The 71,681-nt window shown below is 39.2% G+C and overlaps 3 protein-coding genes and 1 long non-coding RNA gene across 9 annotated transcripts in view; 2 read left to right on the top strand and 2 right to left on the bottom strand.

Annotated features, from left to right (window-relative positions):
- Window positions 1-10,405, top strand: part of CUNH2orf69 (chromosome unknown C2orf69 homolog) — a 14,556-nt gene extending 4,151 nt beyond the window's left edge. The window contains exon 2 of the mRNA XM_035007448.1: window positions 6,781-10,405. Coding sequence (XP_034863339.1) covers window positions 6,781-7,608 — 828 coding nt within the window. The 3' untranslated portion in view covers window positions 7,609-10,405. The remainder of the gene's footprint in view (window positions 1-6,780) is intronic.
- A 3,776-nt stretch (window positions 10,406-14,181) lies between these two features.
- TYW5 (tRNA-yW synthesizing protein 5) lies at window positions 14,182-35,305 on the bottom strand. The gene is made up of 8 exons (XM_035007445.1): window positions 35,171-35,305; window positions 28,504-28,658; window positions 24,190-24,259; window positions 21,301-21,345; window positions 19,900-20,037; window positions 18,053-18,140; window positions 17,545-17,661; window positions 14,182-14,484 (listed from the first exon to the last, which is right to left on the bottom strand). The coding sequence occupies exons 1-8, from the start codon at window positions 35,246-35,248 to the stop codon at window positions 14,228-14,230; spliced, it is 948 nt and encodes a 315-aa protein (XP_034863336.1). The 5' UTR covers window positions 35,249-35,305; the 3' UTR covers window positions 14,182-14,227.
- Window positions 35,306-35,381: 76 nt separating this feature from the next.
- On the top strand, window positions 35,382-45,007 carry MAIP1 (matrix AAA peptidase interacting protein 1). 4 transcript variants are annotated; one of them, XR_004679624.1, is made up of 5 exons: window positions 35,382-36,022; window positions 40,983-41,054; window positions 41,452-41,578; window positions 42,678-42,821; window positions 44,618-44,868. XR_004679624.1 is itself a non-coding variant. In XM_035007447.1 (5 exons), exons 1-5 carry the CDS (start codon window positions 35,582-35,584, stop codon window positions 44,694-44,696), a joined length of 867 nt encoding a protein of 288 aa, XP_034863338.1. In that variant the 5' UTR covers window positions 35,382-35,581; the 3' UTR covers window positions 44,697-45,007. The 4 variants fall into 4 exon arrangements, 1 of the variants encoding a protein (XP_034863338.1); XR_004679625.1 differs by lacking the exon at window positions 42,678-42,821 and adding an exon at window positions 42,859-43,012 and having other exon boundaries at window positions 44,618-44,696; XR_004679623.1 differs by having other exon boundaries at window positions 42,720-42,821; window positions 44,618-44,696.
- Window positions 44,351-61,794, bottom strand: LOC118012170. Of its 3 annotated transcripts, XR_004679628.1 has the most exons (5): window positions 61,690-61,794; window positions 58,033-58,152; window positions 51,831-53,774; window positions 50,769-50,889; window positions 48,730-50,002 (listed from the first exon to the last, which is right to left on the bottom strand). It is a non-coding gene; the product is annotated as an uncharacterized LOC118012170 (long non-coding RNA). The 3 variants fall into 3 exon arrangements; XR_004679627.1 differs by lacking the exon at window positions 48,730-50,002 and adding an exon at window positions 44,351-44,384 and having other exon boundaries at window positions 50,769-53,774; XR_004679626.1 differs by having other exon boundaries at window positions 50,769-53,774.
- Window positions 61,795-71,681: the final 9,887 nt, after the last annotated feature.

The following is a 71,681-nucleotide window of genomic DNA, read 5'->3' as shown; positions in this document are numbered from 1 at the left end:
AAAGTATAAGCTTACAATTTGATGAATTTTGACAAATGTTACAATTATGTAACCAATGCCACAATCATGTTATACAACATCTCCATCACCCTGAAAAGTACCCTTGTGCCCCACTTCTGTCAGTCTCTTTTCTCAGCCCCAGGCAACCACTGATCTGCTTTTTTTCACTGTAGTTTTACTGTTTCTAGATTTTCATTAATTTGGAATCGTAGTATGTAGTCTTGTGTCCGGCTTCTTTCACTTAGTATATAATGCTTTTGAAATTCATTCTTACTATTGCCTGTATCAGTAGTATGTTCCTTTTTATTACTGAGTAGTTTTCTGTATATGGATATACAATTTGTTTACTCATTTAGCACTTGGTGAACATTTGGGTCATTCCCAGTTTTACCTTTAAAAAAATTTTGTTTTCCTAAAGGCCAGGATAAATAGATGACTGTGCCCTAAGTGTATGTCCTGGTGAGTGAAGACTCACTTCTCCTGTGTCATGCCTTTAATACTCACACTACTGCCATACTCACAACACTCCTGAAACCTGATATGTGGGTTTTTTCCCCATACCAGGTGATGCTCTGCAACACCAGCTGGGTATCCTAGCACTCAATTCTGCCAGTATCTACTTGGGGTTATTGTCACATTTTACAAGTTAAGGGCTCAGTCCCACAAGACTGCACCCCCCACTTCAGATGCCAATCGCAAGTCCCAGGTTGTCACTTGTGCTGCTGCTGACTGGCTATAAGTTGGGGTTGCCATGATACCCTCCTTAGGTTCAGTTAATCTGCAAGAGTGGCTCATAGAACTTAGGGAAACGGTGTACTTACTGTTTTCCCACTTACGAAAGGATATGATAAAGGATTCAGATGAACATCTAGATGGAAGAGATGCATAGGGTATGTGGGAAGAGGTGTGGAGCTTCCAAAGCCCTCTCACAATACACCACTCCCCTAACACCTCCGTGTGTTCACCAACCTAGAAGTTACCTGAACCCATACTTTGGGGATGTTTTATGGAGGCTTCATTGCATAGTCAACGATCAATCATTAACTTCCATTTCCAGCCTCTCTTTGGAGAATGGAGAGTGGGACCGAAAATTTCAAACTTCTGATCATGTCTTGGTCTTTCTGGTTGACCAGTTCCTATCCAGGAGCCCACCAAGAGTCACCTCATTAGAACAAAGGTGTTTCTGTCAACCAAGGAAATTCCAAGGGTTTTAGGAGCTCTGTGTCAGGAACCAGGGGCAGATACAAATATATGTATTCTATTATTTCACACTTGATCTTGTGCCCTGGGGCTTCCTATGCTCTTGTCAGGCAGCCTTCTTAGGCTAGATGCTGTTATGGTCCTTCTAGCTTGCTAACTTGGGATGTCTACTTTATGCTCAGCAAAGATGCCCCCTTCCCCCCGTTTTTGATGGAAGTACAGCTCATATCCAATATAGTTATCCTTGCTCTGCTGAAAGACTAATCCGCCTAGCTTGAAACTTAATCATGAATGTCTCCAAACTGTTGGAGAACAGATGTCAAGTTTTCCTAAGAATCTTTTGTACCTTTACTTTAGTAGCAGTATGGGGTGGGCCTGTAAGTTTTTGCAGGCCAGCAAGCATCTACCTGTAGAATAAACACCCCTTAATCTCTCCAAGAGATTCTTTTGCTATTTGCCTCACTGTTGATGAGGAGAAGCATCATGCCCCCTACAAGCATTCCCCCTACAAGGCAAATAAGTGGGTTACATTTCCAGTTGGGATGAAAATTCTCAAAAGAAAACATTCTCTTTCTATAGTCTTCTGCATTTCTGTAGATTGGCCCTGGGTAATAGCCGGAGTTGCAGAACCAGTTTTGGCTACATGTTATCAAGTCCTATGGGGATGTCTTGTGTCTTTTTTTAGAATATGGGAATATTTATCCACTGTTTTGAGAACTGGGTTTTGATACAACAGTAATAATACTATTTTTATATTTTAGTGCACACAGTTCCTTAGTATAAGCATTTTTCCCTTCTGATCATGTAACCTGGGGCTCATCAAAGAAAATATCAAGTTTTTAGATTACCTCCTATGTGGTAGAAACTAAACTGAGAATTGTAGAATCTTGAGTTCATTTTGGCTCATTAACCAAATAACTGTAATAGAAATAATACTTAGTTTCTAGGACCTCAGTTTCCTTAGCTATAAAAGGATTTAGATGAGCCCTTTGAGATCTAAGTTCCTATTTTAATTTTATATCACAAATCTGAATGTGCAAAGGGCAGTAGCAGAATCCATAAAAGTTAAATGATAGCCTTCTGGGAATAAATATTTTTCAACATATATGACACTGTTAACATTAATGAGATTATGAACTGTTAAGAAGAACTTGAGTATCCAGTTGGGAAAATTATTAAAGGACATGAACAGAGAATTAACAAAAGGAAAAAATGAGAATTGTTAATAAACAGAAAAATATTCAACCAGCTTAGGAATCAAAACATGCAAATTAAATCGAGAGTAAGGTGTTTTATCATAGTAGTGAAGATTTTTTTAAAAAATCAATGCTAATAGCCAGTGTGGGTAATGTGGGTAAATTTTTGTATACTTCCAGTGAGAGTGGAAATTGATATTAATCTTTTTGATGGAAAGTCTAAAAATTAAGATGCAAATCTATATTTACTGATATGGAACCATGCCTGTAATATATTATTAAGTGAAAACTGTATGTATAAGCTTGTTGAGGGAGAGGTAAGAATGCTGTCTCCTATACATGTTTACAAATGTGTATGTATACTAAAGAAAACTAGAATGCTAGACTCCAGAATTTTAATAATGATTTTTTTTTAAAAAGATTTATTTATTTTGAGAGAGCGAGAATGAGAGAGAGAGAGTACATGAGTGGGGGAGGGTCAGAGGGAGAAGCAGGCTCCTCGCTGAGCAGGGAGCCCGATGCAGGACTCGATCCCGCAACTCCGGGATCATGACCTGAGCCGAAGGCAGTCGCTTAACCGACTGAGCCACCCAGGCACCCCAATAATGATTATTTCTAATTGGTGGTTTTATGGATGGTTTTTCTGTCTTCCTTATACCTTTGTTTATAGACTAAATTTTTGTAGTATTACTTTTATTAGTTTTAGATTTTCAATAGAAAAATATGTATTGTTAAAAATTGTTTATTTAAGGTTCTACATTGAAAAGTAAGTCTCCTTTTCATCCCAATCTCTCCAGTCTCCTATTTCTCTTCCCCAAGGCTACCACTGTTGCTGATTTATGTGTTCTTCTAGAGACATTCTATGCTGATGAAAACTTTTTTTTTTTAAGATTTATTTCTTTATTTGAAAGATTGAGAGAGCGCGCACATGTGAGAATGTGCGCCTACAGGCGTGCACGCTTGGGGGGGTGGGTGTGCAGAGGGAGACGGTGGAGCCTGACTCGGGGCTGATCTCAGGACCCGGAGATCATAACCTAAGTGGAATCAAGAGTCAGACCGTCAACTGACTGAGCCACCCCGGTGCCCTGCAAACTTTTTTTTTTTTTTTTTAAACACAAATGGTAGCATAGCTTACAGGAGTTTTTTAGCCCTTATTTTACAATGCATGTGAGTACTCATAGAGCTGCTTTATTCTTCTGAAACAGAAATAACCTTATACATGCTTATTTATTTATGCATATATGCAAGTATATCACTGAGATAAATTCTTAGAAGTGGAATCACTAGGTCAAAAGAGAAGTACATTTAAAATTGTTCAACATAGTATATGGATGTTAGAATAAAGGAAAATCACAACTGTGTTTCTTTCTTTCACACCCTGTATCCAGTCAATCAACAAATGATGTTGACTCTACTTTCAAAATCTATTCAGTCTGACCACTTCTTACCACCTTCATTTCTGCTACCACTCTTGTTCAAGCCATTTTCTCTCGGCAGGATTATACTTCAGGAACCTCCTACTGGTCTCCCTGTTTCAACTCCTGACTCTTCAACATAGGAGCAAGAGTAATCCTTTCAAAACATGTTACATCAGCCCTCTGCTCCGAGCAAAGGCCAAAGTCCTTACCCCTCCCCTTCTCCCCAACAGTCTTTCTGATCTTGGCGATCACTTTCTTTCTTTCTTTCTTTCTTTCTTTTAAGATTTTATTTATTAGAGAGAGAGAGCGCGCGTGTGCACAAGCAGTGGGGGAGAGGGAGAGGGAGAAGCAGGCTCCCTGCTCAACAGAGAGCCCAATGTGGGGCTCCATCCCAGGACCTGGGATCATGACCTGAGCTGAAGGCGGACGCCCAACCGAGCCCCCCGGGCACCCCCACTTTCTTTTTGTTCACACCATGGGAGCTACTCTAGCCTCACTGCTGTATCTTGGCTATATTAGACATGCTTCCGCTTCAGGGCTGTTTGCAGTTGCAGTTCCTTATGCCTGAAATATGAATCACTCCCTTGGTTCCTTTAGATACTTCTCAACTATCATCTTACTGGAGACCACCTTGGGTTTCAAATAATAATCTTCCATCCTCTCCAAAACCTTGCTTTTGCCCTGCTTTTTAAAAATTATATTCCTTTTGCCCTGCTTTTTAAAAATTATATTCCATTGCACTTAACCACCATCTTAATATTGTGCTGACTACTAGCCACTTGTGGCTATTGACCACTTGAAATGCTAGTCTAATCAAGGAATTAAATTTTTAATTATATTTAACTTTAAATTTAAATCTAAAAACTGAGAGTTCAGTTCCTAGAAAACTTTTAAGTATATTTGAACAACTTGGATATGTGAATCTACTTTTTCAACTGTAAATTTTATGAAATCTAAATTCAGATCCAGTATTTCCAGTGAAAATTTAGCATCCAAATTGAGATGCGCTATAAGTGTAAACACACACTAGATTTCAAAGACTTAGTAAGAAAAAGAAATGTAATAATCTCTCATTGGTTTTTTATATTGGTTACATGCTTAAATTACAGTATTTTAGATATATTGGGCTCAATAAAATATATTATTCAAGGTAGTTTCACCTGTTAACTTCCTACGTTTTTAAATGTAGCTACTAGAAAATTTTATGTATGGATCATGTTATATTGCTGTTGGACAGTGTTGCTCTGTTTACTTATGGAGTTGTTTATTGTGTATCTCTGTACTAGAATGTAAGCTCCGTGGGGGCAGGGGTTTAGTCTCTTCTCATCCATACCCAGTAGGCAGGTATCCAATAAATCTCAGAATAAATGAATAAATTTGAATGAATTCCCCCCTTTTAAAAATAGCTACTGTGAATAAAAATAAAAAGGAAAACAAAATTTATATGCATATCCTAGAATCTATGCAAAAAGTTATTTATATAGAATGCTTATAAATAAATAAGATCCAAATAAAAAAAGGCCAAAGTTATGAACAGACACAAATAGAAATCCAGGTGGGTAATAAATATGTAAACAAAATTACAACTTCATTCAAATTTTCAGTAAGTCCAAATTAGAATAAGCTATCCTTTGTGTAAGAAATTGAGTGAAGATAAAAGAATTATACATACCTCTCTGGAAGATAGCATTGTAGTCTGTATAACTAATCTTAAATTATGAATATTCTTTGACCCACTTTTTCCATATCCAGGAATTTATTCTTAGTTATTTATTTTTAAAAGATGTTATTTATTTAGAGAGAGCTGGGGGAGGGCCAGAGGGAGAGAATCTCAAGCAGGCTCCACTGCCAGCATAGAGCCTGTGCAGGGCTTGATCTCATGACCCTGAGATCATGACCTGAACTGAAATCAAGAGTCAGACGCTTAATCAACTGAGCCACCCAGGCACCCCATATACAATAATTTATTTTTATTGATATAATCAGAGATGTATAAAAAGATTTTTCTAGAACGTTCATTGCAGCTTTGCACAGTTGACCCTTGAACAATGCAGGGTTTAGGGGCACTGACTCCCACACAGATGAAAATCTATATATAACTTTTGATTTCCCAAAAACTTAACTACTAATAGCCTATTGTTTACTGGAAGCCTTTCTGATAATGTAAACAGTGATTAACACATATTTTGTATGTTATATTATCATATACTATATTACAATAAAGTAACATTTTTCTTCAGAAAATGTTATTATGGGGGCACCTGGCTGGCTCAGTTTGGTGGAGCATGGGACTCTTGATCTCAGGGTTGTGGGTTCGAGCCCTACGTTGGGTGTAAAGATTACTTAAAAAGAAAATCTTTAAAAAGAAAAGTAAATGTTATTAAGAACATCATAAGAGATAATACATTTACAGTATTATGCTGTATTTATAGGAAAGAACTCACTTGTAAGTGACTTGCACAGTTCAAACCCATGTTGTTCAAGGGTCAACTATAATACTAAAATTAAAATCAAACTTAGCATTCAGATTGTTAGAGTAATCCATAAAGGGAGGGTTCAGGATGGGAAAATATTTTCAAGTTCTGGGTTGGTCAAAAAGTCTGTTTAATAAACCAATTTTTATTTTCAGTTAATGTGTTAGGAATAGGAGATTGTATGTATATTAAATAAAATTTATTTTAAAATATCCTTTTAAAGTAAGTTTTATTTTTAAAATTTCTACTATGCTATTTAGCTATATCTCATAACTCTGTCTTTTGATGGATTTTAGGTTTAAACTAAAATTATTTGTTTAGAATCTTATGATCAGAAAGTAATGACGGATTTATAGTTTTCATTTCTAGTACATTAACCACTGGTCATATAACATCCCAATTTACTCCACAATAAAAATGGGAAGGTATTTTGTGGAAATAATTTTATATAAATGTGTACTTAATGCTTGTTTCATCTTTCTTACCTTTCAGAATTACCATGAAATTATGACTCGTCATCCTGAGAATTATCAGTGGGAAAACTGGAGTCTAGAAAATGTTGCCACCATTTTAGCTCACCGGTTCCCCAGTAGTTATATTTGGGTGATAAAGTGTTCCCGAATGCATTTGCACAAATTCAGCTGCTATGACAATTTTGTGAAAAGTAATATGTTTGGTGCTCCAGAACACAATACTGACTTTGGAGCTTTTAAGCACCTTTATATGTTATTAGTTAATGCTTTTAACTTAAGTCAGAACAGTTTGTTATCAAAGAAGAATGTGAAAGATTTGAATAAGGACTCCAAAGCATCTAATTGTAGATCCAGTTCTTCTCACACTACTAATGGTTGCCAGGGAGAAAAAGAGAGGACCTGTGAAAAATTTGGTGAGTCCACCATGAGTTTTTACCCACCATCACTGAATGGTGCTTCTTTTACTTTGATTGGATTCAGTAAAGGTTGTGTTGTTTTGAATCAATTGCTTTTTGAATTAAAAGAAGCCAAGAAAGACAAGAACATAGATGCTTTTATCAAAAGCATAAGAACAATGTACTGGCTGGATGGCGGTCATTCTGGAGGAAGCAATACTTGGGTTACTTATCCAGAGGTCTTGAAAGAATTTGCACAAACAGGGATTATTGTTCATACCCATGTAACACCTTACCAAGTATGTGATCCAATGAGATCTTGGATTGGAAAGGAGCACAAGAAATTTGTTCAGATTCTTGGAGATTTTGGTATGCAGGTGACTAGCCAAATTCATTTTGCAAAGGAAGCTCCTTCCATAGAGAATCACTTCAGGGTTCATGAAGTATTTTGAGACTACAAGAATATTAATGTACTTGTTCAGTGGAAGAGCAGAAGCACTTTGAGTGTTATAAATTCAGATAATGAGATATAATTCATAGATGCATTGTCAGTTTTGGGGGGGCGGGGGGAGGAAGCACACATTCCTAAAATGAGTGTAATGTGCAATAGTATTCCTTGCTTGTGAATGTGAAGTTTTTACTTTGGATGGGGTTAGAATTAGTTCAGTTGAAAAGTAAAAGATGGTTTGTGATAATCCTACAAGGAGATACAAGACCCTTAAGAATGAAAGTTATGATATAGTCCTTATAAAAGGTAATGAAAATTGTTATTGTTGGAAATAGTTTATTTTCTGAGTATTGTTTGGAACTAATTTTGGTGACACTAACAGTAATTAGCTGTTTGGCACTCGAAACTCCGTTTCTCTTCAAATAAAGCAAAGGCACACTGATGTTTTCCGTAATTTTGGAATAACTGTACCTTGCCTCTCATGTTTTGTAAGTTCATAGTCATTCTTTAATGGGCCACCAAGTGTTTTTTTCTTAATAGTCAAAATATATTTGTTTCCAAATTTCCAAGAACATGCAGTAGTGTGCAGTTGGTTTTTAAAATCATTACACTTAAGTACTATGGCTTAATTTTTAATTGATGACTTTTAGATATTTTGGAGTTTCTTGACTCTTGGCCAAAAACCAGATCTTTTAGAAAATTGTTTTAAATTGAACATAATTAAGTATATTGGGTAAAAATATGCTACAGATTTTCATCATACTGGTCTTTTGAAAGAGATCAACTTAGGTGAAATAAATGTGTAACACTCTATTTGTTACTACTCTATTGAAAAGGAGACAGATTCTATAGATCTAAGTCAGTGTTTCTCCAGAAGCATGATTTTGTCTGCCAAAAGAAAGCAGCTCTCTTTGGCCAAAATGCAAAATTATATTGCTATAAGAAAAGTTACAGGGAAAGTTTGAAGACACAAATGATTTAATTTTGGCTCAAAAACTGAATTTGCTTAACACTGCTACATAATTTGGGTGAGGTTTCCTTCTGCTTGTTTTTCTTGACCTAGATAAATACATTTTGAGAAACCAAGATCTAATGAATGTCAACCAACATTGATAGCTGTGTGATTACAATAAAAGGTGAAGTCACTTTTTTATTGTTTATTAATAATTAGCTTTTGCAGGTCATGAAATAATTAAGCAGGGAAGTAACATTGCTGCTTTCAGACTGAAAAAAAAAAGAAGACACTGAAGCTTAATATCTTAATAACCCAGAGGACCTAAATTTATAAAATATAGAATTAAAATGTTAATCTCTTGGTTTCTTCCCAGAATTACATTTTAATGACTTTATAATACATTCCACATATTCAGACTTACAGGAATTCTTACTCACAAAATGCTTAAAAATAACATCCCTTAATTCTATAAAGTACAGAAGAGTATCTCTCATTTTTAAGGACAAGTTAGTTTATATTGCTTCAGTTTCTTTAAATACCTGTTTCTTTTGAGACCAAAAATTCGCAACAAGGAGACAAGTTCTGATTCTAGCATTTTATTACCTAATCTTGAAGTATTATGATTGGATGGCTTCTTTCAATGTTTAATAAACCTTGGTTAAATTCATGTGTATCTAATGTTAAGTAGTGAAGGTAGTGAATGCACTAATGAGGGGGGAAGGAAAGGCACTTATTTTTACAAGATTAACTAAAATGGAAAAAGGACTTTTTGCAGAAGGATTCATTTAAAAAATGAGATATTTAAAAATCTGGGTTCTTTATCTAGTCATGTGACTGCTTACCTTGTAATTGTTGTATGTTCAATGTATATTAAAAATAACTCATGGGACACCTGGGAACTGCCACTGCAGCAAAGTGAGAGTGTTGAAAGTAGAAATATTTTCTTGAATGAAAATATATTCCAGTTGATCCATATTCAAATAGTTTAAGACTTCAAATTTGTCTTCTTTACATTTGTTTAAGACTATTGTAAATGTTAGTATATCCTTTTGGACTGTGCCTTTGTGTTTGTCATGAGAGTCAACTGAGAAGTCATACAGATAATGTGAAAGTTGTTACCACCACAGCATGAATGTACAATTGTATTAAATTTAATCCAGAGAAGTCTGTTTGGATGTGCTTTATGTTACCAGATTTGTTAAAACTTCAGATTGTTACTTGGGAGGAAGCTATTTCTTTTCACTTTGCTAGTTTAGGTTTCTATATGTTTTCATTAACTCTCCATGTTTCTTCATATGAGCAACTTTCCTTGTAAAAATACATTTCTTTTTCATTTACATTTCACCTTTAAATTGCCCTACAAAAATTTGCTTTATTTCCATTTCTTCTGTTAAATTTCTTGGAGAAAAAAATCACTCAAAAATAAGTTTTTCCTTTTATGTGCTAATCATTTCAAGTATCTGTATTCCTTTTGCTGTCATTAAGAGACTTAGAATATGGTGTGATCTGTTTTTCATTTCATTCATATAATATCTAAGCACCCATCAAGGGCAGGAAAGATCTAGGCAGAGACATAACAGTCCCAAGCATTTGAGTATAGAAATGTATAACAGACCAAGGCTTAAAAGTGAAAATATGAAACAAAAGGTAGTATTCTTAAAAGAACTATTCTGTTAGACTTCATTAAGGGCCTTTAAGAGAAACATGTTTTAGAGGATAAGATATATATGTAGATAGACCCCATCTGTAAATCAGGTTGGTCTTTACAAAGGCAGAGAGGCTAAGCAGCTCTTAGTGGTAGAGACAGGCACTCACTCAGGATGGTCATTTTAGTATCCCATTTAATGGAACTTAAAAAAAAATAGAATACAACTTAGGTGTATTTAAAACACCGCAATAGTCGTGGTCTGTATGCTTGAAACCAGACTTGAAGGTAATAGCAGGGATATGTGGGAGACTGCCAATCTGCATTAGCTCCTCCTCACTATATGTGTTTCTTAGCACTGGAGGAAGGAGTTACCGCAGAACAGCTCCAACTCCATCCAGACCTGCACTCCAGCTTCCTGCGGGGGGGGTTTGTTTTGTTTCTTGTCAACTTCTTAGATGTCTGTTGGCAACTTTAGATAGGTGAGAGAAAAGCCTCCCTTCTAAGGTTCTTCCAAATGTTCACATTGCTGCTGTTGAAAATAATAAGTCTTGTTGACTTTATTTCCCTTTTAAAAAATATTTTATGATTATATATATGTAATAATATATGTATTTTATGAGTGACAAGTTTTAATTGCTGAATAAATAGAATTCCAATGTAATTATGTGCCAAGACAAACACTGTTAATGTTCACGAAAAACTAGTATTTGTAGTCTCCACATGTATTTTAAAAAGTTATTTTGAAAGAGTGATACATAGAGGGGCAAAAAAGTCATATAATACACAACTGCAGATTCCAGTCTGCCTACCTAACGTTAGTCTAGCTTCTCAGAGGCAATCACTATCACTGGTTTCTTGTGTATCCCAGCAGAGATAATTCTATGCATATACAAATGTTTACTTACAGAATACCTTTGTTTTACACAAATGGCAGCATACTATACCCATAGTTTCCAACCCTTTGCTCATTTAATTACCTTGGAAAAATTTCTTGCCAGTACTACAATACCTCTGTCTCATTCTTGTGCTGCATAGTATTCCATTTTTATATTACCCTCTGCTGTCTACTTGTTCATTAATCTTATTTTGTATCCCTTTGTCTTACTCTGTATCTTTTGTCCGTGTGGTACAGTGAGTTGTTTTGCTGACAGAGGAAAAAAATTCCTTTGTCAATCAGGTCAAGCCCCCAAACTGTAGCCAAAGAACAACAAAGAGATGAGCTGCACCTAAGGGAGAAAGCATGGAGAATGACTGATCTGGTCACAACTGTTAATTCCAGTTCTATCACCCAGCTATGTAAGCCTTAGGACAATCACTTAAGCAATCTGGATTGATAAAATGATTTCTAAGATCCCTTTCGGCAATAAAGTTCGAAGATTTGCAACTTCCTGAGAAGTTGCAGCTAACACATACTGTTTAATATTTTATACATTCAGAACATCTCATTTGGTCTCAATTAGGTCAGCAAAAAAGATAAAAATATTTTGCATTTAAAGTAAACACTCTAACATTAAAGATTATGACCAAGGAAATCATTTGAAAACTTCCCAAAGGGTTCACTTATAGTTTTCTAGATACTATAATACTGCAACAAGAGCCATCTCAAATCTGAAAGCTAGCATCAGCCATCAACTGTCCTTGCCCTGAATTATCTCTTTGTATTTTTGCAGCAACCCTAAAAAAATACAAGCTTAAAGATGAGGAAAATAAGCTTCATAAAGATTAACTCACCTAAGATCATCCAGTTTGCTTCCCAAATAAACTGAATTAAAATGAATATTCATGGGAAGATTATAATCTCAGTTTTACTTCCAAGTTTTCTACATGACTCTGGATATATACTTTGCACTGATTCTCTCACTGGGTTTTAAAAAAAGAAACAAAACCAAGGAAGGTTTATTTAAAAGCTGACTATAAGTACTGTTGAAACTAACAGAGTTTTTGTCTTATTTTTCTTCCCAAAGGAAAAGGAATCATTGAAGAATTTCTTTGCTTAATCTAAGAAGTAACCAAAGATGAAAAAAAAAATCTAATAATTAAATCTGGCTAATGTAACAATTCCTTTTCTAACAGACCATCTTTTCACTTTTGTTGACCTGAGTAACCAGTATCTCTTCCTAAAGACACTTAGGAAGTTCAGAATAATTTTTTATATATTTTCCTTTCTTATTTATTATAATCTGCTTTTTATACCTGAAACTAATCCAACTCCAAACATAGGATATGAATGGATAAATTATTTTAACAGAAAATTATTTTCTCCATAATTAAAATGCACCAACTTGATGCACTCAGATTACTTTAGATGAGCACATTTGTGTTCAGCAAATATATCTGGTCTTTCTTCAGTGACATTGCAATAGAATTACTAGGTGCAAAACAAAGAATGGCACAGATCCACACACAATGGCTCATTGTCTTCAATGATGACAACATTATTGGGATCTCTCCTGTATTTGTTCTTTAAAAAATAATTTTTCTCTAAAAAAGGGACAGGTGGAAAAGCATTTAGTGGGGAAAACTAATTGGGTTGAAGTTTAGTTGTAGGTGTAAATTAAAGCTAAAACAGATTTGAATATTTTCTGACATTGAAAAACTGAAAAAAGAGGCAGGCCTGACTTATTTTGAGTGCCAAGAAAAACCAGGATCAGATTAAACATGTTTTGGATGAATCACAAAACTAATAATCCAAATTACTATCATCTGGTCCAACTGTTCTCAATCCTGATTATACATCAGAACAACCTATGAGGTTTACCAAATATATTGTACCAAACCCCAAACATACTAAATCAAAATCTACAAAGTTGGGGCCTAGACATGTGTTTTAAAAAGCTCAAAACGGGGGGGGGGGGCGCCTGGGTGGCTCAGTTGGTTAAGTGACTGCCTTCGGCTCAGGTCATGATCCTGGAGTCCCTGGATCGAGCCTGCTTCTCCCTCTGACCCTCCCCACTCTCATGTGCTCTCTCTCTCTCTCATTCTCTCTGTCTCAAATAAATAGATAAAATCTTAAAAAAAAAAAAAAAGCTCAAAAGGGGGTGCCTGGGTGGCTCAGTCGGTTAGGTGTCTGACTTCGGCTCAGGTCATGATCCCAGGGTCCTGGGATGGAGCCCCATGTCAGGCTCTCTGCTCAGCGGGGAGCCTGCTTCTCCCTCTGCCTGCCGTTCCCCCTGCTTGTGCTCGCTCTCTCTCCATCAAATAAATGAATAAAATCTTTAAAAATAAAAAGCTCAAAAGATAAATGTAGTAGATATTGTTGGTTGCTCACCATTTTTCCTAATCTGAATCCTGATTTTAAAAAATTATCCATGCTGTCCCCATATATACCCCATGTGCCTCAGAGGAAGAGGATTCTAAACTCCAGGAGACCCAACTGGCCTAAGGGTTATTCCATACCCTCTCCCAGTGACTGCCTCAGGGATGGACAGGTCTAAACTACTTTAAATCAATGAGACCCAAGGATTTGGTGGCAAATCCTGGGAAAGCTTTTGCATATTAAGAGAAGGCCCTTGGAATCCAGCCTGACTCCTCCACTGCATGTAAATGAAGATGCACATGGCTCAAACTGCTATTGGCAATCATCCCATGACCACGAGGGTAGCCAGCCTTAGGATGATGCCAATGCCGCAGTTGAAAATGGGAGAAAAAAACCCTAGAGGCTCTTGGTGACACTACTGAATCACTGGATCAGAAATACTAAAGCCCGTTCTATCAGCAGACTTCATGATAATGATTCAATACATTTTATTAAGTCCTTTTAAGTCGGATTTTTAGTTATTTGCATCTGAAAGCTAGAGTGGTCCCACCCAGTACAGCAGTCTTTCAACCATAACAATCTGTATTAAATAGAAACCATATAAACACCAATTCATATTTATTTAATCTATAAATCTGAGGTTTTCTTTCCTATTTTAACAAAGAATGAATCTTTTAAAAAATAATTTATATGTGGTTATATTTTTCCAGTATTTGAGCTGAATTGTATTTAAAAGTTTATATTCATTGCATTCACTTCATTATTTACTCAAAGTTTTTACTATAGGCTTTATCTTGAATGTGTAAGACCATTCGCCGTGCATAGAAGTCCCTGTATTCCTCTGGTAATTCAGCCAGTGTTTTTAAAGCTCTGTCCAAAATTTGTGCAGCTCTTGATGCTGCTGTAGGATCTTTGTTTCCATAGGTATCTGTTTTATCATAGCATTCAGATGGAAGGTGCTTCCAAAAGATATTCACTCCCACTCCAAACTCTTCAGAAATTACGTTATGGAACCATAAAGCTGGAGAAAGTTTAAGGAAAAAAAAAAGTTAAAAATAAAACCTAGAGTAAAAAAAAAAAAAAAAACCAAAATGTCAGTGAAATATCACAAATTGCATATAGCCAGTGTAAGAAATTCTTGTAACTAGATCCCTTCGTTAGCACACTCCCAGCTTTTAACAGAATCATTTTAACTTTTATGAATTGCCAACCAATTTAAAGTGTCAGTAACACAACCCTACTTTTAAAACCTTTGGAAATAGCAATTTTCCCTTTTAACTTGAAAGACATAATAAAGTTATATTTGTTTTGTAGTTCTGTAATTTGGGGCTATGTTTTCTGTTACTTGTTTACACTTCCTGAGTCATATAACCACATTAAAAGTGTTTATTTTTTATACACAGAACATTTCAATCATTTGAGGAGTATCTCTGACCTCTTCTGCCTCAGCACAGTACTTTTGTTCTCAAAGACTTCCTATTCAAGCTGCATTTGGTTTTCTAACTTGTTTAAATTTGCATTCATTGTAGCCTGCTTAGTTTTATACTTCTTTTTGTAATGCACTTATAAATGTCTTATATTTCTTTCAGCTCCTGTACAATAAGTATATAAAACTAAAGCAAATATTTTGGTGGTAGAGAAGATGAATAAACTTTATCATATGATATAGCTAATTAATTTTTCACTTCCTCTAGAACGTTTCTTTGTTTTCAGTTGAGTCTGAATGTTTTCAAACTATAGGTGCTATAGGAATATGAAAGCAACATCACAATATAACCAAGATGAAATACTAGTCATGTAAATGGTGCACCTGGGTCGTTCAGTCGGTTAAGCGTCTGGTCTGCCTTCAGCTCAAGTCATGATCTCAGGGTCCTGGGATGGAGCCCTGAGTGGGACTCCCTGCTCAGTGGGGAGTCTGCTTCTCCCTCCCCCTCTGCTCCTCCCCCACCCCTGCTACTACTCTCTCTCAAATAAATAAAATCTTAAAAAAAAAATACTAGTCACATCAAAAAATGTTTAATCTTGTGAATGGGAGAAAGTAAGATTTACAAGATGCTAAATTTTAGAAACAAACTCATTCTAAGGGTGCTCTAGGAAAAACAAAAGCTTAAAATATTTTGATTTGCAAAACTAGTTTCAAACATGGATTTAATCTTAACTACTCTTTCTTTCAGAATCTTTTTCCTTATTCAATATAACAGGAAAAAAGCTAACCATTCTGTTAAATTTAAATGCAAAGATGGGGGTTTTGCTTTTATTTCAAAATATATGCAAATGTTAAGTATTTCTGGCTCGCTTTTTTTTTCCTTAAGTTGTATACAGAATAAGAGAAAACTGCATAGCTCTTAACCAGTCTCTAAAGATACAAAACCAAAAAATTTAAATAATAGCAATGGATTTAAACACCAGTGTGCTGGTTGTTTACAAAGAACATAAGAAGTTAATGTATCAAATTTTTACAGATAATCAATTATGTTAAGGACATTGTATCAGGCCCCTTGGGGAATACAAAGATTGCCAAAACATGGTTCCTTATCCTCAAGCAATTTATAATGTAGCCCCAAATAAGATCATCATATTTTTATTAATACTTTTTTACTTAATTCTGTCACTGAAAAAGAGGTATTTTTTTTTTAAAGATTTTATTTATTCATTTGAGAGACAGAGCACAAGCAGGGGGGAGAGGCCGAGGGAGAGGGAGAAGCAGACTCCCCACTGAGCTGGGAGCCCGACAGATCCCAGGACTCTGAGATCATGACCTAAGCTGGAGGCAGATGCTTAACCATCTGAGCCACCCAGGTGCCCCCAAAAAGAGGTATTAATGATTAAAAATATATTAACTTAAATATGAAAAATACAACTATACAAACAATTTGTTAATGTACTCCTTTAATCTTAATTATGATTTTTTTTTTTTAAGATTTTATGTATTTATTTGAGAGAGAGAGTGAGAAACAGCATGAGAGGGGATAGGGTCAGAGGGAGAAGCAGGCTCCCTGCTGAGCAGGGAGCCCGATGCGGGACTCGATCCCGGGACTCCAGGATCATGACCTGAGCTGAAGGCAGTCCCTTAACCAACTGAGCCACCCAGGTGCCCCTTAATTATGACTTTTATAATCTTAAGGTATTCACTTCTGAATAATTACAGATGTTAATTATATCACTAATTACTAACAACTAATGCCCTTTTTATTGTACAAAGAAATTAAGTGACACTAATTCAGACCATAGAAAATAATGCACACAGGGGCGCCTGGGTGGCTCAGTCGTTAAGCGTCTGCCTTCGGCTCAGGTCATGATCTCAGAATCCTGGGATCGAGCCCCGCATCGGGCTCCCTGCTCAGTGGGAGCCTGCTTCTCCCTCTCCTACTCTCCCTGCTTGTGTTCCCTCTATCGCTGTGTCTCTTTCTGTCAAATAAATAAAAATCTTAAAAAAAAAAAATAATGCACACAAAAGACATCACAGGTGTTGAGATTATAACAATTTGATATTTAATAAAATCTCTGATCTGTTTTGGCTTTGAAATATATTTACCATTTCTTGGTAAATACTTAAGTGACATAGTTCTAAAATATGCAGTATTTTTTTTTTTTAAAGATTTACTTATTTTAGAGAGACAGGGGTGGCGGAGGGACAGAGAGAGAGGGAGAGAGTCTTAAGCAGACTCTGCGCTGAGTGCAGAGCCTGACATGGGGCTCCATCTTACAACCCTGAGATCAGGACCTGAGCCAAACAGAGTCGGATGCTTAGCCCACGGTGCCACCCAGGTGTTCCAATATGCAAATATTTTAGAAAGGATTAAAAAGAACCAGGTATAATCTTTTCCCAAAGTATCTTGTTTGATGTCATTTAATAAGAGTGTAATGTTATATAGATTGCCTCTGAAAAGCAAGATCGTTAATTTTATAAGAATTTGCTTAAGCATACTTTAAACACACATACACAGTTGTATAAAAATCAACTTGTATAGGACAGAATACATATAACAAACATACATTTGTACTAAAAAAATCATATAATGGATGAGTGACAGAGTACAGATTTTATAAACAGGAAATGAATGAGGTCTAGAAATCTTACCAGGAATGAATAATACATCTCCAGCTTTAAGGGAACATTCATACCTTCTAGCCTTGGAAAACAGTGGATATTTAGCTAAGTCTGGGTTATCTATATCCAGTACTTTTGATTTAGTACCTGAAAAGTTCCAAAAAAGGATAATATAGATTAAGCAAAGTTAGCATTTCTTTAAAGGTAATCACAAATATAAACTTGAAAATTTTTCTTTTCTGTACAATTATTTATTATATCCACACTGTAAGAACAATTACTATTCTCCTGAAACCTAAGACAATTTTCAATGATCCACCCTTTATGACTATTGACATCCATGTAATATAATTAAGAAAATCTGAAAATTCCATTGTTCATATAGCCTATCATTACATATATACATGTGGAGAACACAAATACATCATAATTAGAAAGAGGCCCTAAGATGTTTTTCTATGAAAATAAAGAGGTTTCCTAAGAAGAGTAACTGAATAGACTAGACTTTTGAAATATAAACTTAAAAAAAAAAAAGTACCTGATAAATATAAATACTGGGCATCTCGAGGACTGAATAGTACAACACGCTTTTTTCCTGTCACTTGTATTAAGAAGTTATCCATTACCTGAAGGCCAATAAGAACTTATGGATAAGCAATATCTAAAATTTAAATAAACAGAACCAATGGTATATTCCAAACAGTTAAATGTAAATCCTACCTTTAGTAAGACTCGACTCACATTTCTAAAACATTTATAGTAATATGCTAACAATGCAAACATTTGTATTGTAATTGAAACTGTGCCTTTATTAAAGATATTCCTGCAGCACTGCCTTTATTAAAGATATTCCTGAAGGACTGGCAAGCCATTAGGAAATCTGAGAACTATTTGCCCTTGCCCCACTTATTTGAGGCTCTCCTTGGTTAGTACTTCCTTATCTGTCAAGGAATGCTATATGGCCAACATTAGGCAACAGATTGAAAGCACTTAGAAAAATTAAGTGCTGGGAAAACACAAGGTACTGCTGTAATCAACCATCACTAAACTCTTTTAATATATACGGCCAACCATAATTAGTTACAGGCATCTTGATTTCCAAATTCTTTCTTTCCAAATTTTCTTAATGTACTTATTAATGGAGTAATCTTGACTACTTCTGCATACACAAGGGTACACTTTGCGGAAAATGTTAAAAGGCAGAGCTACGTAATTCTCAGCCAAGGAATTAAAATATATACTAAGCAAGATATATTCATAATTATTTACATATTGCTTCTACCTAAGCATTTTTCCTTTCATTACTAACCCTTTTCTTATGTAAACCTTAACTATATAACAGGCATTCCTTTGACTTATTTTTAATGTAAGAAAAGCTGTTTGGAATTCTATTCTAAATCTAGATAGTGATACTAGTTAAAATTTAAAATAGTCACATAATACAATTAATATATTTAAGTCACCACATCATTTTTTCACCATATCATTTATGCAAAACTTTTAAAAAATATACTAAGAATTTATGTCTATCTCATTTAATTAGAGTTACGATGTTAAAATCCTCCCAAGCGGCCCTCAGCTGAATTATAACACACTTATAAAACTTAATATAGCTTGATTTAGAGCTTTTTAAAAAATTATCTTTAGAAACCTATTAGGTATTGCTTTAGCGTCCTAAATTTCTCCACCCAACACCAAACCATATACAATACTCTTAATGTGTTTAAAAGATTTATATGCATACATTTAAGCAAGTAAAATTGTAATACCATAGAGTAAATGATCAGGGACAATAAAATAAACAGGAAATGAATGAGGTCTAGAAATCTTACCAGGAATGAATAATACATCTTGGTGCTCAAAGATACAGTGGACATTTCACATTCTCAAGGGATGTATAATCTAAGACCTTCAGAAATCCCCAAATTCTTATAACTGGAAATGGCTCTCCACAAACTTCTGCCTTTCTCTTGAATAACAGTTCCATCTAGTCATGTGTATCATTTTCACATCCTCATTGTCACAACCTTAATTGCTTTTTCCACTTGTACAACTTTCCCCCTCATCTGGTGGCCGTTTTTCACATATTAAAAACCACTTCCAAAAACTTCACACACACACACACACACACACACAATATAACAAATCAAGAACACCACCACAGAGAAATGCAAATGTGAGAAACTAACTAGGCTATAGCATTAGTTAAATAATTTATTCCCGTATCACCAACTTGCAGAGCACTCTGTTTTCAAATCTCATGTTTCAGCAAATTATGTCTCCAAGATCTTTAGGGTAGTCTACAGAAAGTTGAAACTGTAAATGTTATGTCTATAAATGCTAAATATCTACTGTAGCTTCAGATTTCTCATTTATGTAGCATACATCATAGTGGGTCCAAAGTTGTAATCCTGGTGAGCTAATTCGAAAAACACTGGAAAAGAACTGCTCCTCTTTGAAAAATTTTGGAAACTTAATATCTCCTTCCAGTAAAGGAAACTGCTTTCTGATATCTGCAACATCCTGCATTGAGAGAAACATGGTAAGAATTTTAATAATGCAATATTTGTATAATGCTTGTTTTACCTCAGGCTGCCATCAGAGCCCATGATATTAAGGAGGAATGGGGTAAAACTGTTCATTGCTTTAAAATACTACTAAGTGATGACAGTCAACACATGAGCTTTCAAATGAAGAAATAATAGACTATGTAACAGACTGCAGATTCAACAATATCAGTACGGTTAAGCTTAATATGCTTCATTAATAGGTTCTTCCTATTTAGACAACAATCATACAATTGCCATCTACTCCAATAGTAAGTATTTAAAATTTAGGAGTCAACAATTTGAATATTATCAACTATGTAAAACCTATGGGTTTTACTGAAGGAAGAGACTAAAAGAAGTCAAAGAACTAAATGGGGACAGAGGGGCGCCTGGGTGGCTCAGTCGGTTGAGCATCTGCCTTCAGCTCAAGTCATGATCCCAGAGTCCTGGGATCGAGCCCCGCATCGGGCTCCCTGCTCGGCGGGAAGCCTGCTTCTCCCTCTCCCACTCCCCCTGCTTGTGTTCCCTCTCTCGTTGTGTCTCTCTCTGTCAAATAAATAAATAAAATCTTTTAAAAAAATAAATAAATAAAAAATGGGGACAGAAAAAGAATCTTTATCATTTTAGGGACCATTCCTTAACAATGCAGCCATACTAATTTGACTCTGAATACATGTCAAAGCTTGTATTACTGAATTATTCAGTATTTTAATAATTATTTTAGATTATATTTTATGAGCTGAATGGCCATCTGTAAAATATAATAGAAAGGATTTTTTAATTGTGTAGAGATTAGAGTGACTTTAAACACTAAGATACTATGGTCCTACTTAAAAACTAATAAACTTAATAATTTTACTTCATTTTTTCTTTTAAAGATTCATTTATTTATTGTAGAGAGAGAGAGCATGTGCATGCAAGCAGGGGAGGGGCAGAGGGAGAGAGAGAAAATCCTCAAGCAGACTCCCTGCTTGAGTGCAGAGCCTGACTCGGGGCTTGATCCCAGGACCCTGATATCATAACCTGAGCCGAAATCAAGAGTGGCCACTTAGCCGACTGAGCCACCCAGGCACCCCTAATAATTTTTCTTATTCAAGGGCAGAAATCATTGAGAAAAGAATGGGAAAAAGATGAAACAGGTCATATGTCAGGCAATAAGTATAAAAACTACAGTGCCAATTTAAAATATATACATCCATTAGGTTTTAAGCCTTTGCTTTACATTCAGAATTCTTACCTTTCTAGGGTCTTCCCCAAGTGACCGTAAGTAGTACTTCTCATCCTTAAACACCCCAAAGAAAAGTAACATAAATATTCATGTAAAAATAATAGAAAATAAAGATGGAAGGAAATGAGTTGTAAAATCTAACCCAGTTGTTTTTGAAACAGTTCTGTTTTCTTACCCTTTCTACTAATGCTCTCTGGTGGCCATATGAAGAAATGTCTTTATTAGGCTGCTTGTAATAATGACTGGATCCACAAAATATTATATAAATATGAAAGGCAACACATATCTACTCTATCTAAAACACAATGCTTAATTCAGACTTTAAGTTATTTAGACTCCTAACAATAAGACTTAAAAGAATTCTCATTTGTATAACACACATGATCTCAAGGTATTGTTGAGGCCAATAACAAACTTAATGCAAATGTAGAATAGGAGATAAATATGATAATTAAAATTTCAGTAATACATTTTTTAAAAATCTGGAACACTGCACTTTATCAAGTTAAGCCTACCACTGGTCATATAAATTCTCAAGCCAAATCCTTTAAAATCAGCTCATGTAGGAGTTAGAAATATGTCATTTCAAAAAAAAAAAAAAGTCATTTTAGAGTAGTAAATTCATGTTGATACTTAAAAAAAACTGCCAATTACCCTTCACCGAGTAGCTATAAGAGAGAACTGTTTGAATTATAAAACACTACTGTTGCCTGCATTTCTTCTAAGAATTAGAGAACTGAGATACTGGATCAAGCACAAGGGCAAGCCAACTCAGGAATTCTGCCTCTTTTATACCTACACTGACCATTGTAACACAAAATTCAAAAATCCATGTTATTTACCTTAACAACGTATTATAAATCTATGACCAAAAATTTAACTCTACTCTCAGATCCAGTGTTTTTATATTTTTAAGTAATACCAGATAATTTCTATAAATTTATTATTGGCTAAATAGGTTTCAAAGTATGCTCTTCAAAATTCTAAGAGTTTTCTACCAGTTCTAATGTTTCAGGATTGGAAAAAAAATTCATGGGCAGACACAGAGGTGCACCGCTCAGAACCCCTTTAAGAAAGAATTCATTGCTAGTTGCATAGAGTGTGATTAACTTATGGCTGCCAGCCATTAATTCTTTCAGGTCTACCTCAGCCTTTCAAGGTCGTGCTCTTCTTGGGGTAGCCCCAACCAATGACTGAGCAAGACAGTAAAAGGCTTAGGCATTGCCAACACACACAGCACTCCTCTAACAGGCAGTCTTTGCTCAGGAGTTCCACAGTGAGCTGGCAGAGAGTCTGTCAGATCTAGGTCACTGTCTGATGGCTTCCCCCTACCCAATCCTTCTCTTTCCTTTCAGGGGTATTACTCCCCAGTAAACCTATTTGCACTCCTAATTCCATCTTAGCACCTGCTTCTTGAAAGACTGAAATACTTTCCATAATTTTAAGATGTAAATATACATGTATAGTCAGTTGCCCTTTGAAACTTTCCTGTCCAAGGGTAATGAGCAGCACAGATGTAAATAGCCATGAAATGTCAAGTGAAGTAAAAGAAACAGACAAGATAAAGGATTTACGTCTAAAGATTATGGAAAGTATATAAACAAGATGAATATACACTGTTAGTTCAGGTATAGTTAATGGAATCAGTTTTAGTAGACAATCTTATCATACCACAGAATCACAGACCTGCAGAGTTTGGAGGGATCCTGGTGGTAATCTGATGTGACCACTACCTGTTGAAACAACTGTGAGCAGGCAGCACTTGTCACTACCAAACTGGCCACCAGCCTGGCTGGCTCAAATGCACACAACAGCTTTATTCAAAGCTTAAAAAGCAGTTTATTTTTAAAATGCGCTTTTGAGATAACCGTGAATTTTTAAAAAATGTATTTATATATAAGCCTCAATGCTTTATCTCAAGATATTTAAATTGAATTAAAACTGAATTATAAAAGGGCGCCTGGGTGGCTCAGTTGGTTAAGCGACTGCCTTCAGCTCAGGTCATGATCCTGGAGTCCCGGGATCGAGTCCCACATCGGGCTCCCTGCTCAGCAGGGGGTCTACTTCTCCCTCTGACCCTCTTCCCTCTCTTGCTATCTGTCTCTCATTCTCTCTCTCTCAAATAAATAAATAAAATCTTAAAACAAAAACAAAAACAAAAACTGAATTATAATGTAAATAAGTAGAATTCTTCTGCATTTAATCCTGAACAAATGTTATAGCAAATACAACAGAAATCACATTGATAATAACAATAATAAAATATAGAAATAGTCTAACAGTCAATAAGATATGAAAATAAAGTTCTCCTTCAGCATTTGAACTGAATATCAGACCAAAGCATTTTCTTTTCTTTTTTTTTTTTTTTTTGAGAGAGAGCGAGCACAAGCAGGGGGAGCAGCAGAGGGAGAGGGAGAAGCAGGCTCCCCACCGAGCAGGGAGCCAGATGCGGGGCTCGATCCCAGGACCCTGGGATCATGACCTGAGCTGAAGGCAGCCGTTTAACCGACTGAGCCACCCAGGCGCCCCAGACCAAAGCATTTTCAAAGAAAGTTATCATTTATCGCTAACATTTAGTAAGTAGTTTCCAAATGTCAGGCATTGTGCTAAGTACTCTACAAATTTTATTTAGTTAACTGTCACAAAAACCTTATCAAACAGGTACTGTTATTGTTCCTATTTTATAGATGAGTAGACTGAGGTACAGAAAAATAATTTGGCCAAGGTTTGAGATCTAATAAATAGCAAAACTAGATCTACTGGCACACACAACCAAACCTTAAAAACAGCTATCAGAGAAGACTACAGCTCTTGTATATCTAATATTCTTGTATAAGAAAATCCACCTAGTATGTACATATTAATGCTTTCTAAAGAAAATATGTTCAAAGCAGTTACCTCTGAAATAAAGAATTCTTCATGCTTTTCTTCAGCTGCCCTCTGAACCAACTTATCAAAAGGTAAAGTTCTGAAATAAAGACAAAGAAGCCTTGGACTCAATAAGTCAACTAGTAATACCCTTATCACTATATATAGGCTTGTTGGAGTTGTATATGCTCTTCTGTTTTACAATAGCCATAATTTTATTATAATCTATTATGTGAAATTTTAAATTTTCAAAATTCATTTAGCAGTATGCTTATTTGACCTAGATTGTCTAAAATTATAATTTCAAAAATTAAAGACTTCTAAATCTATGGGACAGATGAATCCTTCTTATGTCAATACCCTCCTATTCCAAGTTACTGTTAGAAAAATGTTTCTATGGTATCTGGTTACCTCTGGATATACACAAACTTTCAAATGTGCTACTTCAAGTGTCATGGCAAAACAAGTCTTGTGACTGAGAAATGGGACAAACTACTAAGTGCTACTTTGGAAGAGATAGTAGGTAAATGATCCAGTAAGATCGAGTCTTTCACTCTCTCACTGATCTTCCTGCCTTCTGGAACTACCACAGAAAACCGAAGCCCACAACACTGCTCTCAATCTCCTTCACCACTCTGTCATTTTAAGGCTTCTGAGGAATACCTCAAGGAGAATTCAGGGAAGTGACCAAGTTTTATTCTTCTTCAACATTTCTGTTCAAATGGCTATCTCCTTCCCTTGTGGTAAACAGGGCTGAACATCACAAAAGCAGTTCGTTTCCTTTTATCTCACTATTGAGCCTGGAGGGCTACCATTTCTCTGGGTCCCATCCTGTCCCTTCACCAGTCTAGAAGCAAAAGTACTGACCCCTACATGAAGATGATAACAGTAACATCAAGACAATGAAGTCCTCAAAAGCATCTGGGTCAAAAGCCTCTCCACCCAACCCCCATTGCACTCCAGCCTCCAAACCTCTGATTAAGAGTAGTAGTCTTTTCTCTCCTTTTTTTCTTTTCGTCTTTTCACTCTTACCACCAAATATCTTTCCACTTTAAATCTGTACTGAGGAAATGGGGAGAAAGGGTTAGCAAAAACCCTTTCTCCTTCTCTATAAGATGACCTTGGGCTTACCTTTTCCTAGCAGTGCTTTTGTAGAAACCTACTGGGTAAAGATAAATGTGGAAGGTCACCTGTGATATCAGTTAACATTGTTTATTGTAAAAAATGACCCCTAATTGATGAACTATGTCTGGACTGAGAGGCTGATGAGTGGATTATAAATATTTGTTAAGAAGCAAAAGATATGGCTTCCCTGTGTGTGGTGTAACTCTTGTAATTGAGTTTGTCCCTTGGAGGAACCTAGATGCTAAATTCATGGGCCATTTCATGTCACTGGTTTCTGTGGACTATGTGGTTTCATTTAGCTAAGGTGTTTCTATACCCATCTTTATAGTCTTTCTTGTTCCCTTGCAATTAAGCTGTCACTTGGTGAACCAAAAAATGGCTCCTGGATTGGTACAAGGACTCCCACTGATACTATACTGCTAGAATGTAGTTTCCTGCCTTGTATCCTTTTGTAAAGCTAAGTGAATCTGATGCCAGATTATGGACTAATAGATCCTGTGGGCGCGAATGTCAATCTGAACTTGAGGACATTGCTGATGATTATGTATAAGAGTGAGCACTGCAAGAGAGAAGAAAGGAGTCTGCCATCTGCTCAGACCAATTTGCTACTACAGTTTCTAGCTAATTATATCAACAAATTTACTTGGCATCCTCCTATGCAATGTTTTCCATCTCTGACCTCACCATAGACCCTTCATTCCTACCAAAGCAACTTTGAAGAGTTTGGGGAAAATATGGAAGCCTCTCAGGTACAGAGCTACCCCTGTAATTGGTGCAGTTGCCTAGGCTTATCTTTTTACTAGGGAAAACTCAGAAGTGTTTCAAGACCTTTATAAGAACAGGGCAAATAGAGTAACTCAATCCAGAGAAGCAGAACTTGGGTGCTCTCAGCAATCTTTTTCCTTAGGTAGTGGTGCCTGTCAGAGCTTCTGAGAGAGGGGGGAACAAGGTGTGAATTAGGAAGTTCCTTAGACTCAAGGTTTTCATCTATCCCATGCATGTTTTAAAAAGAAGGACATCTGCTATTTAAGTTCCATCAGTCTGGACTGGTAACAGACCAGTAAGGGAGGTAGTATCAAAGAGGGGTTAGGATCATGGGTTCTGTGGAGTCAGGCAAATTTGGATATAAATTTGGTTCCATTATTTCAAGCTATATGATCTTGGGTAAGTTACTTAATGTATTTAAGCCTCCATTTTCTCAATTGTATAATTATTGAAAACAAAACAAAAAAAACTACCTCACAGGCTTTCTAAATTAAATCTACGATGCATGGCACAGTACTTGATATATAGTAAGTGCTCAGTAAAGGACAAATGGTGGGGTTAACAACAATGATAATGTACCCTTCAGCAGCATGAAAGTGGTTACCAACATTAAGAAAAAGAAAAAATAATCTTCAGTGTCCTGTTTCCCATTTGCAAAAGCTGCTTTGCAAAATCAAGATCAGGATTAATAAAAGTATAATAAATAGTAAGAGCAGGATGATGAAAGGAATTAGATGATGTGATAGACAGAAGCAGTTAAATAAAGCTATATTAAAAGTCAGACTGATTTACTTCTTTAAATCTATGACCAGAAGAATACCAACACTATTCTTCCACCACACAATACTCCTCTCACTTATAGTACCCTGAGTCTGGAAGAACACTGATAGCCACCAAGAAGAAAGAAGTAAAAGCTAAGACCTGGAAATGTATTGCTCTTCAAATATTTAATAAGCAGAAATGCAACCTTAAACTAAAGTGATGACAATGATATATGTGTGTAGGATTTCTTCCTTTCTAGACTCTTTCTGACCTAGATGCCTCCCTTCTTTCCTACTCCCTGGTAACTGCCAAAAATGACTACGTCTATTTTTTTCTTGCACTAAGAAAATAATCTTGCAACTCTTTAGTAGCTCTCGTGAAAGGCCTGGAGAAAGCTGGGATAGGAACTATTACATAATGTATGTGATTCAAAAACAAGTTTTGAGAAGTTTATGGAACACAACAAAACAGCAAAGCAATTCAAGATGAAGTTTCAATACCCATTTGTTATGGCTTTGGACTCTCTGGAAAATAAACATCATTAACTGCCGGCTTAAAAACGTTCATCATTCCAGCACTTTCATCCACCTTTTTGATTTAATAAAAAATGAAAAGTTCTTACACTTAGAAAAACTTGTGGCAATTAAACTCAATTCACGGCCTATTAAAAACCAAAACTATAATGGTGAATATTCAAAGGATCAAAAACTGAGAAATGCTTTGGCAAGCTGCTATATGAGCTTGGAAAACTCTAATGAGAAAGGAATGGCTCTGGACATTAGAAGCTCTGTTTAACTCATCTCTAAACTCTGGAAGGAACAGTGAGAACCATCTTTCTTTAAAAATCAGTCTTTTGTGAACTACATGGTTTTTTAATAGACTGAGTTTACTGGAAACTGCACGTGCAGAATATAAATATTTGTTTTTTAACATTTTTAATGAAACCTGGGAATAAATAACATATTACATCTATAAGATTACAACATTTAAAACTTTCAAGTTTGGACACTCAACAGCTTTTAACTATCTTACTTACTTTTAAGATATCCCAAAGCATAAAGTGACAACCACAAGGGAAATTAAAAGTATTTAAGGTTATTTTGTCAAAAGAGAAAATTTAGTATGATTTTTTTAAAACGATCCAAGTTGATGAAAAACTATACCAAACATAGCAACTACCTGTCCTTTATTTCTGGAGAGAGCAGAAAAAGAAAACATGGCCTTACACTTCTGTCACAGTAATTACAAATTAGAAAATCTTCTAAAAATAAGAGCATTAAAAATCAAAATAGGTTATGAAGGAAAACTTCAGAATTCATTACTCTAAATAACAATTACTAATGAGGTAGGATCAATTAATTAATGAAGCACTGAATGAGTATAGCACACCCAACGTTAGAGGTACTCTAATTCCAGTTACAGAAATCCAGTTCCTTCCATAGCTCCAGAAGGTATCAGGCATATACCTTATTTGAAAAAAATGGTCTTTGCAAATGTTTTTATATAACTGTGTAAACTCAGAATTCTTGTCTTTTAAAAGCTATTCTTTAAAAATTAGCAAGCTATTCCATGACTGTATCAAAGTAGCCAAAAGATCAAATGCCATATGGTCTTTGTATAATAATACAAAAATATTTTCAAGGCTTAAAGTAAGTTATTTGTAGTCCCAGAGTAAACCTCAGAAGAAAATACCTATATACAAAGTTCTTACTAATGAAGTCCATCTGGGAAAATGCAGCAACATGAATCTTTACTTCTTTTCTCCCTCCAACTTGGCTCAGGTAATCCACTGTCCATTTGCTTGTGCATGCCCCCAAATCAATTCCTTCCAACACTAGGGGTTTTCTCTGTAAGTGGGGAAAAATATACAACAAAAAATTAGGGAAAATGAACAATATATCTGGAGTTATATTTGGCAATAGAAGGACAAAAACAATTAAGGAATGATTCTTGATCCTAAGATGCTCAAACTCAAACCTTTGACAATTCATGCTATAAAGCAGGAAGAGCATCAATGTAATAGAACAAAATTTTAACATTAGGAAAATAAACCAAATGAAACAGGAGTACCATTACTAGCTGAGAACAAGAAATCTGAACATTATTTAAAGCATTTTCAGGGTGCCTGGGTGGCTCAGTTGGTTGAGCATCCGACTCGTGATTTCAGCTCAGGTCATGATCTCATGGATCATGGGATTGAGCCCCACATCTGGGCTCCAGCACTCAGCGGGAAGTCTGCTCAAGATTCTCTCTCTCCCGGGGCGACTGGGTGGCTCAGTCGTTGAGTGTCTGCCTTCAGCTCGGGTCATGATCCTGGAGTCCTGGGATCGAGCCCCGCATCGGGCTCCCTGCTCGGCGGGAGGCCTGCTTCTCCCTCTCTTACTCCCCCTGCTTGTGTTCCTTCTCTCACTGTGTCTATCAAATAAATAAAATCTTAAAAAAAAAAAAAAAGATTCTCTCTCTCTCCCTTTGCCCTCCCCACCCTCACACTTGCGCTCTCTCACAAATAAATAAATCTTTAAAAAAAGGCATTTTCACAAGTGTTATTTATGACAAAAATATAAATGATTAAAATTTGTATTTTATAGTCAAATATTGTTTGTAACTTTTTATTTTGATACTATTTCAAACTTGTGGAAAAGCTGCAAGAACAAAGAACTCCCATATACCCTTTACTCTGATTCACCAACTGTTAATTGAACATTTGCCTCATTTACTTTATCATTTGTTCTCACTCTATGTTGTGTATAGAGAGGAACATATTAAAAATAATTAAATTTTTTCTTAACTACTTCAAGGTATTGCTGACATCATACTCCTTTATCTCCAAAAACTGGAGTATATTTCCTGAGAACAAAGACATTTTCTTACATAGTCACAGAATAATTATCAAAATTACATTTAACACTGATATAATACTACGACTTCACAGTCCATATCCAAATTTTGCTAACTGTCCTAATAATATCCCTTATAGTTGCTTTTTGTTTTGTTTTCCCATTTCTGAGATGCCACATTGCATTTAGTTGCCATGTCTCTTTTTTTTTTTAAAGATTTTATTTATTTATTTATTTGAGAGAGAGAGAGAGAGAGAAACAGCATGAGAGGGGATAGGGTCAGAGGGAGAAGCAGGCTCCCCGCCGAGCCGGGAGCCCGATGTGGGACTCGACCCCGGGACTCCAGGATCATGACCTGAGCCAAAAGCAGTCGCTTAACCAACTGAGCCACCCAGGGGCCCAGTTGCCATGTCTCTTAATCTGGAACAGTTCGTCAGCCTTTTTCTTCCATGATCTCGATGTTTTTGAAAAGTACAGGCCAGTTATTTTGTAGGAAGCCTTTCAATTTCAGTTTATCTGATGTTTCTTCATGATTAGATTCAGGTTATGCATTTTTAGAAGGAATGTACCAAAGAAGCAATGTTGTGTCCTTCTCAGTGCAATGCATCAGGTAGCACATGATATTTTACCCTATTATTTGTGATGTTAATTTTGATCAACTGGTAATTCCTCTCTGAATTAAGTATTGCTATGATGACCACAAAAATTATGATTTTTAAAAACTCCATCATCTTCTACATTAGTTGGCTTTCTGATGTCAAAATGAGCTAATTTATTTATTTATCTCCATTAACTTTATTCACTTGGTTATAATCTACTGATATAATTTTGATGTTCAAATTATCTTAGATTTGGCCAGTAGGATCCAAATCAAGCTGGCTCTTGTGACTTTTTACCTGAACACTTCCTTACTTCATAGCAAAGAAAACACAATCCAGAATCCTTTTATACTCTTTCCATCCCAGCCCTACAGTCATTTCTTCAAGCAGCTCTGGTTTCTTTTAAAGGGTATGTTACTTAAAACCATGATCTGGGTGTTAGGTGTGTTCATTGCTATTGGGGTATCATTACTTCTAGGCCTTCTTAGTGGACAGGGCTAGGAAATATGCGGAAGTCTGTGTATACTTATTCCCCCTTTTCCCAAATACGCATGTGTGCGTATGCACACACACCCCCACCCCACATATGTATATACCATATCTATTTATCTCTCTCTCCAAGCATATGTATATACTATACACATACACACACACACACACATGCACTTAATGGATATATCTATGAACGAACCATAATACCTCTAATACTGATACCTCAATTCTGATCTTATACCACAGACTCATTTTAATTTTTGTTTATATATTCGTAACTCCTTTCTCCTAACAATGAGAAACCTCGTTCCTATTATCCTCAATGTTTAATCAATTGAATAAATTCAAAGTAAGTACTTTCACAATTGCTAAGTCACATCACTATAAAAAGCAAGTCTATTAACTAGAGTTCAGTATTTGTTTATAGTTTTTTTTTTGTCTTTAGACTGAGGATATACAATATGTACTGTGTTCAAAAGTGACTTGGGTTACTTATCTTCCTCCCCCTTACTTACTATTTTTTTATATTTTGTATTTGAGTTTTGGGTTTTTTAATCATCCTCATCCTTGTTAATTTTATTATTACTATTACTTTAGAATGTAAAATATTAATGTGATCCCCAAAGTCAAAACTATACAAAAAGGTCACCCCAGCCACATTCTTTCACCTCATACTCACTCATCCCCTATAGATAACCAGTCTCATTTCTGGCTTATCATTCCTTTTTTCCACCCCCCCCCCCACAAAGAGACCAAAAACATATATACTTCTTTATTTCCCCTTCTTTTTTTCACAAAAAGTTGTCATGTTATGTATTTTCTTTTGTAATTTGATTTTTTTTTTAATTTCAAAACATATCCTGGAAATCACTGCTATCAGTTCAGGTTATCTTCCTCATTCTTTTTTGTTGTTGTTGTTTTTTAAAGATTTTATTTATTTATTTGACAGAGAGTGAGAGAGGGAACACAAGCAGGGGGAGTGGGAGAGGGAGAAGCAGGCTTCCCGCCGAGCAGGGAGCCCGACGTGGGGCCCGATGTGGGGCTCGATCCCAGGACCCTGAGATCATGACCTGAGCCGAAGGCAGACCCTTAACAACTAAGCCACCCAGGCGCCCCTCTCATTCTTTTTTACAGCTTTGCACACCACAGTGTAAATGAGCAATTTAATCAATCACTCTCCTATGCATAGTTTTGTTTTTTTTTTAATGTGTTGAACTTCATGGACTCTACACACTTTTTTTTTTTTTTAAGATTTCATTTATTTATTTGAGAGAGAGAATGAGATAGAGAGAGAGAGCATGAGACGGGGGAGGGTCAGAGGGAGAAGCAGACTCCCTGCCGAGCAGGGAGCCTGATGCGGGACTCGGTCCTGGGACTCCAGGATCATGACCTGAGCCGAAGGCAGTCGCTTAACCAACTGAGCCACCCAGGCGCCCATAGTTTTTTTTTTTTTTTTTTTTTAGGTTATTTGCACTAATCCTCAGAGGAAACTCCTAAAAGTGGGACTGCTGGATCATAAAGTAAACATATATACAGTTTCATTAGATATACCAAATTCCCCCCAACAAGAGTTGTACCGTTTGGCATAAAGTGTGAAAGTGCCAGTTCCTTCACAGCCTCACCAACAGTAGTATTTTTAAAAATCAGCCTTCTGATTTTTTTGCCAATGATAGATAAGAAATGGAATATCAGTTTGGCTTGAGGTTCTCTTATGAGTAAAGTTGAACACCATTTCATGTTTAGAGGTCATTTTATCTTTTTTTTTTTTTTTTTTTTGGTCAACTGCTCACATTTTATCAGACTTTTGGCCCTTCACACCCCACCCCTTTAATTTTTAAAAGTTCTTAAATACATGGGCTTCTATGGCCCTTTTATGAAACATGTTGCCAATATTTTTTTCCCAGCTTGTATTTTATGTATTCAAATTTTAATCTTTTACTACACCTGAATTTTCAGTCATAGTTAGAAAGCCCTTCCACAGACCTACATTATAGAGAAATTTACCTATGTTTTCTTCTAGTACTGTGTAGTTTCACTTTATATTTGTGTCTCTGATCCATTTAGAGATTACTCTTGTGTATGGTGTCAGATATAAATCTAATTTTATCATTTTTTAAATGACTATCCAATTGCCCCAGCACCATTTATTTAAAAGAAAATGTGGTGTGTATATATATATATATATATATATACACACATACATATATACAATGGAATATTATGCAGCCATCAAAAAGAATGAAATCTTGCCATTTGCAACGACATGGATGGAACTGGAGGGTATTATCCTGAGCAAAATAAGTCAATCAGAGAAAGACATGTATCATATGACGTCACTGATATGAGGAATTCTTAATCTCAGGAAACAAACTGAGGGTTGCTGGAGTGGTCGGAGGTGGGAGGGATGGGTAGCTGGGTGATAGACATTGGGGAGGGTATGTGCTATGGTGAGCACTGTGAAGTGTACAAGACTGTTGAATCACAGATCTGTACCTCTGAAGCAAATAATACATTATATGTTAAAAAAAAAAGAAGAAGAAGATAGCAGTAGGGGAAGAATGAATGGGGGGAATCAGAGGGGGAGACGAATCATGAGAGATGATGGACTCTGAGAAACAAACTGAGGGTTCTAGAGGGGAGAGGGGTGAGTGGATGGGTTATGAGAAACAAACTGAGGGTTCTAGAGGGGAGAGGGGTGAGTGGATGGGTTAGCCTGGTGATGGGTATTAAAGAGAGCACATATTGAATGGAGCACTGGGTGTTACACGCAAACAATGCATCATGGAACACTACATCAAAAACTAATGATGTAATGTATGGTGATTAACATAACATAATAATAATAATAAAAAAGTTCCTTTGCCCCCGTGTTTCTTAATATACCGTGTTTATCACATACTAAATCTCCATATAAATGGAAATTTACTTCTGAATATATGTAGATCTCCAGACTTTTGGTTCTATTTCTCTGGTCTATCTATTCATGCACCTATATCACACTGTTAACTATTAAAACATGTTAAAAATATAAAGCCTAGGGCGCCTGGGTGGCTCAGTTGGTTAAGCGACTGCCTTCGGCTCAGGTCATGATCCTGGAGTCCCGGGATCGAGTCCCGCATCGGGCTCCCTGCTCAGCGGGGAGTCTGCTTCTCCCTCTGACCCTCCCCCCTCTCATGCTCTCTCTCTCTCATTCTCTCTCTCAAATAAATAAATAAAATCTTTAAAAAAATATATATGAAGCCTATGCCCCCTCGTAGATTTTCTTTAGTGTTTCCAAAGAAAGATCTTGTTTTCCAATTTCATTAATTTCTAATTTTATTACATTGTGACCAGAGTGTTGTTTGCAATTTTCCAGTTTATGAAACTTAGTGATGCTTTCTCTGTGACATATTATATATCTTGCCTGGGAAGATTACATTACAAAATACCCTCTGCCATGCATCTTACAAAGCATTTCCACATACAACAGTGGATCTCCACAGTGGTGCTCTGCAAACATCTTATATTAACACATACTGAGGTGGGGGTGGGGAGTGCAACAACAAACCAACCAACACTAGACCCACAAATAAATGAAGGCTTAGATCCTCTCTGTAGGTTGCTAATTCCCAAAAGAAAAAACTTCATTCCTGCTTCTTTAATACTGAGAACCGTAGCTCTATGACCACTTCGTAAATATCAAGTGAAATTGCGGGGAGAGAGGAGTTCAACCATAAGCATACTAACTATAACCTTGTCCGTTATTTTTTTCTTTAAATATCTGCTGGGCTCTTAGTTTCTCTGAAGTATGGGTTCCCTTACAAAGCACTGCAAGTAAAAATACTTCTCCTTAATATTTTCCTCTTGAGTTTTTCTCTTAAAGAACTAAGGTTCGAATTACACATATAAGAGCTTCCAACGTCTGAATTAGAACCCAGGTTAGTTAGAATCCAAGACCGGTGGAAGTTTCCTGAGGGCTTCCCATCGCTTCCCCTTTGGCTCAGTGCAGTGAAAAACTGCTCTTCGGAATCAAGTAACTCGAGTAGACGAACAGGCACCTTTTGCGCCACCAGCGGGCGGTGAAACCTCCTCTAAGCTTTAGGAAACCCGATGCAAGATGGGGTGGCAGTGGGAAATCTCCCTTCGTTGCCACAGTAACGGAAGGAGACAGCGTAAGAGAGTCCCAGAAAGGCCACTCTTCGCAGCGAGCAGTGCTCACTCGGCAAGCCGCTTCTCGCACTCAGCTCTCCGCTATCATCCTGCTCCCCAGAAACGTGGAGCTGTTCCCTCTGGAAAACTTAACAGATGATCCATTCGACATCCCCCATGCGCCCTCTCCCCTAGCCACAGAGCCAGCCAACCAACCATCTTCAGCCGCCCGCTGCCTCCTCCCCATAACCTGGGTCTCGAGAAACCAGTTCGGAGCCGCGCAAGTGGTAGGGAGGCCCTCACCTGCGGGTAGAGGTGCTGCATGAACTGTTCCCGCGAAACGCCCTCAAGCCGAGGTACCGGTAGACTCTGCCCGGCCATGGTCGCTCACGCCCGCCCTCTTCCAAGTCCTGGAAACCGTGGCCTGACACGTCCCTCAGCGTGCCATCCGCCCGGAAACACCAGCCGGAGAGAAAAGGTCCGCGGGACCGACGGACTCGCAAGCGCGGCCGGTCGGAGAGCTGGGCCCGGGGCTAAGAAGCCTCTACTTGAGGGGCGTGCTGGAGAGCCGGAGTGGGGCTGATTCACCAGAGGTGGCAGCAGCAGGTCACCTTTACTCTCTGGTCTCTCTCTCTCCGGATGCCGCTCTGCCGGTTTCCCACCGACTTTCATTGGATACAGCACAGACAGGGACTGGGGTGAAAAGTCGTAAAAATGGCGCTGGCCGTTCGTCTTTTGCCCCGCTTGCTGCTCTCCCCGCCGCTGTCCCGCGGGGCCGCTCGACCCCGGCCTCCCGGTGGAGCCGAGGGCAGGCCACCGCTGGCTGGACTTTGCTGCTTCTGCCGCCGCCGCCTCGGCTCCGGAGCGGCCCCATTTCCTCGAGTCACCTGGGCCCCGGCGCTGCTCGCTCGGGGCCCGCAGCGTCCCCTGCTCAGCCCCCCGGGACTCCCCGCCGCCCTCTCTGCTTTCCCTGTCCACCCTCGGCGCCGCTACAGCGCCGAGGAGCAGCCCCAGCAGCGCCAGAAAACCAAGATGATCATTCTGGGATTCTCCAACCCCATCAACTGGGTTCGGACTCGAATTTACGCCTTCCTAATCTGGGCCTGTTTCGACCAAGAGTTCAGCATCGCAGAATTCTCTGAGGGAGCGAAGCAGGTTTGTTTATTTTACTTGGGGTTGACCGCTTAGCCCCTCGTGCATCCAGCTGTTACGCGCCAAGTGTTTAGCCGGGAGTTTTCCTCCCTGCGTCCCAAGTTATCCAAAGTGGGTAGTGACCCAGACACAGAGCCCTCTGGCTACTTCTTGACTTAAATTGAGTTTTTGCTTGTGTTTGCATGGTCGCCGAGGAGGAGGGGTCCGATTGAGACACGAGGGTGAAGTCCCCTAATTTCTTTTTCCGCTCTACGGGTTTTGAATCCGATAGAGATGGATTCGATTCGAAGCCCATTTCTGTCGCTTAAAAGCTGCATGGCTTTATCTTTTCTGAACGGGGTTTTCTGCAAAATTAAGAAGACACTGCCTGGGGCACCTGGGTGGCTCAGATGGTTAAGCGTCTGCCTTCGGCTCAGGTCATGATCTCAGGGTCCTGGGATCGAGTCCCACATCGGGTTCCCTGCTCAGTGCAGAGCCTGCTTCTCCCACTCCCTCTGCTTGTGCTCTTCTGTCTATCTCTCTGTCAAATAAATAAATAAAATCTTAAAAAAAAAAAAAAAAGAAGAAGACACTGCCTGGCACGCAGTAGGCACTACACAAATGTTTGTTGAATAAATGAATGAGTAGATAAGATTGAAGAGTAAATAAGATAGTATTTTCATAGTGCAATAATGTAATTTTGGTAGAAAAACAAAACTTCCTGCTAGCTATTTGGTAGCGCTTCCTTGCCCATCTCCCTACTCCCCAATCCTTCCCCATCATACTCTTTAAAGAATAACCTAGAGATAAGCAGTTTTCCCCTTTCAAAGAATTTGCTGAGACAGCTTGGGTCGCTGATAAGTGCACAGCACCCTGCACCTAGAGAAGTAGCCTTTGGTGATTCATAGCCCTGACCTCCTGCCTATTCTGTCTCTTTCCGAGTGACTGGTAATACCCTGCCTTACCCTTGCCACACAATGGTCACTTTGGGTCCTGAGATTATTTACGGATTTTGTGTGTACATGCATTTTTCTAGGATGAAAGCCCATCTATAAATTTCTTTTGAATCCCTTCAAGAGTTTATCATTCCCAAACGTTTCAGAACTGTTGCTAAATAGAAGTCATAGTTTTATTTCCCAGTTCATACTGCCATATACCTTAAACTTACGCTATTAGTGTAATCATTTCACAATACTGATTGTATACTGATATTGATATGTTTATTCCTAATTTATTTCAGATTATGTCTGTAAACACAGCCATTTATATTTATTTGTGTGACCCGTCAGTCATAAATTGTTTCCAGCTTTATATAATCAATGTCAATATTGATTGACATTGGACACTGGTAGGAACCAGTGACCAGTGTCCTGCTTCCCTGAGTCAACTCTTGACTGCTTTATATGTTTATAAAAAAATTAAAAAGAAAAAGAAAAGGGCACGCTTGACTTATAGCATTATAAGAGGTAAACCTCTGCTCATGTCAGTTCTCAAAATCTTTTGTTCATGCAGAGGCAAATTGGCATGATTTTACTATCCACAATGCTCACTCATGATATGCGAGTTTGTCTACCTTATAACATTATATGACTGTACCAGCTCATTTTATATGTCAATAAGGAATGAAATCCTCTCCCCTCCATGGGCAGGAATCAGGCCTTAGGCCCCGTTTCCTCTGAACACAGAGGAGCATAGAACACTTTTTAGCCACTCTCTGATCCTTTCTCTAGCTGTTAGCTGTTTTAGCCCTCCCCCTTGCTATTAAGTAATATCTCCACCCCTTAATCAGCCAGTCTGTATACAGTTTTTGCCTAATCTAAGCCAGTTTTTGTGCATTTAACCACTGTGATTTTCAAAAGGAATGTTGGGTCATCCATGGCAAATATTTATCTATTCCCTAAAACCATTGGTTACTTAACGTACCTTTTATATCAAGCAAATCAGTTCTTCAAGACCTAAGATTTAAAAGAACATGGCCAAAAACCTTCTCCCTACTGGGTCTCTTAATGCAACTGTATCTTTTTTTGCATGGGTATAATTCTAGGGCTTAGGAATAATCTGGTGTGGAAACATTAGCTAGTTTATCTACTCTCATGGGCTTCACTTGCCCTTTCTCCTTAAGCTAACCTCCAAGCAATAAAATGTTATCTTGGGTTATGAATATCAAGTTATCATTAGATCATGTTCATTCAGATTTTTTTCTAATCAGAGAACATGAAAACAAAGGCATCTTAAGGATCATCATTCTAGTCTAACTCCTTTACAGATGATAAAACAGTTGGCTCAAGGATGCATTGTGAGCACTGTCCTGTGACCCAGTCTACAAGCAGTCTTGGTCCTCTAGTCACTAGAAATTGAGATGGTTAAGTACAATCTAGTCAAGCTTTTATTCATCACATGAGCCGGGGAAATAGGTGGTCCAATGCTAAGCTTTATTAGCACCACAGACCCTGCTTTCCATTAATGTGTACATAAAACATATGATATCTTCCCTATTACTGCCATTAAACCACATTCTTCATATACTGTGTGTTTTCTTACATACCTTGTTTGCAAGTTTTAGCCTTTTCTATAAACAAGAGGGCTATTTTCTAGAAGCCTCTCTAGGTTAGACACTCCTATGTCATCAAGGCCTCATCAAGGCATCCTACAACAGTTCTGACACTAACTCTCTGGAGTTAATGCAGACCCCACAGGTTAGGGCTCAGTCCCAGATGACTGCCTCCGCTTTCTAATCACAAGTCGGGGCCTCCATTTGACTGGCCAGTTATACATTAGGGGTTTCCACATCTCCTTTCTCAAGTTCGATAATTTGCTAGAACAGCTCATAGAACTTAGGAATGCACTTTACTTGGTATTTCCAGTTTATTAAAAAGGATACAATTCAGGAACAGCCAAATGGAAAAGATGTATAGGGCAAAGGATGTGGGAAGGGTGTGGAGCCTCCATGCTTTCTGGGCACTCCACTTTCCCAGCACCTCCACATGTTCACCAGCCTGGAAGCTCTCCTAGTCCCTTTGTTTAGGGTTTTTATGTAGGCATGATGGATCAAATCATTGGCCATTGATGGTTAATTCAATCCCCATCCCCCCCTACCCTCCCTGAAGTCTAGAGGGTGGAGCTGAAAATTCCAACCCTCTAATCACATGGTTGGTTCTTCTGACAGCAGTCACCTCATTAGCCTAAACTCAGGTATGGTTGAAAGGGGCCAGGAATCAGAACGAAGAACAAATGTATATTTTCTTCTATCACAGTATCGCACTATTGATATATGCATAGATCTATCTTCCCTGTTAACTGCCATCAAACCACATTAATCATACAGTGTTTATTTTCCTGTATCCTGCTTGCATGTTTTAGAGGGCTATTTCCTAGAAGCCTCTTTGGGTTAGACAATCCTGTATTATCAAAACCTTGTCAGAGCAGCCTCCCAATGGTTCGTTATTATCTTATCGGATAATTTGCTCAGGTGGGATCTTTGTTTGGCCCCCAAACATCACACCTTGTTCATACAAACTAGAATGTAATGGTTGGGTTTCACCATGATCACTGTGGTCTTTGTTTCTTCTTACCTAAACACCACCCATCTTCCTCACATGAAGGCTTATTAATATATATGATGTCTCTGGACCCTCGGGCCCCTAAAGTGTTTGCAAGGGGTCCTTGAATCCATTTGGATATATGCATTTTCTCAAAATTCAACTCTATTATTGTCTAGTTCGCCAGAGCTGGCATAACAAAATACCACAGTCTGGGTTACTGAAGCCACAGAACTTTATTTTCTCACAGTTTTGGAGGATGGAAGTCCAAGGTCCAGGTATTGGCAGGTTTGGTTTCTTCTGAGGCCTCTCTTCTTTGCTTGCAAATGGCTGTCTTTTGTGTCCTCATGTGGATTCTTTTCCTTTGTGTGTATGTACCCCTGGTGCTTTGTGTGTCAGAATTTCCTCTTACAAAGACACTAGTCAGATTGGATTAAGGCCCACCCTCATCTTACTTAATCACCTTGTCTCCAAATATAGTCACCTTCTGAGGTACTGGGAGTTAGGGCTTCAGCATATGAATTTGGGGGAAACACTGTTAATCCCATAACATCCCATTCCAAACAGTAATTGTCTGACATGCCTGTGCATCCTCCTTGTCCTGCCAGTTCTTCAGATTTCATCTTAGATGTTACTTCCTTTAAGAGGCCCTCCCTGGTGCTCCCAGTTGGGCTTCAGTGGTTCTTCTGCTCAGGTCATCCTGTTCCTACCCCTGTTATAATTCTTGAACTTGTCAGTTTACTTGCCTCCCTTCTCAAGTAGCCTGAAAGCTCCTTGAAGACAGGTGGAGTCTTCTAACAGTTTCATTTCTCACTGCTAAGAATATGGAGTACAGAGTGCAGTTGGTTGCCCCCTACTTTACAGTGGGATCTCATACTTCAAAGTTGGCATCCACTTAGACTGTCACTTGTTATCTTTTCTCCCACTTCTCCAAACATGCCTTACCAATCTTAATGAGGTTCAGATTGCAACCCAAATCTCCAGACTCCCAGTACGATCTAGATTGCACTGCTTCTCAAATTCTTTGTGTTCATGGTTAAGAGGGGGGTGTCATATAATGGTCATTACGGTAATAACAATGATTACTTCATTATTTTAAAAGGAAATCTAAGGAGGATTTTTATTGAGGAGCTGATGTGTGTGTACACTCCATCCGTTCCCCGGTCCTGAGAGTGGGTACATAATTGACAGTTTATTAAACTGACAATATACACTATTGTCAATGTGGGAAGGCCAGATGAGAAGAGAAAAGCCAACCAACTCTGAAGGAGTCATGCCTAACAGTGATATCATAGTATTTGACATTGTTTATCACCTTTATCATAAAATAGTCTTTGTGATACTAAGCTATTTAAATATGAGCATTGTACATTGTATGGTATTTTGCATGGTGTTTGAAATAATGATTACCAGCCTCTCTCCACTTTTTTTTTTTTTTTTTTAAGGCTTTTGCTCATGTGTCCAAGTTACTGTCACAATGTAAATTTGATCTATTGGAAGAACTTGTGGCCAAAGAGGTAAAATATACTTTTAATTTTCCTTTAAAAATAGATGTATTATTCTCCTGCAGTAGAATAATATGTTACCCTTATTCATGCGTAAAAGTAGTGTGTGTGCCATCAGCTAAAGTAGAATCCCTGTATCTTTACTTTTGGGTACTTCGGGTCATATAAAAGCATAGAATGACTTGCTACTTAAGGAATAAGTAAGTAAATACGATGTCTCTTTCAGTTGTCTTTATACTGAATGTGCTGTTAGGAATTACCTATTGAATAATTTGATGCCTTTCAGCCTTGCTTTTGAATATGAGTAAATATGGTAGTAAATTTAACAATAGGCAAAGAATTCATCTGCTTTTTGAAAGGCTTTTGAAAATTCAACAGGTGAACTATGGTTTGCTTTTTCCATACTTAGGTGCTCCATGTATTGAAGGAAAAGGTTACTTCACTACCTGACAACCATAAAAATGCCCTTGCTGCTGACATAGATGAAATTGTATACACATCAACAGGAGACATCTCCATTTACTATGATGAGAAAGGTAATGCTAGAGCATAGTCAACTTTAAATGATACGTAATTGCCCAGATAAGCTAAAGTAGTGGATCATCATGAAATAGTGGAGTTTTTTTGGTACAAGCAGACTTCAGGGAAAATAATACATTCTTTCTTTTAAGACCTAACTCTGGGAGAGTTGAGATATGATAATAACTTAAACCCTTCTATCTAGGACATTCCTCTACTATTATTTCATTCACAAGAGACAGCATCGTCACTTAAGTTGATGAAAATTGTCTAAGGCTGCTATCATGTCTCAAACAGAAAATATTTGTGTTTCAGATTTCATAACTTGAAGGAAACAATTCAGCATTTTAAACGTCCAGCTGTATGTTAAATAGAAGGAGTAAGGAGTAAAAGAAAAAGTAAATAATACCAGTTAAAGACTTTTTTGAAAGTAAGACTAACTGTGGAACTCCCAAATTGGATTTGTTTGGAGACAATGAAAAAGGTTGAAAGGAACTTTAGTGGTTATCTGGTTCTTCTCCTTGTCCAATGCATACATTTTCCCTGTAGCATATCCTAAAAATGTATTGACTCATTTATTTCTTCTACAAATATTCGCAAATGTATTATGTGCCAGGCACACAGGAGATCTGACCTTTGCTTACATACTTTCCAAGGCAGTTCTGATATAGGGCTCTCTAATGGTTAAACATTTTTCATACACATGTTAATTTGAAACATTTCTATAGGTACTTTTAGTGATAAATATTTTCTTCTCCCCTAATATTTCAGATTGCATCTCAGCATCATGGTCACTACCTGATTTTAACATAGGACGTTGTGATAATCACAAGGCACATAGCAAAGTGAATTAGGGTAAATAGTACATGCTCAATAAATCATAACTGTTTTTTCTGAGATGCAGAGAAGAAGGCAAATACCTCATAAACCCTAATAATTTTTTAAAAATAAAAAGGTATCAATATAAGTATCTTACTAGACTAGACTAAGTATAAAATATGATCTGTCACAACTGTGTAGCTACTGCCAATTTCTAATTTCATTTTGGATATATGGATGATAGATTATTGTGATTTGTATTTGTATGTGTGTGTGTGTTTTTTTTCTCTAAGGAAGGAAGTTTGTTAACATCCTGATGTGCTTTTGGTATCTAACCAGTGCCAACATCCCCAGTGAAACTTTAAGTGGAGCCAGTGTATTCCAGGTTAAGTTGGGGGATCAGAACGTGGAAACTAAACAGCTTCTTAGTGCAAGCTATGAGTAAGTCTAATCTCATTTCATTGTTTCCTTTCTCTAGAAAATGGAAGGTAGTATGAAGGAAGTATGAAGGTATGAAAACTAAAGGGAGCTTTAGGAAGAAAAGGATTGAAATCTGACAAGTTATTTAAGAAGAGAGAAAGTCATAAAGACATACTGGACATGAAACAGGAGTGTTCAGGAATTAGAAAGAGGTAATATTGCCGAATTTAATTAAGGGATGTTTGAGCTGTCTATTGCTGCGTTATAAACCACTCCCAAACTCAGTCACTTCAAGCAGTCCTTTTTTTGTCTGCTGTTTTACTGCTCAGGAGTTTTGGAAAGGCTCAGCTGTGGGGTTTTCTTGGTTTCATCTGGCATCAGTGGCAGGGCCTGGAGGATTCATTTCCACAATGGCTTCGTCACTCACACATGCACTCCCTTGGTGCTCCTTGACTTCTCCACAGAACGTCTTATTCTCCAAGGCCTCTCTTCACAGCTTGGGTTTGTGGTAGTCTCAGGCTATTCGCATGTTTTATGTAGTCGTTGGCTGGACCATTAAAGGGCTTTGCCCAGGAATGGAACATCATTTCCACCCTAGTCTGCCTGTCAAAGCAGTCCTAGGACCTACACAGTTGAATGGCATGGAGAGGCTCCACCTTTTTATGGGGCAATAGCAGGGTCACACTGCAGAAGAACATGTGGGATGGGGCATATGGTTATAACCATCCTTGGAAAGTAAAATCTGCCACAGTTGGCACAAGGACCATCCACTCTCTAGACATTTATTGATCATTTCCTATTTATCAGGTACTGTGGTAGGGGTTCAGATACAAAATTGAAGGGTTCCTGCCTATAAGGAGCTACTATCTAGTAGGTTAGCAACTTATTTAAAAGAGACACTATCATATATTTTTGTGCTAATAAAATTTGGAACAGTGAACCAATCAAGCAAGTCAGTGGAGACATAATTTAATAGTTATTTAAAAGAAAACACTATTATGTTACCAAAACTATATAAACTTGATTTAAAATAACAAATCCCAAAAATGACCTAAGAAAGAAAATATATTCTGTTTCACTAAGGTAAAAGGTATCCTTATTTTTTCACTTTTCTTGAAAAGACTATGTTTTTTTTAAATTTTGCTTTATTTGTATTTATTTATACAAAATCTGAATCATCTCCTTTTAAAGACACCATTTAAAGAACAATATAATCAGTACTCACCTCTGCTTCTTCTGATATTCCCTATTAAGGCCATGGACAGTTCATAAACACTGTTATTTTCAAGATTGATCTAATGTTTATAAGCCAAATTCCACGGAAGTCCCTTTCCATCACCATAGTCCAATTTATTTTTCCTCATATTAGGCATTTTTGATAGCTAGTATTTGACAGCAGAATAATATCCAAGTTTCTCTTAAGGACTAGCAGATGTTGGAATATGATTCAGTTGATTAAAATACTCATTTTAGGGGCACCTGGGTGGCTCAGTCGATTGTGGCCGATTCTTGATCTCAGCTTAGTTCTTGATCTCAGAGTCATGAATTCAAGCCCCATGTTGGGCTCCACACTGGGTGTGGAGCCTACCTCAAAAAAAAAAAAAAAATACTCATTTTAGTGGAAGTATGTTCTAATTTTGTGAGGATATTTTTTGTGATTGAATTGGTAAATTAAACTTTTTTTGTTTTGGTGTTTGTTTATGATTAACCATTAGCTGTTGCTAAAAACTGTCTCTAATGTACACTTGCAAATTATATAGTTACCCAAGAAGTATTTGAATGTTAAGATTCATATTATTTATAATTTTTTTCCCTAGATTTCAGAGGGAGTTTACACAAGGAGTAAAGCCTGACTGGACCATTGCACGGATTGAACACTCAAAGTTATTAGAATGATCTTTCTTGGAAAAATCAGCTTATCGGACTTCTGGCAATTACTACGAAAAATTAAGGAAAGAAATTTTTGGATGAGTTGATCTTCACTTAGTCAAGTGTGTGGCTTACTTTTATATTAATTTGAAATATTTCTTGTAGTATATTGGCATGATACAATAAAGCATTTTCCACAGATTGTTATCACCTTCTATAAAAGAGATCAAAATAAGAAAAACTACAACAGCCCATTGTTGGGGTCATATTCAGTATCATTTCTAATGTTACTTGTACACAAACTAATTTTATAGACAGTAAAAGTATTGAAAAAACTATTTACACATTTCTAAATTAATAGCCCTTAAATATTTTGTCATTAATACATTTAAACCAATAATTCAAGTATGTCTAAGATTTATTTTTAAAAAACACTGCTGCTATTTGATTACTTCTGGTCACTAGCTAGATGAGAAGGACTAGATGGAATTGTACCAGATTGGTCACTGCAGAACCAAAAAGATCAGTGAACTTGAAGCTTACTACAGCACCAAAAGAAAAAAAATACAGCAGTGCCTCAGCCACCTATGGAATAATATCAAGTCCTCTATCAAGTCCTCTAACGTACTTGTATTTGGATTCCTAGAAGTTTGGGTAAGGGATACAAAGACAATATAAGAAATCATGTCTGAAATTTTCCTAATTGATGAAAACTATAAACTCACAGATCCAAGAAATTCAGTAACAGGGTAACACATAAAGAAAACCTCACTAATGTATACCCATAATCAAATTGTTGAAAACTAGAGAAAATTGTAAAGCAGCTAGAGAAAAAAAAAAAAACAAAACACATTCCATACAGAGAATGACTGTATATTTCTTTCCTCAAAGTGCAAGTTAGAGACCTTGGTATAACATCTTTAAAGTGTTTAATAAAAAGCCTATTAACCTAGAATTCTATATTCAGCAAAAATATCCTTCAGAAAGGTGAAAAAAAGGCTTTTTTTAGACAGGGAAAAGATAGTTTGTTCCCAGTAGACCAGTAGACCTGTTTTTTTTTTTTTTTTAAAGATTTTATTTATTTATTTGAGAGAGCGAATGAGAGACAGAGAGCACGAGAGGGAAGAGGATCAGAGGGAGAAGCAGACCCCCCGCCGAGCAGGGAGCCCGATGTGGGACTCGATCCCGGGACTCCAGGATCATGACCTGAGCTGAAGGCAGTCGCTTAACCAACTGAGCCACCCAGGTGCCCCCCAGTAGACCTGTTTTATAAGAAATGTTAAGGACCAGGATGCCTGCGTGGCTCAGCCCATTAGGTGTCTGCCTTCAGCTCAGGTCATGATCCCAGGGACCTGGAATCGAGCCCCACATCGGCCTCCTTGCTCAGCAGGGAGCCTGCTTCTCCCTCTGCCTGCTGCTCCCCTGCTTGTGCTCTCTCTGACAAATAAATAAAATCTTAAAAAAAAAAAAGTTAAGGACCAACGGACAGAATAGAGTTCAGAAATAGATCTATGCCTATTAGACAATAGTTTTTCGACAATGCCAAAGTAATTGAGTGAGGAAAAGGTAGTCTTTAACAAATGGAATAACTATACATTCAAATGGGAAATAACCTCAGTTTTTGCCTCACACCATAATTTTAGTGCAAAATTTGGATTGCAGAAAGGGTCATAGACTTAAAAACCAAAATTCTAGAAATTGTAGAAAGAAACTTTGAAATTGCTATCTTGGAATAGACAAAGATTTCTTAGGACACACAAAGCATCAATCATGAAAGAAAATTAGTAAATTGGAATATATTTAAATTAAAACTTAAGCTCTTTGAAAGACAGCAGTAAGAAAATGAAAGCCAGGACATAGATTGGGAGAAAATACTCGGACTACGTATATTTGACAAAGGACCTATATTTGGAAAATATAAATAATGCTTATAAAGCTCAATAATTAAACAGCCCACTAAATACTGGGCAAAAGGTTTGAATAGATTCTCCATAAAAGATAACTCAAATTGCCAGTAAACACATAGAAGGATGCTCTATATCCTTGGTCAATAGGAATATGAGACTACGTGGAGATACCACTAAAACCCACCAAAATGGCTTCAATAACAAAAACTGCCAGTACCAAATATTGGTGAAGATCTGAAACAACTGGAATTCTCAAATATTGTTAGTAATAATGCAAAATGATACAACCATTTGGAAGATATTTTGGCAGTTTCTTATAAAGTTAAGCATATGCTTATGGGATCCAGCAATTCTATTCCTAAGTATTTATCCAAGAGAAGTGAAAACCTACATCTATACAAAGTGTTGTATGTGAATGTTCATAGCTTTTTTTCTTAATGCCTCCAAACTAAAAAGCCCCCCAAATGTTGAGTAGATGAACGGATAGACAAATGAGTGAAGGAAGCCAGACACAAAAGAGTACTTACTGTATAATTACATTTCTGAAATTCTAGAAAAGTTAAAACATGCTCATTGTAGCATTATTTATAATAGCCAAAATAGCAAGTTGAGGGCAAGTTATTTTATCTAAAAGAACATAAATTTGGTTTGACTTCTAGCTAGTTTACTTTTTAAAGCTCTTTGAAAATGTTCAGCTATGTTTTGGAACTCTCCAAATTGGCAATTGTCCATTTCATTGTACTTTCTCTGATTAAGTCCCCTATTTCAGGTGTGAGCCCATTGACACTGAGAGAACAAAGCCCCTTTCAGGTGTTGGTATATTGTGTCTACTCTGTTTAAAAGTTTCCTGAAGTTTATTTTTAAAGTCTTTTATTAATTTATCATCACTTCCTTTACAATTTTGAATCTGCCTTCAATTATATGTAAAGGAAAGACTATATGTCCCTATGGTGCATTTCATATATATATGTTCCCCTTTAATGCCATTTTCTTACGCTTACGTACAATTGGATTATTTAAATCTCCTCCTGCTGTTCCCCATACTGCTACTTTTAGTCATTTTTTTTGCTATTTGAGAGGCTAGCAATTAAGCTAACTATAAATTAGATAGCCCAGGAAGACATACATATATATATATACATATATATATGAATACGATATAACATAAAATATATCCTATTATGTATGTGCTATCTATATTATATATAATAAAATATATCCTATTATATATGTGCTAGAGAGAGAGAGGGAGAGATAAGGAAGAGATATTAAGGAATTGGTTCATGTGATTGTGGAGGCTGGCAAGTTAAAAATTTGTAGGATAGGTGGGCAGGCAGGAGACCCAGAGAAGGGTCAATGCTGCAGGTTAAGTCAGAAGGTAGTCTCCTGACAGAATTCATTGGGTGTTAGTCCTCTTCTTTTAAGGCCTTCGACTGACTAAATGAGGCCCACCCACAGTATGGAGGATAATCTGCTTTACCCAACTCTGCTGATTTAAATGTTAATCTCATCTAAAAATACCTTCATAGAAACATCTAGAATAATGTTTGGCCAAATATCTGAGTATCATGACCTAGCCAAAGTGACTCATAAAATTGTCACAGCTACAATATAGACTATCTACTCTCCCCTTAGAATCAAAAAACATGAACATTTTGCCATATTGTTTAATCTCTCCACCTCCCCATCTACACACAGTTTTTATCTAAAATATTTGAAAGTAAGTTTCAGACATTGTATATTTCGCTCCTAAATATTTCAACATGCATTTCCAAAAAATGACATTATCCTATATAAATATAAGAATATTAGCAATAATTCCATAATATCTAATATTTAGCCCAAGTTTAAAATTCCACCAATTGTCTTTGAACCAAGATCCATTCAAGGTTCACACGTTGCATTTAGTTATTATGTTTCCTAAATCCTTTTTAAAAATTTTAGAATTTCCTCCATTCATTTTTATGACATTGTAATTTTGAGGAGTCTAGGATAGTATAACATATAGCATGTCCCATATGTGGAATGTGTTTGAGTGTTCTATTACGGTGTCGTTTCTGTAAGCTGGCTGGAAATTAGGGCTAAAGGCTTGATTAGATTCAAGTTAAACATTTCTGGCAAGAATGTACAAGTGATTTGTGTACTTGATATTATAGAACACGTATATACATTATATAGAACACACACACATACATACACCATACATAGTGGTAATCTGTGTAATAGTCTCCAGAGACATTTATATCCTAATGCCTGGAACCTATGAATATGTTATCTTACATGGCAAAATGGGAGTTTGCAGATACAATTAAGGATCTTGTGATGGGGACAATATCCTGGATTATCTGGGTGAGCCTGATGTTATTGCAAGGGTCCTTAATAGAAGGGAAGCAGATAGGTCAGAGTCAGAGAGAAGGAGATGCAGTAATTGAAGTGGAGGTGGGAGTGATGTGGGGCCATGAAGCCCAGGAATGTAGACAGCATCTAGAAAGTAGAAAAGACAAGAAACAGATTTCCCCCTAGAGTCTGCAGAAGGAGAGCAGCCAGACTTCTGACCTCCGGAACTGTAAAATAATACATTTGTGTTGTTTTAAGCCACTAAGATTGTAGTAATTTGTTACACTGGCAACAGGAATTAATATACAGGATGATCCTTGCATGAATTCTACTATAGTTTCGAAATAATGATTCTCTAATTCTATAACACCTTCTATTGGCATTCTATAAAACAGGAGCCCCTTCCCTTTAAAAAAATAAATCACCACAAACTCAGGAATTTTAGTCATCCAATGTAATATCAATTACTGTTACTATTCTCTTGATGCTTAAATAGCCCCCAGTTTGGCCAGTGGGAACCCCTATAATTTGTTTGCTATGACAGGTAAAGACTATTATGACCATAGTAGTTAATCTTTGAATGCTTCTGCATTTTTCTGGCATAACGATATGTCCCAGGATCTTCATGTTCATTTCCTGCCTCAGACCTGACACATCAGTGTTTTGTCCAAAGAATCATGATTTATTTTCAGGGTGATTGCTATAGACTGAATGTGTCCCTCCCAAATTCAAATGTTTAAATCTAACCCAATATCATGTTATTAGGAGATGAGGACTTCAGGAAGGATTCAGTCATGAGGGTGGAGTCCTCATGAGTGGGATTAATGGCCTCAAAAAAGAGATCCCAGAAAGTTCCTTTTGCCATGCAAGGACACGTGTACAATCCAGGAAGAGGGTTCTCACCAGACACTGAATCTGCTGTCACCTTGATCTTGCACCTCCCACTCTCCAGAACTGTGAGAAATAAATGCTTGGTGTTTAAGTCATCCAGTCTATGGTATTTTTGTTACAGCAATCTGATCGGACTAAGACAGGATAATGTTCAGAAACCAAGCTGTGGGCATCTTGAAGCATCTTAGCATTTAATATCTGCAAGAGAATGCTCATATTTATATATACTTGAGATTTGAGATCATTTTTCTAAAGTAACTTTGGGAGAGTTAAATGTAGACTGTTTGCCTTTATTTCTGTCAACCTTATTTAAAACAATTCCTTCTCCATCACTCTCTATGCCCTAACCCAGATTTATTTTAGTTTATAGGACTTATCATATCTGCCATTGTAGTATATGTTACTTTGTTGATTTATTCCATTGTCTATCTTTCCAACTAAGGCAAGGACTTTGTCTATCTTGTTCACTGCTGTATTTCCAGGACCCAGAACAATATCTGGTATATGGCAGAACTTAGTAAATATTATTTGAATGAATAAATAAATGAGCAAGCCTCACTACTGTTGAGTTTCCTGGCTCACATGACAGGAACATTTTTCCCTCTTGCTTTTGATCTGGTGTCCCAGCAAGCTGGATGTGGTTTTTTTTTTTTATCATGTACAACCCTTCTCAATGGGTAAATGATACTTGATAAGTGACCGTGCTCTTATAGTCCTATAATAAATGTCATTTAGTGTAAATACCACATGGTGGCGCTAGTTGTATATGGACTCTGAATGCCAGGATGGGCAGTAACACTTGATAGGGTCTGAAGTCACTGAGGAATGGGAGAATTGCTTTGCTTACTGACAGATTTTTATAGATAGATATGTTGTGGGAAACTGCTTAACAAAAAAGTTTCATGAACAGAATTTATTGATGTTAAAAGGGTTAAGTGCCTGAGTCAAATCAGAGGGAACTTACCCACATCTCTTCTCTGATTGTTGGAACCATAGATTGTATCATTCAGTTCTGCTGTGATCACTTCCATCTTCAGGTTTTTTTCTGGATGGTGTAGTACATCAGTCAGGATAATCAGATTATGCTGCAGTAACAAACAATCTCCAAATATCAGTAGATTGAAGCAAAAAAATTATATTTTTTTGTTCACACTACTTATCCAATAAGAGATACCTGGGGGCTCTGCTCAGCAGTGATATCGCATCACCTGCCCCCTGGACACAGCTGATGGGCAGCCACTACCTGCTATGATGGTAAATGAAAAATACAACTCTGCAGGGTCTCACATGAGCAATTAAATACGAAACCTGGAAGTGTTACAGTTCATTGGCCAGAACATGACCCTACTCAACTACAGAGATCCATCAAGTACAGTTTATCATGTGGCTGAAAGGCAGAGATTGAGAAACATTTGGTGAGCAGTAACAATTGTTACCACATGCTGCAGGTAACTACCTCTCGTTTTAATTCTAAGAATGGCTATTGTAGAGCCAGTCAACTCATACTATTGCATCAGAAAGATCAGGAAGCTCAGTAGAAAAAGGGACTTCTCAGATCTTCTGGTGACTTATTATCAGCTGAGGATTATTGACTACTCTGCTATAGGAGGAGCCTTAAGATGAGGGGCTCTATTTCTGCATGCCAGTGATTGCAGATGTCTTAGACCAGTGTTAAATGAAAAAGCTCATCGAACACCTGAATTCCATTCTCTTCTGTGATGAGATCTGCCAAGGTGCTTTAAAACACCCCTTAGATAATGGGGGCACATTATGAAATCAAAATTGGTTAGCTAAGACCTTATATAGTGTCAGTCTTATTATAAGTTGTTTATTGTTCCAAAATAATAATTTTAAGGAACTTAGATAAAATAAGACTTTATGAGAGTACTTAATCTTGGTCATTCAATCTCAATTTAAGTAGATCATGCAAATATTGGTGTATCATTTAGGATTGGTTTTGACTGCATGAAACAAAAACTTTTAAGATCATGACTTAAATAATACAGAAATAGTTGATTTCTCTTACACGTAAAAGAAGTCCAGAGATAGGATACTTTGGGCTGGTATGCCAACCCTCTAGAGTCCTTGGGGGTCCAGGCTCCTTCCAGTCAGCATTGCCTTCCTTAGAGTGTGACCCTTGTACTCATAGTACAAAATGGCTGGTAGAGCTCCAGCCATTATATCTATATTCTAGTGGCAGAATGGGGGGAAGGAAAGAACAAGCGAAGGGTATACATCAGCTGTCTTTTAAGATGCTTTCTCAGAGATCACACAAAAACACTTCCATTTAATTTTATTGGCTGGGAATTAGACATATGGTCATACACAGTTTTGTTAGGGCTGGAAAATACAGTCTTTTTGCTGGATACATTTTATTGCCCAAATAAAACTAGGGGTCCTAAGATTAAACGAAGAGGAGGAGGCAACTAGCAATTTGCCCTAATTGGGTTACTTGAGTCATGAGGAGGTGTGGACTCTGGTAGATGGCTGACAGGTTTGCTTTGCCAGCTTTACTGACCAAGACCTGCACATACTTTCTAGCTGGGGTCTGGTAATAGTCCTAAACATTGCCCAGCTAATTTATAAAACCTGGATATAATAGAGCACCCAGAGAAGACTCTGAGCCCACAGCTGCTTAAGAATGCTCCAAATAGTATGTCCAGACCTCTGAGGGCTCATCTCCTGTTGTTTATACCACACACGCATTCCTGCCTGGAGGACTCTGGACATAGTTTATCCCATCTTCAAAAATAGAAACCTCTTGACTGTCCCCCTGCCCCATTCTATAAACCAATCAAACTATGGGACATTCTATCAAAATTTACTTCATTTACTTAATGAATTACAACTCTGGTTCAATTTTGTATGAGAAGTAAAGTATCCTGTGATACTTTTTGCTTTTATGTGAAGAAATCCATGAGGAACCGTGGAAAAAGTAGATAATCAGATTCGTTGATGAGCCTTCCTTAGTCTCTGACTGTGAGCGCAGAGGAACTACGGACAAAGCTGTGCGGGTTTAGCAGAGCACCTCACCTGCCCTCCTCCCTGCCCCTTATCCTGGCTTTATTGATTCTCAGAATGTGCATTGTAATAAGGTATCCTACCTAGGACAAAAGCACCAATAGAGTAAAATATGGTTTATCTCAAACAGGAATAGCCAATTCCAATAATTGACCTTGTTAACCATAATTTATTGCTAGGAAAGAGACTCCCTATTATTGCTCCTTAAAGGGGGGGAAAAAAACAATTTTAAAACCAACTTAAAATTTATACCACATAACAAATCACATATTTTCATTACCATCAAGTACTTTGGCAACAATTTTTCCAAGGGAGTAAACCAAGAAGTAGCATTGTCCAAAAGAAGCCATTCTGTGTGGCCTTACTGGAATTTTACTTGACTCCCTCCTCCCCCCTCACCACTGGTCTCTAGCCTCCCCATTCTTTCTGTTGCTCAGGCACAGCCAGGCTGTCCCTACCTTGGTGCCTTTGGAAGAACTATCCCTTTGCCAACTATATGTTCTCTGTTCAGATCTTCAATGGCTGGTCACTTCTTGTCATCCAGGTTCCAGTTTAAATACCACCTCCTCCATGAAGGCTTCCTGCACATCCGATCTAAAGCAGCCCGACCCGATCAAGCTCTGCTGTTTTATTTTTCTCACAGCATTTACTGTCATCCAATAGTTTCTTTTTTTATTTGTTTATTGTCTGGCCTCCCTCTGCTAGGATGGGGGCTTCCCGTTTCAAGGTAGTGCCTCATCATATCTGGGAAAATATCCTTTACCTCACTGTGTTCAGTTTAGGGCAGAGTTTCTCAGCCTTGGCACCACTTGACGCTTGGGGCTACATACTTTTTTGTTGTGGGAGGAGCCGTCTTGTTCACTATAGCGCAACATTATCCCTGGCCCCCTAGTTGTGACAACCAAACACGTCTTGACATCGCCAAGTGTCCCCTGGGGAACGAAATCGCCTGCAATCGAAAAACACTGGTTTAAGTTATTGGTTGCTGTGTTGGGGTTCAGGAGGCAATACGTCCATATTGTCAACCACTTGTTGATTGTCTACAGATATTGGGCACTGTTCTATGGGTTTTACATGTAATCGATGCAACATCCCTTACAATAGGTACTATTATTATCCTCATTTTACAGCTTGGGAAACTGAAGCACACAGTGATGGGTTAACTTTTCTAAATTCACACCGTTAGTATGTGGGGAAGCCCGGGATTCAAACCAGACAACAGGCTCCAGAACTCTGTGCCAAGAGGAGCAGACACTGTTGTGGGCATCTCACTGCCCGGCCTTTGGTAACAGGGACTGGGCATCAGATGGGCTCCCATCCCTCCAGCCCACACGGCCGTTTATCCAGTGACCATGTGCAAGTGGCAACTTTCCTCTCCAAGCCTCATTTACATCTGTATATAAAAACAAACTAATTAATTAAAAAATGCCATGCAGAGTTGCTTTAGGCATTGATCACAATAGGCTATCTGTAAACACCCTGGCTTGTGGCACAGAGTAAGTCCTGAGTTCATTTCTGCTCTCCTTTCCTTCCCCTTGGCTCCGCGCTCCAAGTACTGAAGGTGGGTCCTAAAAATCTTGGTTAGACAAGTCCATGGGGAAATCTAACCTTTAAGCAATCTGCAGGGGTTTTGTTGTTGTTGACCAGGAGCAGGTGAAAGTAGCCCCCTTGGAAACAGCCTGCCGGCCTGGCATCTGGTCCCTGTCTGCTAATGACCAATAGCCACAAACTATCAGCCCTTCTCCATTAAGCCAAATGGAGCTTTTAAATCTGTACTGAGTGAATTAATTGCCTGACCTATTGTTTTCTAACACCGCCAATTACAGTTTGCAGATGACTGGCTTGAGCCCTTCGGCCAGCAGGGGGCCTCCTTTGCCAACATAACCGAATTGGTGCTCAGGCTAGCTGGCAGAACCCCACTGGAACCGGGTACCTTTGAAAAGTTTGCTTAGAACAGGGGTTCTAAATTTGGGGGCCACACATCTCTATGGATAGAATTCTGTGAACTTGGATGGGGAAAAAACCTATGTGTTTATTTTCACTATCCTCTTATTGAAATTTAGGATTTTCTTCAATTATGAATGCAGGCAACAAATCAGGTTATTTGTAGATCCCACCATAGGTGCTGCAGAGATCTTGAAATATTGGTTGTATCCCTCATTACTTCAAAATTATAGTAGCAAGAGGACCTGCTGCTGGATCTTGTTGTTAAATACATTAATAAAAAAGCACATATGGGGGCGCCTGGGTGGCTCAGTCATTAAGCGTCTGCCTTCGGCTTTGGGGTCATGATCCCAGGGTCCTGGGATGGAGCCCCACATCCGACTCCCTGCTCAGCGGGAAGCCTGCTTCTCCCTCTCCCACTCTCCCTGCTTGTGTTCCCTCTCTTGCTGTGTCTCTCTCTGTCAAATAAATAAATAAAATCTTTAAAAAATAAAAAGCACATATGGACCATATCACAAATTTGTTGTTTTTGTTGTTGGTATTTTAACACTGATATCATTAGTTCGCTATTTTATTTTATTGTATTTTACTTTACTTTTTTTTTTTACATATTCTGAGAAGAGGTCCATGGATTTTACCAGACTATCAAAAGTATTCATGGTACAGGGGTGCCTGGGTGACTCAGTCAGTTACACATCTGACTCTTGATTTCAGTTCAGGTCATGATCTCAGGGTTGTGAGATAGAGCCCTGTGTTGGGTTCCATGCTGAGCATGGAGCCTGCTTCGGATTCTCTTCCTCTCCCTCTGCCCCTCCCCCTGCTCATGCTCTCTCTCTCTCTCTCAAAAAAAAAAAAAAAGCATCCATGGTATAGAGAGAAAGTTAGGAACATTTGGCTGAGAGGCCGCTAGGCTAGTCTCTGGAAGAAAGAAGTTAGTCTTCAAGGGAATCTTTATACTTAATAATTTTTAGTTGTGACTCACCTCTTGCCCTTCCATCTCCTCTGATGACATAAAGATGTGACAAATATATCAAAACTATTAGTTACAATGCTCAGCAGTGTACAATTTATATCAGAATGAAATTTTAGTGTATTCAGAATTGTGTTGACCAAATTTTAGAGCATTCAGGATGCCTGTCATTCTGGCCTTGGGGAGGAAGGGGCCTAGCTTTTCTAGCTGTCTCTGACTTCACATTTTTGCTATAGTTGGTTGATTTCTAGGGCTCAGGAATCATCTGAAATCATGAGTTTCTCTCCATGCTCAGCTCTGAGGGATAGAGTCACTTTTCAGTGAGAGGCCCATGGGAGAGTTGCTTCCAGAATCTATTCCTCTTCACTCCTGTAGGAAACATTCTGAAATATGTACACCAGGAAGTGGGGATGTGGAGAGTTCCTTTCCCCAGATTCTTCTGTTTCTTTTCCCTCAGGGAAGTAAAGCCAGGCCAGGCCAGGGTGAGGTGTCTAGTTTTCCGGACCAAAGCTGATAGCTTATCCAGGGTCTTGGCCTTGGGGGCGGGGAGGGGGAGGACACAGAAAACCAAGCAAGCCCACACAATAATTGCCACTTTAGCACTTTCTCCTCTCTCTTTCTGAACCTTCTACTTGCCCTCTGCTGGGTCTTTATGCCGTCCCTTCCCTTACTACTCCTCAGGCCTGCCCTCTCATTCCCAGATCAAACCTTTTTTTTAATTCCCTAGGAAAACAATGGATCCTGCAGCAGCAATAGTAACAAAACCAATAACCATTCCTTTATTTAAGACCGGTAACAAGCAAGTGTGTGTGAGGCACTTCTCATTTAACCCCCTAAGCAGCCATCATAGGTTGATGGTGACTGCCCCCCCCCCAAACTCATGTCCACTTGCAATCTCAGAATTTGACTTTATTTGGAAATAAGGTCGTTGCAGATGTAATTAGTTAAGAATGAAGATGAGACCATCTGAATGAGGGTTGGCCTAAATCTAACGACTGACACCCTTATAAGACAAAGGACACAGAGCGAAGAAGGCCATGTGAAGATGAGGCAGAGATAGGAGCTTGAAGAGGCAGGGAACGACTATTCCCTAGAGCCTTCAGAAGGAACAGACTCCTGCTAATACCTTGATTTTGGACTTGAGCCTCCAGAACTATGAAAGTAAATGTTTCTGTGATTTTAAGCCACCCAGTTTGTGGTACTTTGTTACAACAGTCATTGGAAACCGATATACCAGCCAATGAGAGGGGTTTTATCGCTCACCTTTGTCAAATGAAGACACCCAGGCTCAAGAGACTGTACACCTGCATAGATTTGTAGAGCTAGTAGAAGACCTGGGGTTTGAGCCCTGATCCAAGAAACCCTGCATGCCTTCCAACCTCCCTTCAGTAGAAATGTTGGATTCAATTAGTTGTTGACTTTGATAGTTGATTAAAGTAATTCATTTTCACGTTTGAGGGAGATGTTGAGCACACTGTAGAGGGTATAGAATCCCGAAGGACCCCCAGTCTACCTGGGGTGGGAAGAGGAGAAGCAAGAACAGCTCTCCACCCTCCTTCTGCTCTGCTGTTGCTGGAGTACTGACATGGACCCATGCACCTCAGGACCATTCCTTGGGAAGACTTGCTCTGCCCCCTGCCCTCGCTTTCTTATCCAAACTCTTTCTGGGGCTCTCTAGATGTTCAGATGAAGAATCAAGATGTCTCTCTGAGGCAGGCCTCTTGTTATTACAGGGACCACTCTCTTTCCCAGCAGATAGGGTCCAAAAGGCTAGTAGGGACTTTATCATAAGCCCAGTGTGGCACTATAAATGTTCTGGCTAAAATCATCTGAGGGTGAACAGAAAAGCCTGGCTTTAGCCCAGGTGCACAATTTCTTCCCCCCATAGGAACATTTCTAAGAAAATGGGTGTTTGTCCTTATAAAATCACTTAATTCCTGAGGCTCTTAGGGGTTTTGTCATATCCTACATATCAAGCCCAGTAGTGTGGTGTGAAGTTCCTGCGGACGCTGGACACCTGTAGGCCCCATCAGCATGGTAGGTGGCTAGCCTGTAACTTGCTTTGTGACACTTCTAGGGATTCAGTGGTGTCAGGTCATTTGGCTGAGGGGCTGGCAGTTTATTAACGTCCCTATCTCTGACTTGTCAAGAGTTACAAGGTTACACGCTGACAGGGGATATTTTTATTTAAAAAGTGGATTTCTAAGACAAGATCAGTTTTAGTCTTGGCAGCCCTGGTACTGTCACTCTAGGTAAAACTCATCACAAGTTCAAATCCCAGCTCAGTTCTTACCAGGTGGGTGTCCTCAGGCAAGTTCTCCAGCATTCCTGGTCTTTGGACCTTTCAGTTTTGAAAATACTAACCCATCTCAAAGGCCTGTGGTAGACTGAACATTTAAAAGTCAAACAGGAGCTAAAAATGGGAAAAAGCAAAGTAATAAAAAATGTGTGTTATCCTCTCCCCGATTTAATATTAAGGGTTATAATCAGATGTGGAATGACCACAGAGCTACATGCCCAAAGCAAGAAACAGATTATCCTAAATGACTTTTTTTTTCTTCTAAAAAGCTGTTGATCCCCTTCATTTTAGTTCTCATCTAATTCCTAGCAGGACAATAGATGGTGGGGAATAATAACTTATACCGAGGTAGCAGGTTTTGTACTTACGCGCAAGGTTGTGCTATTATTAGTCTTGTGAGATCAGGGGTCTATAAATATGCGAGAGAGCCTTTCTTTGTAGTTATGTTTTACTCAGGGCCCTGAGTTCTTTTGCATCAGGATCCTAGGGTCTTGCAGAAACAGCCTGCTGTGTCAGCTGGTCCAACCTCCTCAATCTGACAGACCGAGAAACAGAGGCCAGAGACTCATAGCCTCTTCAGGCTTTATTTGCCTTATCTGTCGAATGACAGTCCTTACCTTAGAGGTGTTTCTATACTTTAGGGCCTAGAAAGGTACCTGGCATGTGATAGGCCTCATATGAACGTGTGAGAGGCAGCAAACCTCGGTAGTGAAGAGAAAATCTCTGTATCAGACGGTTGCCTTCATACTCTGGTCTTCCTTCCCCTCACTCTTTTGTGACCTTGGATGAATTAACTAAAGTCCCTGATCCTCACAGAACTGTTGCAAGCATTAAATTAGTTACTAGACATAAAACACATAGCACCTCACACCTGATAAGCACTAGACAGGGATTAATTCTTACTATTGTTATTTTAAAAGAGATTACATCATTTATATAAGATTGCCCATTTAGCGGCAGAGCCAGGGAAAGAATAAAAACTGTTAGCTCCTAACTATGTGTACTTCCTACCAAACCAACGTTCCTCTCCAAGGAAACTAGTTAGACATCAGCCCAGGATCCACTTCTAACTTCTTCGAGGCCTTTTCTGACTCTTAGGACTATGAGAGAGCTGGATTGTTTATTTCACCCATGAGGATCATAGAGTTTGCAATACAACGTAATCGATAAGCTGTGAGTAAGGTGCATCAACATGCTGTACACAATTCCCGGGGACTGAGGGAGCGGCTCTGCCATTTGTCTCCATTAGGGGGAGCCAGAGAGAGAGAGAGAGAGAGAGAGAGAGAGAGAGAGAGAGAGAAAGGTGGAAGGAGGAGGAAGAGCTAGCCGCTTCCTGTCCTTCCTGTTCCTGTGGGGGTGGCCCAGCAATGGCCCTGCTGCCTGACACTTCCTGAGAGGCATTGATTTCACTTCGCATTTTTTCCACCCTTCCCTGACACCCCTTGTCAGAGATCTGAATTCATCCTCTAAGATCCCGAGGCACCAGGGCCAGCCACGCTCCCTTCCAAACTTTGAAAATGTAATAATGCCGACCTCCCTTTATTCCCCAGCCCGAGCTGGTGGGCGCTTTGTGCAGTTAGTACTCCTTTTATGCTTTTAATTCTTTTAACACCTGGTTAAACATTCCTTATGTTAAATTCTCACTATAAAGTAATTGGGGTGGTTTATGTCTTCTGAGACTCTGGCAGATACACACGTGAGCATGCATTTACAAAAATGAAAAATAATCCCCTGATAGGGGCAAATCAAAAGTCTTTTTTGAGTGTCTATCAGTTACTCCATTCCCTGGAGGAAATCCGTTATTAGCGGGTGTCTGTCCCTCCAGAATTAAAAATAAATAAATAGAAATTTACACACATATCTGTACACAGTCATATATTGTAGAGTAGGATTACCCAGTGAAAATACAATGAAATATGGGGCGCCTGGGTGGCTCAGTTGTTAAGCGTCTGCCTTCGGCTCGGGTCATGGTCCCAGCGTCCTGGGATTGAGCCCCACATCCGGCTCCTTGCTCGGCGGGGAGCCTGCTTCTCCCTCTCCCACTCCCCCTGCTTGTGTTCCCTCTCTCGCTGTCTCTCTCCCTCTCTCTGTCAAATAAATAAATAAAATCTTAAAAAAAAAAAAACATAATGAAATAATGTAGCATAAACACAACCATATATTAGCATTTAAAGTGCTTTTTCTCTTTTCTAAGAAAACTGATTTCTTCCATTTTCAGATCTTAATTAGAGTTAGATCCCAGCTCTCTCATTTTAAGTGTTCCTGCTTTATTTCCCCATTCAAAATGCCATGGTCTTTCATTTTTTTTCTTTGCTCTTGATATGACTTATGCTAGGTATAAGGTAAACACACAATAAATGGGGTCACAAAGAGAAGAGAATGCCAGAAGAGTTCGGAATAGAAAGAAATCCCTTTCAACTGAAGAAGCCAACAAAGACTTCTTGGAAGAGAGAGAATTTGGGTGAATCTTGAAGGATGTGTTGGACTTGAAATAACAAAAAAGCCGGAGAGAACGTTAAGCAGCCTGATGCATGGGATTCTCTATCACAGTGAGACCACCTGCTTTCTGCATCACGGAACAGGATTACACAAAATCCACAATGAGGATTGATCCAAGAAGAAACATATCCCCGTACATAAAACCATGAGATGGACCCAAGGAGCAAAATACCCATTTCCCCAGTCTAGAGTGGGATGAATCTGTACTGCCCATGTCGAAGACGCTGTAAGATGCATTTTCTTCTTTGTTTATCCTTCCCACACAGTTCGGACAGTTGCTCCATTGTCCCCCTCCCCCATTCAGCCGCGCAAGGCCCCTCCCACCTCACAAAGCCCAAGCCCTCCACCAATGAACAAACAGGATTTTTTTTTTTTTTTACATTTTCCACCTAAATTTGCAGACCCTGGTCTTAGCTTCAAAAATCAAGCAGTCCTGTTGCATTATCATTTGTAATCCCTTTAGATTTTCCCTTAACATCTCAATGAAATTCTCTCATAAATCCCCTTCTTTGCTGACCAAGTGTTATGCAGTTGCTGATATTGCAAGATAAGTGCTAATGTAAAGTATGTCTCCTTTGAGTCTCTTTATCACTCGGTTGCTCTCTGCTCCACCTTCTCCATATTTATGTCCTTATCAGAGCCGCACACAGTATTTCAGATGAGCCTCAGTGTTCTTCCCGCCATGCCAGAATATTGACTAACCTGATAGCCTATCTCAAAATTGGTTTGGGGGGCATTCTTTTTCTCATTGTGGTGAAAATAGCTTGCCTTGTAAATGCCAGAATATATTTGTGCAGATTAGGGTTTTTACAAAGAATGGTGTCAACTGCTCTCCGGAAAGGTGTTTAAATTATTTGGAGAGGCTTTTTCAGCCATTAACATGTTCCTTTGCGGATTCACCTCGCAGGTTTGCAAGACAGTTTCTCAGCTGAAAATTTGTGCTGATTTCTTTGTAATTAAACAGAACTTTCTTAGCAATCCCTGCATGCGAGCTGTGGCTCAGAGCTTCAAAACGCTTTTCCCCTGCTGTTGAAAATCAGGAAGCCCATGGTCTCCCAGATCCTTTCTAAAAGCCTCTCTTAACCAAGAAGAAGCCTTCACAGCTCTGTCTTATTCAGCTGTTGCCACTGATAATTTCAAAGACATACTCACAGACTCTGCTCTGCATCAGGCAGCTGTTATGTGGTTACTGAGTGTTTGTGGGAGAGTTTGCGGCCCCATGTCTCCTTTCAAGTTTCCACTTGCATGTAGGATTGTCTGTTTGAGGAAGGTTTTGTGCTTCTCCCCCCCCCTTCCCCCGCCCCGTGCAACGTGTTTCCTGTTTTCCTTGGGAGGGCTCTGCGCTGTAATCATTTTCCATTCCAAGTGCCTTCGAGGCGGATTTACTTAACTATTTTGATGCCTTCTCTGTGTCTGAATCTGCATTTCTGCAATACAGTTTTGGTGTTTGTTTCCTTTGGGCAGGAGCACATTCCCTGTCGCTTCTCTCTACCCTATCTGTGCACAAACTGCCTCCTTCCAAGACCCGAGACCCGAAACCTCAGTTTTGCTTTTCTACTGCTTGGATTGATGTCAAGATTTATAAAGCACTCTTGCCCCAGTGCCATGGGCCAACGATAGCATCAGTTTAGCAGCTTCTGAACTGCATACCTGGACTTGCCTATTGATTAAGGCCACTACAAGATGCAGCTCAGGGCCCACGTTCCAGCCGGCAAGCCCCGGTTTATAAGCCAGTCGTTTATGATGAGCATCATTTCAGTCCTCATTGCCCGCTGTGCCCATGGCACTGTTTTGATTCACATTCATAGACTGCAGGCACCCCTAATTAAATCCTGTTGCTGTTGCATGAATTATTTTATCTAGTCCTATTTAATTCACCTCTCTCTTCTTTTGGAACTCTCTGGTGAGCTTCAGGCTTCATCCTGTAGACCTTTTGTCTATATCTGAAGCTAAAGCTAGATTGATTACACATTCTGGCCTTTGAATACTTTGTGCTAGTCCTCATGCCAGGAATAAAAAGCAACCTATTACCAATCTCGTTTTCTTCTTTCTTTTCAGATCACTGCAATCCACCTGAAGAGGGTAAGTGTTCCCTGAGAACAGTGCTTCTCAACTGGGATGATTTTGTTCCCTGGGGACATTCGATGATTTCTGGAGACATTTTTGGTTGTTTACAACTGCTGGTGGGGGCGATACTGGCCTTTTGTGCGCAGAGGCTAGAGATGCTGTTAAACGTCCTGCGATGTACATGATAGCTCCTTGCGACAATGAATTTTTCAGCCCCGAATTTCAGTAATACAGGGGCTGAGAAACCCAGCACTAGACCCTGTGGTTCTAGATGCACTTAAATGTGGCAATGATATATCTCTGTATGTCCTTTCCCAGATCCCTGATACCTGTTCTCTGGGTTCAGGCACCATCAGGCTATCCCTTAATAACATATCTCTACTTCCAACCCCAGCTTTAGAATTAGGCATGGGAATGGTTGAAACAATGCATGCAGAGCCCAAATTTGCTGTTCATCCTTGTTACCTTCTTTATTTAGTTACACACGATTCTTTTGACCAGAAAAGAAATAATACAGCCTGCCAGTGGACATTCATTCATTCATTCATGGGTATTTTTTGAGTGCCTGTTATGATGAACACTGTGCTAAGTGCTGGGAGACAAAATCGAAATGTTCTTTTGCATTCTTGGAATTTACAGTCTAGGAAGGAAGCATGACAAAATTCAGGAAAGCATTATGAAGAAAGCCCAGTGTGGTGATACAGACTAATGGGAGTGAGGGAGAAGGGGGCATGGGAAGTGGTTCTTAGAGAGGGAGGTCAGAGAAGACCTCTCTGAGGGCGTGACATTGTGGCCAAGGAGGATCCAGTCATGCAGGAGCAGAGGTGGAGGGTAGAACATATGGTAAGGACCCTAGGCCAGAACGAGCTCAGCCCTCGATAGGGTATAAAGAAAAAAAATGAGGCTCTGGGCTGAGCAATGAGCAACTCCAGTGACCTCCACTGACCTAAACTAGCAAGGTAGCCCTCAAGAAGGCAAGAGGCAAAGAATTGCATGATAGACGTGTTGGCAGTAAAAGCCTTGCAGAGAACAAGAGTACAGCTCTCCTCATCAGAGGGACTGTGCCTGGCCCCCACTGGACAGGCCCCAGCTTCCTTAAAAGACTTAGTTTACAAAGGAAGCGTGTTGGGAGAGGCAATGAGCTGGGGACAAGGATTGGCCCTGTTTGCCATCTGGGGGTAAGAGGAGAGCCACAGGAACAACAACAACCCCTCATTTCTCCACCTTACCATGGATAGTAGGACGGTCCTATCTCTATTCTTTCTACAGTACCTGGCATGTATCTCACTCAGTAACCCACAGGAATATTGATGCTGACCATTCCATTTATAACCTCATTCCCCATTAATTTAAGCAAGCCAGCAATGGCTCAGATCTCTCTATAAGGTATAAATTCTTTTGTATTTAGAGACCAGGTTTTCTTGGTTTGAATGATCTAGCATATACCAACTTGTACTCAGAGCAATAGAGAACCCACTTCAATCACAGAGTGAAGTCTGAGAGTGCACTTTGCTCTGAGCTCTGGGGAGTCAGCTATTATGTTCCTTGGGTAATCTAAACATGACCTTTCCAAATGTTCTCATCTAAAGTAAATGATTTCAATCTCTTTCACCAGAGGAATATAGTCCTTTTATTATTTTCCTTATTGTTTCTGAGATGTGTGAGGTTTCCTACGTGCTCAGAGTTGTTCTTTGGAAATCAAGTCCGACCATTCCCATTGGTGTTCCATACTTTTACAGCTAAATGAGAATTCTTATTCTTCCTTGGCTCTAATGTTAACTGGGATTTGTGTGAATGCCTTTAAGTCCTTTCCACAGCTCACACTCTACCAGACTTGGTTACTTGGGCTACCTGAGCCAATGTATAACAGGTACAGTGTGAAGGAGTGGAGGTTGGATGGCTGCAGACGCAGTCAAGAGGAATCTTGGCTCAGAGTCCAAAGTCATGACTTACTGAGTATCAAGTCCATGGGCCTCTGGCCTTTCCACAGGAGTTCTTTGGAAAACAACCAAAATAATTGCCCAATCATCTCTATCTCTATCTCTGTCTCTGTCTCTGTCTCTGTCTCTATCTCACTATCCCTCTAGCATTTCTCTCTCTCTCTCTATCACTATTAATGTAGGCACTTATAGCAATGAATATACTTCTCTTAATTGGGGCACAGAATGAGTAGGTAAAATAGAGTAAAAAAGGTGTTTGTTTGTTTGTTTGTTTTGAATCACAACAACCTGAAACCATTCTGTTTCTAAGGGACTTGCCTATTTCTGTGTTTATTTGAAAGGCGAGGGTCACTTTTCCCCTTCCATTTTGCTCCCTCCCACCACCCTTTGGTTTAAAAAACAGGAAGAGAGCATTAAGCTGCTTTCCAAAAGAAATGAGGGGGAGAACAATGGGGAAGAAGAAGAGGGGCCTTGAAATGTCACCAGTGAAAAATCATCAATGGCAAGGTGGTGGTGGTGGCGGCTCTAGGACTTTTAAGGACAGGAATGTTTAATGTTGAAATTTAAAGCTCTTTGTTTCCTCGTGTTGTAGTGTAAACCATGTTGCTTCCTTCGCTTCTCCTCCATCCCAGCTGCTGCAACACTCCTGCTTTATCCTCAAAGCCTGGTCAGGTGGAGTTTGAGGCCAGTGAGAAAGAGAAAGCTATTTCTCATCTGGGGCATGTTGGAGCAGAAATCTAAGAACAGCTTCATGAGAAGGGATGTGAATGAGACTGAGAATTTACAGGAGCAGCACATTAAAACTCTCAAGAGCACTTCTTGAGAACGTAAGATACCAGGAATTCATAAACATCCTGAGGAGGACATTGAACTTTTGCAGGAAAGAAAGTTCCTCTCAACTATATGTAGATCTGAAAGAATGGATACCTCAAGCTGATATCTGAGTTACTTAACGGTCAAATAATTGTGAAGTAGGACCAGATATCTTAAGAATGCATATGTAACTTGACAGGTGAAGCACATCTGAGTCATTCATTCATTATTCAATAAACACAATATAGAGCAAATGCTGGTACCTATACCAGACCCGGTAGCATGTAATGGTGAACAGGACAGACACAGTCTCTGATTTTATGGAGTTAACAAGTGTGTGGGAGGAGTAGAGGAGGAGGTGGGGAGAGACGATAAACATTTAAACAAATGGTCCAAATAATGATAGATTCTATTCAGTGTTAATGGCAGTACTGTAATAGAAAATACCAAGGTGGGCTATTTAATGTAGGGTAGTCAATGAGGTTTTTTGAGAAAGTGATATTTAAGCTGAGAACGAAAGGCTGGGAAAGAATCCTCCATTCAATGAGCAAAGAGAAGAACACTCCTAGGCAAAAGGAACAGTGAGTGAAAAGGCCCAGAGGTGGAAGGAGATTGGAAATTTCAAGGACTTCATGGAACACCAATGACTAAAAGTTAAGGAGAAGGTTTGAAATGGTTATGGAACGAGGTCAAAAAGTTAGAAATAGCCATTCATGGCTTTGTAGGCCAAAGAATGGAGTTCATATTTCCTTGAAGCTCCATGGGAAGCCTCTGAAGGATTTTAAGCAAAGGAGTGATATCATCTTATCATCTCTGTAAAGAGAACAGATTGGCAAGGAGCAAAAGTGGAAGAAGCAAGACAAAAAGAAAGGCTATTTCAGACATCCAGGTAAGAGATCATCAGAATGGTGGCCGTGAGATGAAGAGGCATGAGCATGTGGGAGTATGGTTTGGATTGAAAGTGTAATTAATCAGATTTGCTGATGAATTGGATGTGGAACATGAAAATTAAGGGAATCATTTACTCAACAAATAAATACTGAGTGCTTACTATGTGCCAGTCACTGTTCTAGCTGTTTGGGATACATCAACAATGAAAACAGACAAAGATCCCTCCCCTTGTGGAACTTATATTCAACAAGGATCACTGGCCTGACCAACTACCTGGGTAGAAGTGTTATGCCTTTTTCTTGCTTGAGGAAGGCTGAAGAAGAAAGAGGGGCTTAAGGGAATCAAAAGTTCCATTTCAGCCATTTGCAAATACCTATGAGATTCCCCAATGGAGAATTCTAGTAGTGAGCTGAATCTGAATTTCGAGGTGAAGTTGGAGGAATATTTGTGAATTGAGGAGTAATCAGCACATAAATGGTATTTAAAGAGATCTAAACCCATGAGAATGGATGAGACATATCTGGCCCTTGGTAGGGTATAAAGAAAAAATGAGGCTCTGGGTTGAGCAATGAGCAACTCCAGTATTTAGGGGTTGGATAGAAGAGGGTAGACTAGCAAAGGAGCCAGAGAGAGGGTAATTAGTGAGTAGGGATGAAAGTCAAGAGAGAGTTGGCATTATAGATGCCAAGGAGGAAAGGTTAAAAGAAGGACAGTGGGTAACTTCACTGAAAGCTGATGTGAAGCCAAGCAAGACAAAGATAGAAAATATCCCTCAAGATCTGTCAACATGGAGATCTTTGGGAGTCTTGATAAAAACAGTGGCAGCAGAGAAAGGAATGGAAGCCACAATGGATTGTGTCATGTGGGGAATGGGGGTGAAAAAGAGGAGACAGAGAGTATTGACAATTCTTCTAAAAGGTTCTGAGGAATAGGATAGTGGTTGGAGGGTGATGCAGGGTAAGGAGAGGGTTCCCGTTTTGTTTTGGTTGTTTATTAACTGGAAGATGACAAAGTATGTTTGCATGGTGTTTGGAATGATCCAGTCCAGAGGGAAGCATCATAATGAAGAGGAGAGAGGAGGTAATGGAATGAACCACCTCAAGGACTGGGATCTTAGCCCAAGCAGAGGGCTGGCTGTAGGGGTCCTTGCTCTGTGGCTGGAGGAAGAAGAGAAGAAGGCAGATTCCCCCAGTGTATCTTATTGAGGAAGAAAGTCGGAATCAGGAGCAAGCCGTCTGTGTCTGCCACTCCAGGCCTCCAGTGTTAACTGGACTCGGTGTGGCCAGGCTCCTCTGGCCACAGCTAATGTCACCGGCCAGAAGCAGACAACACAGCAATAAGGGAGTTTGAACTACAAACACATGCAACAGCCCAGAAGGAAGTTTCTGGGGTTCTAGTTTCTCCAGTTAGCCCTGCATCCTGCTCTAATCCAAGAGATTTTTGTCACTGTGGGGGGTTGTTTAGAGAGCCTTCAGAATCAGGGGACATTCAGTTACTAGGACCTCATGTTTTCACAGCTGTGGATTTACTGTCGCTCTGGACTGGCCAGGCCCAGGTCATCTGGGCTGAGGTATCGCTTAGCCAACAAGCAGCTTTTTTTGTGGTAGGGGAAAATAAAGACTTCCTCCATACTTCTCTCTGGGGCAGGGAGAATTTGATGAGGACCAGACAGCTATTGAGAAAGGCCATTCTGGGACTGGTGAGAAAGAATTGGATAAGTAAGGGTAGGGCTCAACCAGGGAGTTAAGCATAGCAGCAGAGAAGGAATTTGTTGTTGGGAACAGCGGGGGTGGGCAAGGATTATTAGATACAGCAGGTTTTCCTGGGCAGGTCCTACACATGCTTCAGTGTTTCCAGTGGGGGGAGAAGGGACGATGGAAGGAAATTACAGCTTGGACACCTGACTGGGCCAGAACTGCTCTAGGGTTTTACACGTACCTTGACTCAAGCCTCACAGCAACCCTGTGAGGTATTTCCCCCACCCCATCATTTCACAGGTAGGCAAATTAAGGCTCAGAAAGTTACTATGTTTATGACTCCATAACTAGTAAATAGCAGATCTGGAATTTTAACCTGATTCTCCTTGGCTCCAAACCCTACGCATTTGCCATAATGGTGCTCCATCATTGTGGGCCTGTAGTGGTAACTGGTGGAAAGGACAGATCCATGAGATCGTCTTTCTGGTGAAGGGCTTACCAGGTGGGACAAGCTGGTGCTGGGATTCAGCCTGAGTGGCCACGTTGCTGGTGCCCCAAGGGATTTGTACTGCCATCTTTTCTTCCCTAAGCTGCTGCGTGGTGACATTCGGAAGAGTTTCATCAATAAGCTCCCAAGAAGTCTTTGACTTTGAGGGGCTAATCGGGAAGGAAAAGGACAGACTCTCACAAGGAAGACTGCTCCCTGTTTTCCTCCCTTTTCCTCATTTCAACTTCCTCTCCTTCCTGAATTTGCCACATTGGGCCAGTAGGATTTAGAACCCCCCTGCCCCCAAGAACTGGATTAAAGCCCTCCAAGGACCCATTTAGCCAAAGCAAACCTCCTATGACTTAGCCATGCCAAGCACATCCTCAGTGTTTACATGTTGAATAGTTTATGATTTGCTCTACATCTGATCAGGCAGAGTCAACTACCAAAACTGCTGATCCGTGGAAACTTCACAGCCTTTCCGGGCATAATAATGGCTACAGCTCATTCAAAGAGAGAAATAGCCTTTGATGAGCAGAGCAAGGACAAATTAAGACGTGACTCTCACCCAGTATCTAGATAGTAGCCTACTGCTGCAGGTTTCACTTGAAAAGAAATGGGGCTGGGGAGCGGGGGAGGTTTCTGTCACCCCCTCCTAAACAGCCGCAGAAGAACCAGGGTGGAAAGTGGCCAGACCACCAAGGACTTCTCAGTGTGTCAGAAGCAAAGAGAGACTGTTGCTAAGGCAAATCTTTCTGTTACCTCTTCTCTTCCAACCTGTGGCAGAGTCCCTCATTGTCTAATTGTCCTTACGTTTCCGTTCTATTCTTTAGCAATCGAATCCCTCAGGTTTAGCGGGGTGAGGAGAGAATCCCGGTTGACGGGAATAAATGCTGTATTTCCCAGCCTCTTGCAGTCGGATGTGGCCCATATATCTAAGCTCTGGACAGTGAGATGACAGTAGAACTGCCCCTTATGACTTCCAAGAAATGTCCTAAAAGGGGAAGGTATGTACTTTCTTCTTCTTCTTTCCAGCTTGCTAGGATGTGGTTGTGATGATTGGAGCTTGAGCAACTACCTTGAACCATGAGGTGGAAACTATTATTCAGAATGCTGGATAGAAGGAGCCTGTGTTCCTAGTGATTGTGGCACCAAGTTTGCAGCCTGGACTGCCACTATATAAGCCATTGATATTTTTTGGCACTGGTAGTCAAACCTAATCTATTTTAGTGTACTTTCTAAATGCCCCTGATGGCCCCTGGAAAGACATGTATCTTGCTAAAACAGCCTTACCAGGAGAGGGAGAGGCAACAATCTTTGCACTGTGAGGAGCAGTGATTCCAGGGGCACTGCAAAACTCCACTGTCTTTAACAATTTTCTACCATCTGTCAGCTGGTATGGGAAATCCCACTTAATTTTATTTATTTAGCTCAGTGATGTTCCAGTTTCTGCTGTTTATGGTTCTTCGATCAAACTTTACATCCATGTTTTTAAAAACCTGCAGGATATCTCCACGTGGGGCTCTGGCCAGCTCCCCAAACTGGACACATTAAAGCCAAACTTCTTCATTCTCTCTCTCCTAACAGCCTCTAGGCCTGGAAGAGAAGTCCTGCACTGGACCTCAGGCATTATGGGGCTCATTTCCTCCCTTCTTCTGCTCTGCCAGTCCCCGCAAGGCAAGAAATCCATGGGGCAGGGGAACTCTCCACGTAAAGCCCACATCCCCCTTTTTTTAGACCACATCTGCCTTGGTATCCAGGACCCCCAAATTCCCTGTGCCGATAGCCTCAGGCCTGCTTCCAGGGCCTGTGTCAGCCTCTTCCCTGGGTTGGTCACCCCAAGGATGGGGTGGGCAAAGGGAAGATGTTTCCAAGGAGTGTGGATGAAATTCGAGCCTGAGGACTGGGATGTCCACACGGGTCCTTACAAGATCCCTCCCCAGGTGGACCAAAGCCAGATCAGAAAGGAAAAGGGGTCGTGTGGCAGGTTGGGGACTAGTTCTTATGTGCCTCCATATTCTGGCGTAAAACTCTGAGGAGTTCAATACACTGAATTTTCAATCTGGACTTCAAGGACACTATGGAGGTATATATGTCCAGGTAAGATAATAGAACGTGTTTTCTTTAGCAGTTAGTTGGCTTAATGTAGAACTTGAAAATATTTAGAGGTCCTATATAAGGACCTCCATTCGTACTTCTCCTTGGGGCCCAGGTATTCCAGGTGACACTGCCTGGGACACAGAGGCCTGTTGCCCCAGGGAGGGCATTGGGAATCCCACCTCTCCCAGGTGGGAGATTACTAGTCAGATGCTCTAACTGGGGAGCAAGAGGGTGAGTTGGAGCTCAGGTGAAAATGGAGTCAGGACACAGCTTCTTCTAGAAGCAGGGAGCATAAAGAGCAAACCAGGGAAAGCAACCAAAGATGGAAAGAAAGTGGAGCAGGAGATGCTGAATCCAGAAATTCTGGCCTGGAGGGATGGGATGGAAAGGAGCTCCTAGCCACAAAGGTGGAAACCAGGGACTGTCAAGGCTGGAAATAGGGAGGGCAGAGGCCAGGTGTAGAGGACCCTGCCTGAATCAAAGCCTTGCTTCTGCTTCTCTGTTTTTGCATCTAGTCTATCCAGATAACTAGTCTGATGGCTGTCCAGTGCCCAGGAAGTGAAAGGGAAGAATAGCTCTAGACAAGCTCGGTGGGGCCCATGCCAGTGGGGAGGAGTGTGGGGATTCAGGCAGCAGGTTTTGACGCAGTCCGATGCGTAGTGGCACTATGCATCTAGGTCATTTTATTGACTGAGGCTTCCAGCCCCTAGAAGAGGAGCCGGGAAGAACTTGGTAGGGTGTCAGGGTTGCAGTCAAGGACACTGAGGGTCAGGGAAGGCTTCTAGTTCCAGCAAGCCTACAGGGGCAGAGCATCAGGTGTATGGACTTTGCCAGTGTAGCAGGGAAAGGGACAAGCTATGAACAAATACCAGAGAGAGAGAGCCATTGGCCAGCTCCAGGCAGAACTATGGCCATAGCAACTGCTCATAGTCTGTGTCTATTTTTGCCAGTAGAATGGTTGGGTGATTGGATGGTACTCAGGCCATGTTTGTTTTAGAAGAGCTTTAATGTCACCACCAATCTCTTCCCGAGTCATGGCTTGCTTCTGAAGTTGGAGAAAGGGAAGTGGTCAACTGAGAGCTGAAAGGATTCCAGGAAGTGAGGCTGAGGAGTCTACAGGACCACGGGAATGTGGCCATGAAGGGGGCC

This window comes from Mirounga leonina, unplaced genomic scaffold, assembly GCF_011800145.1.
Source record: "Mirounga leonina isolate KUSES-001 unplaced genomic scaffold, KU_Mleo_1.0 Mir_151, whole genome shotgun sequence".
Classification (NCBI taxonomy): domain Eukaryota; kingdom Metazoa; phylum Chordata; class Mammalia; order Carnivora; family Phocidae; genus Mirounga; species Mirounga leonina.
Note: the sequence above shows the minus strand (reverse complement) of the source record. Positions and strands in the feature narration are given on the sequence as shown.

Excerpts from the sequence above, each read along its gene's own strand:
- TYW5 (XM_035007445.1), bottom strand. The coding sequence starts at position 35,248 with ATGGCCGGGCAGAGTCTACCGGTACCTCGGCTTGAGGGCGTTTCGCGG. Across the intron at positions 21,346-24,189 it reads AAGAATTCTTTATTTCAGAG|GATGAGAAGTACTACTTACG; the intron begins GTAACTGCTTTG and ends GGGGTGTTTAAG. Across the intron at positions 20,038-21,300 it reads TTGGGGAAGACCCTAGAAAG|GATGTTGCAGATATCAGAAA; the intron begins GTAAGAATTCTG and ends CTCTCAATGCAG.
- MAIP1 (XM_035007447.1), top strand. The coding sequence starts at position 35,582 with ATGGCGCTGGCCGTTCGTCTTTTGCCCCGCTTGCTGCTCTCCCCGCCG. Across the intron at positions 36,023-40,982 it reads TCTCTGAGGGAGCGAAGCAG|GCTTTTGCTCATGTGTCCAA; the intron begins GTTTGTTTATTT and ends TTTTTTTTTAAG. Across the intron at positions 42,822-44,617 it reads CTTCTTAGTGCAAGCTATGA|ATTTCAGAGGGAGTTTACAC; the intron begins GTAAGTCTAATC and ends TTTTTTCCCTAG.